The following is a 72,089-nucleotide window of genomic DNA, read 5'->3' as shown; positions in this document are numbered from 1 at the left end:
CACCATTATGCTAATTAATGCAGATGCTAACATGCTAATTGTGTTAGCATGACGTCACAAACCTGAAATTCCTCACATTCCTCACATTCCTCACATTCCTCTCATTCTTGACATTCCACAGGCTAATATGTGTGACGTCACATGTCACTTTCCAGTACCTGACCCCACCACTAGGGGAAATAGTGGCGCTGTTGAGCACATTCCTAACATTCCTCACATTCTCGGCATGTTTGACATTCTTGACATTCCATAATCCATAATTAATAATTTCAGATTGATTATTTCATTACTCAGTCAATTTAATTAAAATCGGTGTTGTCACAGGGCACAGTGCAATACCAAAACCTACCCATAGGGGATAACATGCTAAGCTAATATGCTAATATGCTAATATGCTAATAGCGTTAGCATGATGACACAATGCATAGTGCAATACCAAAACATGGGACCATCAGGGGTCCTTGATAGGGGTTCCAGGGGGTCCACAGTTAAATGATGGAGAGTTGGTAACCAAATGGACCCTTATAGATCTATTTTTTTCATTTGTTTTTCTACAAATGAATTAACACTAATTATATATAATATTCTTTGAACAGCGGCCGTAGCGATGGTAGTTAAAGGTGGAGTCTGACTTAGCCCCCCATGGGGGGCCCAGAACATAGACTCGAGTTCAATGTAACAGAGGGGAGATGCTGTCCTATGGCTCTCGTCACTACCAGTATGACGCATGGTTTTAGAAAAGCAACATACACAGCCAAATTTCACAATTGCATGCTGGGTGATTATTTCCAACCAATGGGATCAAACCGTAGGGGAACAGTGTCATTGGCTTCTCTCACAGTGGCTGTGTTCACACCTATGGTGTTAGAGCTTGTTTTATTGGGGGCCCACAGCTGCAACCACACATAGTGTAGTTTTGTCTTGTTTTACTCCACTACAATTATTTTTAAAACTTAACTTGAAAAGTTACTAGATACTTTGCAAATATAAATGATTACATTATAAAACATATACATTAACCACTATAGCCTTATTTTATATCTAGGCTATTTGAAAAAATAGCCGATCTACAAGCTGTGTGTGTGTGTGTGAGTTGGGACAGGCTGGGCCTGTGACGTGTGAAGTCAGACACCCCCCGGCAGCCCATGGTGTGTGTGTGTGTGTGTGTGTGTGTGTGTGTGTGTGTGTGTGTGTCATAATTAAAGCTAGTTAGAGGGGGGTCTTCCACTACCCCCCTCCCTAATAGAACACAGAGGATGGTGGAAGGGGAGATGGGGGACTATTGGTCATAGTTGGTACTGCACGCATACATACAATAATCTAGCAATCTCTCATTAATAATAAAATATGACTGCACATGTTCTATAAATCCTCATAGTAGTAATGGTAGTTTAAAATACGTATTATATGCCAAACACAGTGTTTTAAGTTGGTCTAAGTATAAAATGTTGCTTTTTTTATTAAACTGGATCAGTAAATAACTCCAACCATGAACCAGCGACATTAGTTTTATTGTGTTAATGTTACTCTTACAGTGTTACTCTTAAAAATCTGTGTAATATTACAGTCTCACATTTTCTTCCTCTAACAAACTCTGGCATCCTTTGAAACCTATGTTATAAGGGTGGTACAGACACATTTTCAAAAATGCTCCGAAAATCAGTAGATCTACAAGCTCTGATGAGACAAGGGTTTTGTAATAAAACTTATGAGAGGGGGATTCCACTACCCCTTCCCTCCTCATAGGATATAGTACATCACACCTATAGTATCCCCCCATTGTTCTTACCCCCTCCATTTTTTTTTCACACCTTTTTGCTAGAAGTTGGCTCTCGGAGGCTACCCACCTGTGTACACATGTCTGTCTGTCTGTCTGTCTGTCTGTCTGTTTGGATCTACTTATCTGTGAAGAGTAGGTGTCATAAAGTCAATGAGGTGTCATAAAGTGTAATTTCATCTCTTGTGCTCTCTCTCTGTCTCTCTGTCTCTCCTTTTCAATGCTAGTACGAGGTTATAGTAGTGTAGCCTTGTCCCCTTCTCAGGGGAGCAGCTTCAAGTGATGTGTATCACAAAGTTTTATTGTGAGTTGGGTTGTCTGAGGTGTGACGTGTGAAGTCAGTTTGGTTTGATGTGTTTTTATCTTGTCATAATTTGGGTCTTATAATATGTCTTGCGTTTTACAGAGCATCCTAGATTGTGTTTTTGAATAGTTTTTTCATTGAGTGTATCGTTACTCCCTGATCATGTGTAGGTATGTATACAAAAGTAGTTAGATAAAGCATGTTACAGTTACAGTAATGTCAGAGTTCAGTAATGTTAGAGTTTTAAAATCATGTAATGTTAGAGTTTTTGTTAGAGTTACAATAATGTCAGAGCTACAGTAATGTCCGAGTTACAGCAATGTTAGAGTTAAAGACATGTAAGAGTTAGAGTAATGTTAGAGTTTTGTTAGAGTTCAGTAATGTCAAAGGTACAGTTATGGCAGACTTACAGAAATGTTAGAGGCACAGTATGTTAGAGTTACAGTATTGCTAGAGTTTTTTGTCAGAGTTCAGTAATGTTAGAGTTACAATATTGGCAGCGCAACGGTAATGTTAGAGTTAAAGTTATGGCAGAGTTACAGTAATGTTAGAGTTAAAGTTATGTTAGAGTCACAATATGTTAGAGTTACAGTATTGTTAGAGTTTTTGTCAGAGTTAAAGTAATGTTAGAGTTTTCATAGAGTTGATGTAACGGCAGAGCTATAGTGATGTTAGAGTTAAAGTTATGACAGAGTTAAAGTTATGTTAGAGGCACAATATGTTAGAGTTACAGTATTGTTAGAGTTTTTGTCAGAGTTCAGTAATGGTACAGTTAAAGTAATGTCAGAGTTACAGTTATGTTAGAGTTAAAGCCATGTAAGAATTAGAGTCAAAGTAATGTTAGAGTTCCAGTAATATTAGAGTTAAAGTTATGTTAGAGTCAAAGTAATGATAGAGTTTTTGTTAGTGTTCAGTAATGGTAGAGTTACAATATTGGCTGAGTTACAGTAATGGCAGAGTTGCAGTATTTGTTAGAGTTACATTTATGGTAGAATAGAAGTTATGCTAGAGGTCAGTAATATTAGAGTTACAATACTGCCTGAGTAACGGTAATGTTAGAGTTAAAGTTATGTTAGAGGCACAGTAATGTTAGAGTTAAAGTTATGTTAGAGTCACAGTATGTTAGAGTTACAGTATTGTTAGAGTTTTTGTCAGAGTTCAGTAACGTAAGAGTTACAATATTGGCTGAGTTGCAGTAATGTTAGAGTTAAAGTTATGTCAGAGTTACAGTAATGTTAGAGTTAAAGTTATGTTAGAGTCACAATATGTTAGAGTTACAGTATTGTTAGAGTTTTTGTCAGAGTTAAAGTAATGTTATAGTTTTCATAGAGTTGATGTAACGGCAGAGCTACAGTGATGTTAGAGTTAAAGTTATGACAGAGTTAAAGTTATGACAGAGTTAAAGTTATGTTAGAGGCACAATATGTTAGAGTTACAGTATTGTTAGAGTTTTTGTCAGAGTTCAGTAATGGTACAGTTAAAGTAATGTCAGAGTTACAGTTATGTTAGAGTTAAAGCCATGTAAGAATTAGAGTCAAAGTAATGTTAGAGTTCCAGTAATATTAGAGTTAAAGTTATGTTAGAGTCAAAGTAATGATAGAGTTTTTGTTAGTGTTCAGTAATGGTAGAGTTACAATATTGGCTGAGTTACAGTAATGGCAGAGTTGCAGTATTTGTTAGAGTTACATTTATGGTAGAATAGAAGTTATGCTAGAGGTCAGTAATGTTAGAGTTACAATACTGCCTGAGTAACGGTAATGTTAGAGTTAAAGTTATGTTAGAGGCACAGTAATGTTAGAGTTAAAGTTATGTTAGAGTCACAGTATGTTAGAGTTACAGTATTGTTAGAGTTTTTGTCAGAGTTCAGTAACGTAAGAGTTACAATATTGGCTGAGTTGCAGTAATGTTAGAGTTAAAGTTATGGCAGAGTTACAGTAATGTTAGAGTTAAAGTTATGTTAGAGTCACAATATGTTAGAGTTACAGTATTGTTAGAGTTTTTGTCAGAGTTAAAGTAATGTTATAGTTTTCATAGAGTTGATGTAACGGCAGAGCTACAGTGATGTTAGAGTTAAAGTTATGACAGAGTTAAAGTTATGACAGAGTTAAAGTTATGACAGAGTTAAAGTTATGTTAGAGGCACAATATGTTAGAGTTACAGTATTGTTAGAGTTTTTGTCAGAGTTCAGTAATGGTACAGTTAAAGTAATGTCAGAGTTACAGTTATGTTAGAGTTAAGGCCATGTAAGAATTAGAGTCAAAGTAATGTTAGAGTTCCAGTAATATTATAGTTAAAGTTATGTTAGAGTCAAAGTAATGATAGAGTTTTTGTTAGTGTTCAGTAATGGTAGAGTTACAATATTGGCTGAGTTACAGTAATGGCAGAGTTGCAGTATTTGTTAGAGTTACATTTATGGTAGAATAGAAGTTATGCTAGAGGTCAGTAATATTAGAGTTACAATACTGCCTGAGTAACGGTAATGTTAGAGTTAAAGTTATGTTAGAGGCACAGTAATGTTAGAGTTAAAGTTATGTTAGAGTCACAGTATGTTAGAGTTACAGTATTGTTAGAGTTTTTGTCAGAGTTCAGTAATGGTACAGTTAAAGTAATGTCAGAGTTACAGTTATGTTAGAGTTAAAGCCATGTAAGAATTAGAGTCAAAGTAATGTTAGAGTTCCAGTAATATTAGAGTTAAAGTTATGTTAGAGTCAAAGTAATGATAGAGTTTTTGTTAGTGTTCAGTAATGGTAGAGTTACAATATTGTCTGAGTTACAGTAATGGCAGAGTTGCAGTATTTGTTAGAGTTACATTTATGGTAGAATAGAAGTTATGCTAGAGGTCAGTAATATTAGAGTTACAATACTGCCTGAGTAACGGTAATGTTAGAGTTAAAGTTATGTTAGAGGCACAGTAATGTTAGAGTTAAAGTTATGTTAGAGTCACAGTATGTTAGAGTTACAGTATTGTTAGAGTTTTTGTCAGAGTTCAGTAATGGTACAGTTAAAGTAATGTCAGAGTTACAGTTATGTTAGAGTTAAAGCCATGTAAGAATTAGAGTCAAAGTAATGTTAGAGTTCCAGTAATATTAGAGTTAAAGTTATGTTAGAGTCAAAGTAATGATAGAGTTTTTGTTAGTGTTCAGTAATGGTAGAGTTACAATATTGGCTGAGTTACAGTAATGGCAGAGTTGCAGTATTTGTTAGAGTTACATTTATGGTAGAATAGAAGTTATGCTAGAGGTCAGTAATATTAGAGTTACAATACTGCCTGAGTAACGGTAATGTTAGAGTTAAAGTTATGTTAGAGGCACAGTAATGTTAGAGTTAAAGTTATGTTAGAGTCACAGTATGTTACAGTACAGTATTGTTAGAGTTTTTGTCAGAGTTCAGTAACGTAAGAGTTACAATATTGGCTGAGTTGCAGTAATGGCAGAGTTACAGTATTTGTTAGAGTTAAAGTTATGGTAGAGTTAAAGTTTTGTTAGAGGCACAGTAATGTTAGAGTTAAAGTTATGTTAGAGTCACAGTATGTTAGAGTTACAGTATTGTTAGAGTTTTTGTCAGAGTTCAGTAATGGTACAGTTAAAGTAATGTTAGAGTTAAAGTTATGGTAGAGTTAAAGTAATGTCAGAGTTAAAGTAATGTTATAGTTTTCTTAGAGTTGATGTAACGGTAGAGTTAAAGTTATGTTAGAGTTAAAATTATGGCCAAGTTATGCTAGATGTCAGTAATGTTAGAGTTAAAGTTATGTTAGAGTCACAGTATGTTAGAGTTACAGTACTGTTAGAGTTTTTGTCAGAGTTCAGTAATGGTACAGTTAAAGTAATGTTAGAGTTAAAGTTATGGTAGAGTTAAAGTCATGTATGAGTTAAAGTCATGTCAGAGCTAAAGTAATGTTATAGTTTTCTTAGAGTTGATGTAACGGTAGAGTTAAAGTTATGTTAGAGTTACAGTAATGTTAGAGTTTTTGTTAGAGTTACAGTAATGTTAGAGTTTGTCAGAGTTCAGTAATGTCAGAGTTACAGTAATGTTAGAGTTTTGTCAGAGTTAAAGTTATGTTAGAGTTAAAATGATGGCCAAGTTACAGTAATGTTAGAGTTAAAGTTATGTTAGACTTTTTGTTAGAGTTCAGTAATGTTAGAGTTGAAGTTATGCTAGAGTCCAAATAATGTCCAAGTTACAGTAATGTCAGAGTTACAGTAATGTCAGAGCTACGATAATGTTAGAGATATGTTAGAGTTCAGTAATGGTAGAGTTACAGTAATGTCAGAGTTAGAGCAATGTTAGAGTTAAAGACATGTAAGAGTTAGTGTAATGTTAGAGTTACAGTAGTGTTAGAGTTACAATATCTGCAGAGTTACAGTAATGCTAGAGTTAAAGTTATGTTAGAGTTACAGTAATGTTAGAGTTTGTCAGAGTTCAGTAATGTCAGAGTTACAGTAATGTTAGAGTTTTGTCAGAGTTAAAGATATGTTAGAGTCACAGTAATACTACCTTTTTTTTTTCTTTTCCCAGAGTGCAGTAATATTAGATTTACAATGTTGGCTGAGTTAGAGTAATGTTAGAGTTTTGTTAGAGTTACAGTAATGTCAGAGTTACAGTAATGTCAGAGTTAAAGTCATGTAATAGTTAGAGTAATGTTAGAGTTCTGTTAGAGTGCAGTATTGTTAGAGTTAAAGTAATTTCCAAGTTATGCTAGATGACAGTAACGTTATAGTTAAAATATCGGCAGAGTTACAGCAATGTCAGAGTTAAAGTTATGTTAGAGTCACAGTAATGTTAGAGTTCCAGTAATATTAGAGTTAAAGTTATGTTAGAGTCAAAGTAATGATAGTTTTGTTAGTGTTCAGTAATGGTAGAGTTACAGTAATGTCAGAGTTACAGTAATGTCAGAGTTAAAGTCATGTAATAGTTAGAGTTAAAGTTATGTTAGAGTCAATGTAATACTTTTTTTTTCTTTCAAAGTGCAGTAATGTTAGAGTTACAATATTGGCTGAGTTAGAGTAATGCTAGAGTTTTGTTAGAGTTACAGTAATGTCAGACTTACAGTAATGTCCGAGTTAGAGTAATGTCCGAGTTAAAGTCATGTAATAGTTAAGAGTAATGTTAGAGTTTTTGTTAGAGTTCAGTAATTTTAGAGTTTAAGTAGTGTTAGAGCTGAAGTAATGTTAGAGTTAAAGTTATGTTAGAGTTAAAATAATGTCCACGTTATGCTAGATGACAGTAATGTCAGAGCTACAGTAATGTCAGAGTTACGATAATGTTAGAGTTAAAGTTATGTTAGAGTCAAAGTAATGGTAGAGTTACAGTAATACTACATTTTTCAGAGTTACAGCAATGTTAGAGTTAAAGACATGTAAGAGTTAGAGTAATGCTAGAGTTACAGTAGTGTTAGAGTCAAAGTAATGCTAGAGTTATAGTTATGTTAGAGTTACAGTAATGTTAGAGTTAAAGTTATGTTAGAGTCGCAGTATGTTAGAGCTACAGTATTGTTAGAGTTTTTGTCAGAGTTCAGTAATGTAAGAGTTACAATATTGGCTGAGTTACAGTAATGGCAGAGTTACAGTATTTTGTTAGAGTTAAAGTTATGGTAGAATTGAAGTTATGCTAGAGGTCAGTAATGTTAGAGTTAGAATATTGGCAGAGTAACGGTAATGTTAGAGTTAAAGTTATGTTAGAGGCACAGTAATGTTAGAGTTAAAGTTATGTTAGAGTCACAGTATGTTAGAGTTACAGTACTGATAGAGTTTTTGTCAGAGTTCAGTATTGTAAGAGTTACAATATCGGCAGAGTTAAAGTGATATTAGAGTTAAAGTTATGACAGAGTTACAGTAATGTTAGAGTTTTTGTCAGAGTTCAGTAATGGTACAGTTAAAGTAATGGCAGTGTTAAAGTCATGTTAGAGTTAAAGTCATGTAAGAATTAGAGTCATGTAAGAGCTAGAGTAATGTTAGAGTTTTTGTTAGAGTTCAGTAATGGTAGAGTTATAGTAATGACAGAGTTACAGTAATGTTAGAGTTTTGTCAGAGTTCAGTAATGTTAGAGTTACAATATTGGCCGAGCTACAGTAATGTTAGAGTTAAAGTTATGTTAGAGTCACAGTAATGTTAGAGTTACACTAATGTTAGAGTTAAACATTAGAGTTAAAGTAATGTTACTTATGTTTCTGTAATACACAGAGAGAAGAAAATATATATTACATGATACTGTGTTTTTTTTTGCTTGCAGTATCATGTAATATATATTTTCTTCTCTCTGTGTATTACAGAAACATAAGTAACATTACTTTGACTCTGACATTACTGTAACTCTGTCATTACTATAACTCTACCATTACTGAACTCTAACAAAAACTCTAACATTACTCTAGCTCTTACATGACTCTAATTCTTACATGACTTTAACTCTAACATGACTTTAACACTGCCATTACTTTAACTGTACCATTACTGAACTCTGACAAAAACTCTAACATTACTGTAACTCTGTCATAACTTTAACTCTAATATCACTTTAACTCTGCCGATATTGTAACTCTTACAATACTGAACTCTGACAAAAACTCTATCAGTACTGTGACTCTAACATAACTTTAACTCTAACATTACTGTGCCTCTAACATAACTTTAACTCTAACATTACCGTTACTCTGCCAATATTCTAACTCTAACATTACTGACCTCTAGCATAACTTCAATTCTACCATAACTTTAACTCTAACAAAATACTGTAACTCTGCCATTACTGTAACTCAGCCAATATTGTAACTCTTACATTACTGAACTCTGACAAAAACTCTAACAATACTGTAGCTCTAACATACTGCGACTCTAACATAACTTTAACTCTAACATTACTGTAACTCTAACATAACTATAACTCTAGCATTACTTTGACTCTAACACTACTGTAACTCTAGCATTACTCTAACTCTTACATGTCTTTAACTCTAACATTGCTGTAACTCTGAAAAATGTAGTATTACTGTAACTCTACCATTACTTTGACTCTAACATAACTTTAACTCTAACATTATCGTAACTCTGACATTACTGTAGCTCTGACATTACTGTCATCTAGCATAACGTGGACATTATTTTAACTCTAACATAACTTTAACTCTAACATTACTTCAGCTCTAACACTACTTAAACTCTAAAATTACTGAACTCTAACAAAAACTCTAACATTACTCTTAACTATTACATGACTTTAACTCGGACATTACTCTAACTCGGACATTACTGTAAGTCTGACATTACTGTAACTCTAACAAAACTCTAGCATTACTCTAACTCAGCCAATATTGTAACTCTAACATTACTGCACTTTGAAAGAAAAAAAAAGTATTACATTGACTCTAACATAACTTTAACTCTAACTATTACATGACTTTAACTCTGACATTACTGTAACTCTGACATTACTGTAACTCTACCATTACTGAACACTAACAAAACTATCATTACTTTGACTCTAACATAACTTTAACTCTAATATTACTGGAACTCTAACATTACTTTGACTCTAACATAACTTTAACTCTGACATTGCTGTAACTCTGCCGATATTTTAACTATAACGTTACTGTCATCTAGCATAACTTGGAAATTACTTTAACTCTAACAATACTGCACTCTAACAGAACTCTAACATTACTCTAACTATTACATGACTTTAACTCTGACATTACTGTAACTCTGACATTACTGTAACTCTAACAAAACTCTAACATTACTCTAACTCAGCCAACATTGTAAATCTAATATTACTGCACTCTGGGAAAAGAAAAAAAAAGGTAGTATTACTGTGACTCTAACATATCTTTAACTCTGACAAAACTCTAACATTACTGTAACTCTGACATTACTGAACTCTGACAAACTCTAACATTACTGTAACTCTAACATAACTTTAACTCTAGCATTACTGTAACTCTGCAGATATTGTAACTCTAACACTACTGTAACTCTAACATTACACTAACTCTTACATGTCTTTAACTCTAACATTGCTCTAACTCTGACATTACTGTAACTCTACCATTACTGAACTCTAACATATCTCTAACATTATCGTAGCTCTGACATTACTGTAACTCTGACATTACTGTAACTTGGACATTATTTGGACTCTAGCATAACTTCAACTCTAACATTACTGAACTCTAACAAAAAGTCTAACATAACTTTAACTCTAACATTACTGTAACTTGGCCATCATTTTAACTCTAACATAACTTTAACTCTGACAAAACTCTAACATTACTGTAACTCTGACATTACTGAACTCTGACAAACTCTAACATTACTGTAACTCTAACAAAAACTCTAACATTACTGTAACTCTAACATAACTTTAACTCTACCGTTACATCAACTCTAAGAAAACTATAACATTACTTTAGCTCTGACATGACTTTAACTCATACATGACTTTAACTCTACCATAACTTTAACTCTAACATTACTTTAACTGTACCATTACTGAACTCTGACAAAAACTCTAACAGTACTGTAACTCTAACATACTGTGACTCTAACATAACTTTAACTCTAACATTACTGACATCTAGCATAACTTGGCCATAATTTTAACTCTAACATAACTTTAACTCTACCGTTACATCAACTCTAAGAAAACTATAACATTACTTTAACTCTGACATTACTTTAACTCTACCATAACTTTAACTCTAACATTACTTTAACTGTACCATTACTGAACTCTGACAAAAACTCTAACAATACTGTAACTCTAACATACTGTGACTCTAACATAACTTTAACTCTAACATTACTGTGCCTCTAACAAAACTTTAACTCTACCATAACTTTAACTCTAACAAATACTGTAACTCTGCCATTACTGCAACTCAGCCAATATTGTAACTCTTACGTTACTGAACTCTGACAAAAACTCTAACAATACTGTACTGTAACATACTGTGACTCTAACATAACTTTAACTCTAACATTACTGTGCCTCTAACATAACTTTAACTCTAACATTACCGTTACTCAGGCAGTATTGTAACTCTAATATTACTGACCTCTAGCATAACTTCTATTCTACCATAAATGTAACTCTAACAAATACTGCAACTCTGCCATTACTGTAACTCAGCCAATATTGTAACTCTACCATTACTGAACACTAACAAAAACTCTATCATTACTTTGACTCTAACATAACTTTAACTCTAATATTACTGGAACTCTAACATTACTTTGACTCTAATTCTTACATGGCTTTAACTCTAACATAACTGTAACTCTGACATTACTTTAACTGTACCATTACTGAACTCTGACAAAAACTCTAACAATACTGTAACTCTAACATACTGTGACTCTAACATAACTTTAACTCTAACATTACTGTGCCTCTAACATAACTTTAACTCTAACATTACCGTTACTCAGGCAGTATTGTAACTCTAATATTACTGACCTCTAGCATAACTTCTATTCTACCATAAATGTAACTCTAACAAATACTGCAACTCTGCCATTACTGTAACTCAGACAATATTGTAACTCTACCATTACTGAACACTAACAAAAACTCTATCATTACTTTGACTCTAACATAACTTTAACTCTAATATTACTGGAACTCTAACATTACTTTGACTCTAATTCTTACATGGCTTTAACTCTAACATAACTGTAACTCTGACATTACTTTAACTGTACCATTACTGAACTCTGACAAAAACTCTAACAATACTGTAACTCTAACATACTGTGACTCTAACATAACTTTAACTCTAACATTACTGTGCCTCTAACATAACTTTAACTCTAACATTACCGTTACTCAGGCAGTATTGTAACTCTAATATTACTGACCTCTAGCATAACTTCTATTCTACCATAAATGTAACTCTAACAAATACTGCAACTCTGCCATTACTGTAACTCAGCCAATATTGTAACTCTACCATTACTGAACACTAACAAAAACTCTATCATTACTTTGACTCTAACATAACTTTAACTATAATATTACTGGAACTCTAACATTACTTTGACTCTAATTCTTACATGGCCTTAACTCTAACATAACTGTAACTCTGACATTACTTTAACTGTACCATTACTGAACTCTGACAAAAACTCTAACAATACTGTAACTCTAACATATTGTGCCTCTAACATAACTTTAACTCTGTCATAACTTTAACTCTGTCATAACTTTAACTCTAACATCACTGTAGCTCTGCCGTTACATCAACTCTATGAAAACTATAACATTACTTTAACTCTGACAAAAACTCTAACAATACTGTAACTCTAACATATTGTGACTCTAACATAACTTTAACTCTAACATTACTGTAACTCTGCCATAACTTTAACTCTAACATTACTGCAACTCAGCCAATATTGTAACTCTTACGTTACTGAACTCTGACAAAAACTCTAACAATACTGTAACTCTAACATACTGTGACTCTAACATAACTTTAACTCTAACATTACTGTGCCTCTAACATAACTTTAACTCTAACATTACCGTTACTCAGGCAGTATTGTAACTCTAACATTACTGACCTCTAGCATAACTTCTATTCTACCATAAATGTAACTCTAACAAATACTGCAACTCTGCCATTACTGTAACTCAGCCAATATTGTAACTCTACCATTACTGAACACTAACAAAAACTCTATCATTACTTTGACTCTAACATAACTTTAACTCTAATATTACTGGAACTCTAACATTACTTTGACTCTAATTCTTACATGGCTTTAACTCTAACATAACTGTAACTCTGACATTACTTTAACTGTACCATTACTGAACTCTGACAAAAACTCTAACAATACTGTAACTCTAACATATTGTGCCTCTAACATAACTTTAACTCTGTCATAACTTTAACTCTGTCATAACTTTAACTCTAACATCACTGTAGCTCTGCCGTTACATCAACTCTATGAAAACTATAACATTACTTTAACTCTGACAAAAACTCTAACAATACTGTAACTCTAACATATTGTGACTCTAACATAACTTTAACTCTAACATTACTGTAACTCTGACATAACTTTAACTCTAACATTACTGCAACTCAGCCAATATTGTAACTCTTACGTTACTGAACTCTGACAAAAACTCTAACAATACTGTAACTCTAACATACTGTGACTCTAACATAACTTTAACTCTAACATTACTGTGCCTCTAACATAACTTTAACTCTAACATTACCGTTACTCAGGCAGTATTGTAACTCTAATATTACTGACCTCTAGCATAACTTCTATTCTACCATAAATGTAACTCTAACAAATACTGCAACTCTGCCATTACTGTAACTCAGCCAATATTGTAACTCTACCATTACTGAACACTAACAAAAACTCTATCATTACTTTGACTCTAACATAACTTTAACTCTAATATTACTGGAACTCTAACATTACTTTGACTCTAATTCTTACATGGCTTTAACTCTAACATAACTGTAACTCTGACATTACTTTAACTGTACCATTACTGAACTCTGACAAAAACTCTAACAATACTGTAACTCTAACATATTGTGCCTCTAACATAACTTTAACTCTGTCATAACTTTAACTCTAACATCACTATAGCTCTGCCGTTACATCAACTCTATGAAAACTCTAACATTACTTTAACTCTGACAAAAACTCTAACAATACTGTAACTCTAACATATTGTGACTCTAACATAACTTTAACTCTAACATTACTGTAACTCTGCCATAACTTTAACTCTAACATTACCGTTGCGCTGCCAATATTGTAACTCTAACATTACTGAACTCTGACAAAAAACTCTAGCAATACTGTAACTCTAACATACTGTGCCTCTAACATTTCTGTAAGTCTGCCATAACTGTACCTTTGACATTACTGAACTCTAACAAAACTCTAACATTACTCTAACTCTTACATGTCTTTAACTCTAACATTGCTGTAACTCGGACATTACTGTAGCTCTGACATTATTGTAACTCTAACAAAAACTCTAACATTACATGATTTTAAAACTCTAACATTACTGAACTCTGACATTACTGTAACTGTAACATGCTTTATCTAACTACTTTTGTATACATACCTACACATGATCAGGGAGTAACGATACACTCAATGAAAAAACTATTCAAAAACACAATCTAGGATGCTCTGTAAAACGCAAGACATATTATAAGACCCAAATTATGACAAGATAAAAACACATCAAACCAAACTGACTTCACACGTCACACCTCAGACAACCCAACTCACAATAAAACTTTGTGATACACATCACTTGAAGCTGCTCCCCTGAGAAGGGGACAAGGCTACACTACTATAACCTCGTACTAGCATTGAAAAGGAGAGACAGAGAGACAGAGAGAGAGCACAAGAGATGAAATTACACTTTATGACACCTCATTGACTTTATGACACCTACTCTTCACAGATAAGTAGATCCAAACAGACAGACAGACAGACAGACAGACAGACATGTGTACACAGGTGGGTAGCCTCCGAGAGCCAACTTCTAGCAAAAAGGTGTGAAAAAAAAAATGGAGGGGGTAAGAACAATGGGGGGATACTATAGGTGTGATGTACTATATCCTATGAGGAGGGAAGGGGTAGTGGAATCCCCCTCTCATAAGTTTTATTACAAAACCCTTGTCTCATCAGAGCTTGTAGATCTACTGATTTTCGGAGCATTTTTGAAAATGTGTCTGTACCACCCTTATAACATAGGTTTCAAAGGATGCCAGAGTTTGTTAGAGGAAGAAAATGTGAGACTGTAATATTACACAGATTTTTAAGAGTAACACTGTAAGAGTAACATTAACACAATAAAACTAATGTCGCTGGTTCATGGTTGGAGTTATTTACTGATCCAGTTTAATAAAAAAAGCAACATTTTATACTTAGACCAACTTAAAACACTGTGTTTGGCATATAATACGTATTTTAAACTACCATTACTACTATGAGGATTTATAGAACATGTGCAGTCATATTTTATTATTAATGAGAGATTGCTAGATTATTGTATGTATGCGTGCAGTACCAACTATGACCAATAGTCCCCCATCTCCCCTTCCACCATCCTCTGTGTTCTATTAGGGAGGGGGGTAGTGGAAGACCCCCCTCTAACTAGCTTTAATTATGACACACACACACACACACACACACACACACACACACACACACACACCATGGGCTGCCGGGGGGTGTCTGACTTCACACGTCACAGGCCCAGCCTGTCCCAACTCACACACACACACACAGCTTGTAGATCGGCTATTTTTTCAAATAGCCTAGATATAAAATAAGGCTATAGTGGTTAATGTATATGTTTTATAATGTAATCATTTATATTTGCAAAGTATCTAGTAACTTTTCAAGTTAAGTTTTAAAAATAATTGTAGTGGAGTAAAACAAGACAAAACTACACTATGTGTGGTTGCAGCTGTGGGCCCCCAATAAAACAAGCTCTAACACCATAGGTGTGAACACAGCCACTGTGAGAGAAGCCAATGACACTGTTCCCCTACGGTTTGATCCCATTGGTTGGAAATAATCACCCAGCATGCAATTGTGAAATTTGGCTGTGTATGTTGCTTTTCTAAAACCATGCGTCATACTGGTAGTGACGAGAGCCATAGGACAGCATCTCCCCTCTGTTACATTGAACTCGAGTCTATGTTCTGGGCCCCCCATGGGGGGCTAAGTCAGACTCCACCTTTAACTACCATCGCTACGGCCGCTGTTCAAAGAATATTATATATAATTAGTGTTAATTCATTTGTAGAAAAACAAATGAAAAAAATAGATCTATAAGGGTCCATTTGGTTACCAACTCTCCATCATTTAACTGTGGACCCCCTGGAACCCCTATCAAGGACCCCTGATGGTCCCATGTTTTGGTATTGCACTATGCATTGTGTCATCATGCTAACGCTATTAGCATATTAGCATATTAGCATATTAGCTTAGCATGTTATCCCCTATGGGTAGGTTTTGGTATTGCACTGTGCCCTGTGACAACACCGATTTTAATTAAATTGACTGAGTAATGAAATAATCAATCTGAAATTATTAATTATGGATTATGGAATGTCAAGAATGTCAAACATGCCGAGAATGTGAGGAATGTTAGGAATGTGCTCAACAGCGCCACTATTTCCCCTAGTGGTGGGGTCAGGTACTGGAAAGTGACATGTGACGTCACACATATTAGCCTGTGGAATGTCAAGAATGAGAGGAATGTGAGGAATGTGAGGAATTTCAGGTTTGTGACGTCATGCTAACACAATTAGCATGTTAGCATCTGCATTAATTAGCATAATGGTGCATGTTAGCATTAGCATTAGCATTAGCATGTTAGCTTAGCAACAAAGGTGCCTCTATATACTACTTATAATTATCCAATCGGCATAAAAGTCGTCATGAAATGGAGCATGGGTGTTAATCTGGCCCTGATTAACAACATCCATTTGGTCACATTTTTACTCTCTGGGTATACAGACCTGTAAGGGTCCATTTGGTTTGCACCAGCCGGAGTACTGCCTGAGCAGGGGATTTGCATTAGTGTACAGAATAATTGGCCCACTTGGTCTACAATGTTAGGCAAGAAGCAACGATCTCCGCCTACGGTATGTAGGCTACTTACATTACAAAGGATTGTCAATGACCGTAGTCTGCTACGCATAGCTGTGGATTTGAGAGGGGGTACTATTGTGCTATGGAAACAGGAGATATTTTGGGCGCTGGGCCGTGTGAGGCTGTGCGAGGCCATGCGGTGCGGTGCTGGAATGCTATATGGGAACTCAGTAATAGGTGACAGGGAGGCACCTTAGGAAGCACCATAGATGACAGGGAAGCACCATAGGAAGCACCATAGATGACAAAAACACACCCTACAAAACACATACAGGGTGGCATCATAGATGATATAGGGAAGCTGCAGCACCATAGATGACGGGGAAGCACCGTAGTCCCAGTTCAGGACACTTTGAAGGCCGCATTTCATCATCCTCAGAGTCATCATAACCTTTGGTTCAAACTCGGAGTACAGTTGAGGGGCAGGCCCTCATGTTAGCCAAGATACAGAACATAATAATCAACAGGAATATACATTTATATACATCAATATTAAATATATGAACGAGAAGACAGAGAATACCCTGTCCTCAAAGATATTGAAATATTCAAAGAACTATATTGACCCAAGGAAGGCAGTGGTCTGATTTTCAAGGACTTCTGGAGCTCATTCCAAGCAGATGGAGCACTAACAGACAATTTGAAGGCCGATTGCATCACAGCCGTGGACCACGGCCTAACCCCCTGATGGATTAAGGCGGTAATTTGTATTCCATATCAAGATAACCTTGGTGGATAAATTGCGACTATGGCTGGCTGTATACAGTACTATGACTATGCTCCGGCCTTTGTGTCTTTCGTAGGTTGCGGTCTACATAGCCTACGTAGTCTGCAGCCTTTGAAGTGAACATATATACTTTGTTGTATGACTAATAGTGAAAATGGCAGATCTACAAACTCGCAACATTGTGAGCTTATGGATCTGCTATTTTCATGATTCTTAAAAAAAATTAGATTCATGAATTTTTTTACAAAACTTACCCAAAATGGGTATGCCAGAGTTAAAGGGATATTTCACTTTCAAATATGTGAAATATATGAAAATGAAAAAATAAAATAAAATGGAAAAAGTAAAAACAAAACAAAAAACACGGCCCCCTCTTGTATTAGAAGGACAATATCAGTCACCAGAACCAAGGACGTGTGTTTTCAATTAATCTAACGTGGTTCAAATTGAGTTTGAATGGGTTTGTATAGGAAGATATTCATTTCTGATTAAATGAATATCAAATAGGCCTATCTAACTACTGAATCGATCAACTAAAAAACTGTCTGGGGTGCTCACAAAAGCCAGAATAGATAGTTAAAATTACCCCATACATGTTTGAAAGTGAAATATCCCTTTAATGTGGTTAATATCCTGAACCTTATTTCTGAGGGTTCATACTCAATCCTGAGTTCATCAGATACAGCAAAAAAAAGTGAAACTATTCAACATTCAGTCACGTGCATGCATGTGCATGTGTGTGTGTGTGTGTGTGTGTGTGTGTGTGTGTGTGTGTGTGTGTGTTGTGTGTGTGTGCGTCTGCGTGCATGCCCCTGCGTGCATGCCTAAATGAGTGCGTGTGTGTGCCTGCATGCGTGCGTACTTGCTTGCTTGTACATGCATCTGGGAATGCCAAACTGCCAACCACAAGGCCTGGCTTTTTCCACTCTCTCAGTGTTTTGGGCGGGAAGCAGGGGAGGGGGGAGGGGGGAGGGGGACAAAGAGCCTGTCGTATCGGATGCAGAAAAAGTTCCTTTCACCTCTTTCAGCTTTCGTAGCTCGTGATGAGTTCTTTTTTTTCGCTCGTGGCGTACATGCCATATGGCCCCTTTCCAGACCTGCCATGAAGGAATTTCACCACTTTCTGATACAGACCAGAGATTATGCACAGTAAAAAGTCCTCCGTGTCCATTTATCCATTTTGTAAGTTAACCCACCGAAGATTTTAACGTGTACTGTGTAACTGGCTTTGAGATTGGCTGTGTTTACACAGTAATTATTATTATAGCTCAGCTGAAGACGAAACTTGGCTATTGGTGGTTCGGTCCGTAGAGGATAGGCGAGCATACCGCAAAGCGAAAAATAGCCAACATATCAAGATCACGTATCGGCTATTTTCGGGCACGCGACACCGCCATACAACGAACGAAGCAGTAATGAGACTTTAATGAGTCACTTCGTTGCAGTCCCACGCTGGCTGGTCCACAGGAAAGGGTGGAGAGCAAAAGAGCAAGGAATGCATGAGAACTTTAATAATTGTCCTGTCCTGTTACAACTGGCATACTTTAATATCAGGCATGTCCATCAAAGAGTGTTCTTTTTTTTAAACATGCCATGACAATGGTCCTCTTTGTAGAATGGGCCATTTATGGTTCATTTGTCTTTTAGTGGGGCTTAGGCCTCACATCGCCGCAGCACTGATATGTAAGGAATAACTTCATAATGATAACCTCTTTTATTATCTTGTTATCTTAGCTTACAATCTCACAAACGCGTTGCGAGATTGTAGATCTGATATTTTCACTATTTGAAAAAAATATATAAAGGTTGAAAATGTTGACGTATACTGTAATGAACTTGCCCAAAATAGGGGTGCCAGGGTAGAAGGGGTTAATGAATGCGTGGTTGCAGACAAGACAACACGTGTCTATAGCGTGTGTCACATGTGGATGGACGGGCATAGATTGAGATGCAATCAGCGCCAATCTAAAATCAGATTATCTACAAAAATCAATTCAGAGTTGCAGAACATAATTATGCATAAAAGAACTAGCCTGGCTCCAGACCATAGACCCCGCCCACTCTCTGAGTGGACTGCCTCTCTTGCTTCATGCTTCGGTCTGATAAGCAGCTGGCAGGCTATAAAAGAACTGCATTTGAGGTTAAATGTGAATGCATTCTAGGGGGGGGGGGGGGGGACCATCCCCGTGGACCCCAAATGACGCCTCTGAACACACATGATGGCCATTTTCGGATTTCCCTCACAGTAGCAGCTAGAAAAAGGTTACTGTATGCACTTTCTGTACCAAGCTGTTGGCATCCACTGACCCTTCTTTCGCTGCAACAATGACATTTGTGCCGTGCTCTAGCATAAAACACTAGATCAGGGCTTCCCAAACTATGACACTATCTGTTAAGACTACTGTGGGGTGTAGTCTTGACCTCCTTGGTGTTAGAGTTAAGCCAACGTGTTGTGAGCTTGTAGATTTGCTATTTTCACTATTTATTTATTATGTATTCAGTATTTATTATTTATTATTATTTAGATTTAATTTATTTTAAAATGTATGATTTTTTTGTTGTACAAACGTACGAAGCGACCCATATGGGTCCCAATCCATTGTCTGGGAAACTGCACTTGAGGCTTCTCCTCTCCAACAGCCTGCATCATTTTGTTCTTCATATATGTCCCCTGGTACACTGATGAACTGCACCTCCGAAAATCAAAAGGTCAACAGTTACAAAGGCTTGCCAAGAAAACCGGTCTCACCATCCACAATAACATCCTGCAGCTCTACAAAGAAACCCTCAACTCCACCTGCTTTTCCTACTTTTCAGGGATCATCCATTGTGGCAGTGCATGGCAACTCCAAAGTTCTCTTCTCCGCCATCAATGAACTCCTCAAACCCATAGACCCCCCCCCACTCCCTACACACTCCTTCTCCTCATTCCTCGATATTACCCCACCTAACCCTAACCATCTGACCTCTCCTCTGTTGTTGCTGGTAAGTCTGGCAAGCCTCCTATCTCTGTGCACAGACGAGAGAAAGCGGTTTGCGGCTTCTGATTGGTCTGGGAGGGGGCCAGCGTTATCAGTGTAAAACTCGAGTCACTTCCTGACTTGCCTACGTAATTGAAATATGAGTCAAATAGGATCCTGGCCAGACTGAGTAGGGAAGTGAGAAAAAGACGAACGTAGCAAATCAGTCTGGATCCCAGGATAGCGATGCGCTGTCAGGCTACTTTATAGCCCAGACCGCTAGGCCAGAGATCCGGGCCCTCTTTTAGCTATTTCAATCTGCTTTCTTCTCCAAACACAGTACAGAGACTGCCCTCATCAAAGTTACATAATGACCTCCTGCTCTCCTGCGGGACCGGCTCACTCAACATCCTCATCCTCCTCGACCTCAGTGCTGCGTTCGACACCATCAACCACTCCATCTCCTCTCACGCCTCAAATCCACCCTCGGATCTCTCTGGCACTGCCCTCTCCTGGTTCACATCCTACCTTTCCGATGGACATAAATTCATTTCCATAAACAACTGCAAATCAATCATAACTTCACCCATCGTCTCCCCCAGGGCTCGGTGCTTGGCCCTCTCCGGATTATCCTCTACATTCTCACCCTCGGACAGATCCTTTGCCGTCCCGGCCTCCATTTTCACTGCTACACTGATGACACACAGCTCTACCTCCCTTCCAAAACCATTACTGCTACCACCCACTCCACCCTCACCACCTGCCTGACTGACATTAAAACATGGATGCAAACAAACTTCCTGAAACTCAACTGAAATAAATCGGAAGTCCTCATTATTGCTCCACCCGCTCCACTCATAACTTCTCCCTGAACATTGATGGTTCCATTGTCAGCCACTCCACCCTAGTCCGCACCCATTGGTGTCATGCTGGATCCCACCCTCTCCTTCCAGTCCCAGGTCAACCAGATCACCAAAAAAGCCTTTTTCCACCTCCACAACATTGACCGCATCCGTCCCACACTACCCCAAACTGCTGCAGAGACACTCATGCCTTCATCACAGCCAGACTTGACTACTGCAATAGCCTCCTATACGGTGCCACCTCCAAAGTTCTCAATACTCCAATATAGAAATACTCTGTTACAAGTAAAAGTCCGGAATTCAAAATGTACTTTAGTAAAAGCACAAAAGTATCGGCATCAAAATGTACTTAAAGTACCAACAGTAAAAGTACTCATTATGCAGAATGTCCCATTTCAAGTTTTCAAATGTATAAAAATCTTTTGAAAATAGTAGATCTACAAGATCTACAAGCTCACAATGCGTCGCATTGCGACGCTTTGTGAGCTTGTAGATCGGCTGTTTTCAAATGGCCGAAATGTGTATAGGGCTGAAGTGGTTAATGTATGTTTTATAATAATCATAATAATGATAATAAAAATCTACAAAGTAACTAGTAACTAAAGTTTTCAAATAATTTTTGTGGAGTAAAAGTACAATATTTGGATCCGAGATGTAGTGGAGTAGAAGTAAAAGTAATTATTTCTCATTTCCAGCCCCCTCCCTTTGGAACTCGCTCCCACCTCACATCAAAGCCGCCCCCACCCTTGCCCTGTTCAAAGCCTCCCTCAAAACCAACCGTTTCAGACTTGCTTTCCCCGCCTAATTCAAATCCCCCTGTCTGCCTTTTAATTTCAATGTTTTTTTCTTTGCTTAGTTTTTAGCCTTCAACTAGCTATTCTTTTATTTGTTTTGTTGTAAAGCGACTTTGAGTACCAAGAAAAGCACTATATAAATTGGATATATAATTATCGTATTAGCTCCATAGTCCTTTTTCACAGCAGTCATTTTGAGGGTAAACAGGTGTTACCGGCACTGTTCCATTCAGAGTGGGTGCTGCTGCTATTGTGCATGTTCGCTCACTGGAAAGGCTCTGATACAGTGACACTAAGGAGCACAACCTTAATAATAAGTATCATTAATACCTGTAACACCATATCCTACTATTTAAGGATAGGATAATCCTTGCGGTCTTGTTTCCAATGAGAACCTGTGAGCAATTAGGGGTTAAGAGTCTTGCTCAGGGACACATTTCATTTCATTGACACTTATGCTGACCTGGCCTGGAATCAAACCTGGGGCAACCAGGGCCTCTGGCTCCCTAGGCGGGCTCACTAACCACTTAGCTATCGCCCCATTTCATGTCGAAATGGCTGGCATTGAAATCGGCATAAAGTTGGCCTCTGCATTCCTGCAAGGGGAATGTTGAGATCCTCCAGTCTGATCAGAATAAAGAGTGGATAACCAAAGACCTGTAATTCAGGGGATATTTGCAAACCAAGAAAATGTTTCATTGATTTGGGGAGTTTTATCTTAGCCTGGTAAAACCCCCCTCCCTCCGGAAATCTCATTTCCATTTCAAATGCAAATGAGATATCAGGAGGGAGGGGGGTTTACCAGGCTAGTTTTATCTAGCCAGGTAGTTCCGATAATGACAGACAACTGCTCCTGGTGATATCAGTGGTGCAATACAGACTCATTTAAAATATATTTTGATTTCCTTGCACCCAAACTGTGTGATAGACTTGAGAGTTTGCGTGCGTGTGTCCAATGAGTCTCCACCCACAGCAGGCTTATTGATCGAGAGCTAATAAACTGAGTGAAGAATTGGCTTCCTCACTCCCTTTTTATGCCAATGTCCATGATCTATGCTTTAGTCATATATCCCTAGTATTGTGTCAATATCCACCCAGTCTTGCTTTTCTTCTGTATTAAGCTTTGTTGATTTTTTTGGGAGAACAATTACAGGGATATTTCACTTTAAAAACATGTTTGGGCTCATTTTTGGGCGGTGTAGCCGCCCCTATAAGTGGGGTTGGGACACCTCATTAGTACACCCTTCGCTGTACTTTGATTGGCTCATAATTAGTACACCCCTAGCATTAGTACACCCATAGCTGTACTGTGATTGGCTGACTCTATTGGCTGACTCTATTCAGCACTGTGATTGGCTAGCGAGACACATGATGAAATTAATGACCTATAAATAGGACTATGCACTTAAAAAAAACATTTAAACAAAAAAGTGTGCTTCCATCACTGTGATGACCACTGTGATGACCACACCGCCCACTTCACACTGGGTGTGATTTTTTAGGTCTACTTAGGCTTTTGTGAGCACCCCAGACAGTTTGTTGCTTAATTCAATATTTAGATATTTGATATAGATTTTATCAGACACGCCCCCTTCCTATACAAACCCTGTTACTTCAAACTTCATTTTAACCACGATAGATTCATCGAAAACCCCGATCCTTGCTTGGTTCTGGTGACTGATATTGGTATTCTAATACGTGAGGGGGCCATGCTTTTTCAATTACTGTTTTCATATTTTTTTTCATAATTTTGGGGGGAAATGTAAAATATTATGTAAAAGAAAAACATTTCATAAAATAAATGAAAAAAGTAAAAACACAGCCCCCTCATGTATTAGAAGGACAACATCAGTCGGGTGATGGTTAAAATGGAGTATCAAGTTACAATGGGTTTGTATAGGAAGGGGGCGTGTCTGTTAAAATGAATAGCAAATGTGAGCGGGTACAGTGCTTTAGGCAGCAAGGGGGCATTTTTTATTTTTCATTTTATTACAGATTGTTGAAGTACAGAATATAAGCTTTCATATGATGTATCATTCATTGAAATTGGAACACATTTGAAGAAGATGTGATCATTTGAATCTTGTCATCTTTAATAGTCTAAACTGAGATAATCCCTTGTAAAGAATTTCCACTTTCTAGCACCTCTCAGCTCCAGGTAATGGGCGTGAACAATGGGTAATTTATTCAACCTAGCCACTCCTCTAACCACTCCCCCATTTTCGGATTTTTACTGTGGAAAGCAACTAAGTACATTTACTCAAGTACTGTACTTAAGTAAAAAAAATTAGGTATTTTATACATAGGCTATTTGAAAATAGCCGCTCTACAAGCTCACAATGCGCATTGCAACGTGTTGTGAGCTTGTAGATCAGCTATTTTCAAACATTTGAGTACTTTTACTTTAGGTACTTTAAGTATATTTTGATGTTTTGTACTTTTACTTTGCTTGAACGTAACATTTTGAGCACAGGCCTTTTACTTTCTATATTGTGGTGTTGCTACCACCAAGTGCTTCTTCCACCACTAAATTTGACCCACTGGTAGTCGACTATAGTCGAGGTTTACCTACTAATGATAAAGACACGCACAAGCTAGGTCCATTAACTCCAACCTGGTGTTTGCACTCTCCATTTACAACCCGTACATCTACAGAAACGTTCAGATTTCAAATATAAAGTCCTTACCTCATGACAACGGATGTTACCATTCACTTCGGGTGGGTCTAAGTACCCGTATCTTCCATATTGTTCAATAAAAAGCATTTTAATCCGATCGGCGGCCATTTTCTCATAGAGTTATAACGTATCAGGAGTGCAATACCCCCCCCAACCGATACGGCCGCGTAGTTGAAAAAAAAAACGGAGATGGCCATCAATCGGATCAAAATGCTTTTTATTTAACAATACGGAAGATACGGGTACTTATGAGGGCCCGTACATAATTATAACACCCGTGGTCATGAGATAAGAACTTTATATTTGAAATCTGAACGTTTATGTAGATGTACGAGTTGTAAATGGAGAAATGCAAACACCACCAGGTGTACGTTCTGCCATGACGCCTGGCGACGAGCTAACAATGCTAAAGCTCCTAGCCTCGTTACTCCACTGTTGTTTTGGCCACATCTTCAGTGAAATACTTCCATACGAACGTCGAGCGGCCTGTTGTTTAGCTGGGGCTGACCTCACCTAGCTGCTGTGTTCGCTACAATCTTATATTGTTTATACAACTAGATTCTGTCCCGAAAAAGACTAACGCAATACTGGCCGCTTCCTAGCCCCTGGTCCAGAGCGTTAGTGAGATTATTTTTATTTACTCCACTGCGCCCTCTACAGATCTGGACAATTTGAACTTACCATTAACCAAATCTGTAGAGGGCACTGTGGAGTAAATAAAAATAATTTCCGTCTTGCGGACATTTTCTGCCCAAAAAGTGTATTTTACAGAGTAGCTGGGGTGCTGAGAGGCTTCCCACCTCCGACAATAGACTTTCAACAACACAAAACAGCCTTTGTTTCAGTGAGTAGCGAAATGGTTTTGTTTATTTTCACTACTCTTGAGTCTTCCAGGGCGTTAGAGGGAAATCACTAACGCTCTGGACCAGGGTCCACCGTGGTGAAGTTAGTTTCAGCCTCAGGTTGAATATTCACCCAGTGGATATTACTCCAGTAAAGTAAAATACCTCAAAATTGTACTTAAGTACAGTACTTGAGTAAATGTACTTAGTAACTTTACACCACCACAGAGAGGAGCGAAACTGATGGGCGGGGATTAGGCCTAGCTATGACCAATCGAAACCTCTCGGGTTAGCAACTCTCTACCAAACTCTCCGCCCACAGGACTCACAAACAGGCACATAGACTAGCAGAATAGGAGCCTACTTTACTATACAAATTTAACCATTTAATGACGTTAAAACGGATATCTGTTGGGATTGAAAGCTTGCTCGACATTCGAACTGTGTTAATATGGAAAAAAACGAAAATCAGCCAAAAAAAAAAAAAAGTTATTTTGCTTAGTTTCTACCGTTTCTCATCTCGCGAGTTGATGCCCGAAACACCAGGCCTGCTCACAAATATCTAAATACTGAATCAAGCAACTTAAAAACCGGGGTGCCTGAGTAGACGTTAAAATGACCCCAAACATGTTTGAAAGTGAAATATCCCTTTAACAGCAAAAACAGCATAAATCTTTAATGCACCAACCAGCTATAATTGTCTCCGCCAGGCCCAATGTCTGCATGTTCTGAACCCTGCCCGTCCGTCCGTGTGTCTGTGTGTCCGTCTGTCTGTGAGCAGCTAATCTCCGGCACTGTTGGCCCGGTCGCTGCGAAACTGTGCACACACACTCCCTGGATGCCAAAGCTGAACCTCTGTCTCCATTGGCCTGTTATAGCGCCACCAGGAGGCCGATTTTTGCAAAACAAATGTTTTGCTATTACTCCTACAGATTTTGTCCAAACATCACACAAATCGGCACACAGTATCTCTATAGTCATGTGATCAACACGGATCTGTCCGATTTTTCATATTCCATCCTGATTGGCTAAGATTGGCTTCCAAAGTTTGCAGGTTTGGTTCGTTTTGAACAAATGCCTCAAATCATGAACACAGCGTGCGATTTCTGTGAAATCTTGCACGCACACACTAGGCCGAGGAAGAAATGCCACCCTTTTCACATTGTCCTGTTATAGCGCCACCAGGAGGACGATTTTTCTGAATAAAATTTCGGTACACATTATCCCTATAGTCAAGTGATCTGTCCAATTTTTCATATTCCATCCTGATTGGCAAATTCCGAACATTGCTGGCCCACAATAACCTACCTGACCTGGTGGAGACCTGTGCTCCGAGGAGCACTTTAGTTTACTCTCCATTAAAGTAATACTATGTAACGTTTTCAACAAAACTAAAGTTAAATTGTAAATCTTTTGTGAGTGGCAAAAGTTTCACAACACCCACTCCATGAATTTCACCCCCGGAAGCCTTTTATTTATATATTTTCTATTGAACGTGGACGGGGGGGACTTTCCCGGGAAAATGACGTTCCTGGCCAACGTCATGACGTCGTGGCCGACGTCGGCCAGGAACTACCGCAACGGTTTCCTGTTTGGCCAGGAACTACAGCGCTAATAACAAAAAGGAACCTCACGCTGATTTTAAGAGAATGTAGGATTGGAAGATCGAAAAAGAACAGAAAAAGAAAGCACAGCTCATGGTAACTAATGCTCCACTGGCTAAGAGAAACGATCCGTAGATAGTATAAAACAATTAAAAGATCGCTTTTTGAAACGCTTCTGGCTTCCGGTGAAAACGAATGGAATTCTGGGTAATCGAGGACTACGGAAATTGTATGCAGTGACGGTAGTGACCAGCAGAGGTTGCTAAAAATCTTTATTTGTGATTCTGCATTGTACAACTTTAACGATTGGCCAAAAATGTAACAATGATCTTCTATTGAGTCTCTTTGGAATTAGAAAGTTTTGGTCCAATTGTATTGACCCCTTGATAAAAAAAAAATGTAATGTTTGTGCAAGCTCTAAACATTGCAGTTACAGTTATTTACCTCTTCCTGTACAGTTATTTACCTCTTCCTGTACAGGAAGTTACGTCTTCCTGTAACTGTGAGACTGTAAAACCTTTCCGTGATGCAAAAGCTGGTCTTTGCAACAGCACTATAAGAACACTGTACATGCTGCTACCCAGACTCATGACAGCACATTATGCACAAACCGGCTGCATATGATGTAGAGATGTACCGACAGTGGTGGAAAAAGTATTAACATTTTTACTTAAAGTATCAATACTGAAATACTACTTATGGAAAAATCTTTTAATTAATCAGGTATAAAAAAAAACACAACACAACAAACAGCAGCAGATAGTGGATGACATCTCATTTATCTTTTGACGGTGTGGCTCTGCAGGAGGCTATAGCTGTCTGTAAGAGGGTCTGTCTGTCAGTCTGTCTGTGTGTCCGGAGCTAATCTCACAAACCGCTGGATCAATCAGCGCTGAATGTCTCGAGCACACTGACAGTAGGCCGCAGAAGTACTTCCACTATGCTCCAATCGAGCCGATCACATGGTGTGAGTTTGTTTGTTTGATCTACTATTTTTGGAACAGTTTGCCTACGATGACCTGCCCAAAATAGGGATGCCAGTTTGAAAGTGGTTGAATCCGAGTCACATAATAAAACAAAGAATCACATCTCAAGAAAACATGTGGCGCTGCAGTGGAGAGACTGGAGAAAGGTGCACTTCTTTATTATGATTTCCTCCTGTGCCCTCCAGACAGGCTGAGTCCGTCACTGGCAGGAGGAGAAATACAGGAGAGGAGGAGAAGGGAGGGATGGAGGGAGGTCCGAGTTACATGAGATGGGGGGAGGAGTGCTGATGGAAGAGAGGAGACATGCTCGCATGCAATCACAGCGATGCCAACACACACACACACACACACACACACACACACACACACACACACACACACACACACACACACACACACACACACACACACACACACACACACACACACACACACACACACACAGTAAGTGGGGCGTAGTCTGGTTTCCCCTCAGATTCAGAGGAAAAACAACGTAGAGCTACAACACATAGATACCCACTTTTCAGATATATATATTTGATGAACTACAACTCCCAATATGATGCTAGCCACATCCTATTCCTTGCATTCGATAATAGGAAACTCTTTATTTCTCACCTCCTACTAGGAAAGTTGAGTTTAATTAATGACTACAACGTCAACAGGCGTCTGATGCCTGTTGACGTGAGGTGATGCGAGGTGACAGGAAACAGGAAAACTTCAGTAAAATGATTGTCTAGTGTCAAGAGAGTTCTCTTTGTCCTCCTAATTAAAAATAAACACATGTGCACACAGCCACGCACGCACGCACGCACGCACGCACCCAGGCACCCACGCATGCACGCACAGACACATAGACACAGACACACACACGCTAAATAGCACTAAAATTGGTTCTTTGGCATGCAATCATATAAAAAAACACCTTTGGTTCTATACAGGTAAGGGCCATTATTCAGGATGCTGTATGGTGCTATAGAATCATTACAGGTGCCTAAATTGAGCCAAATAACCAGGAGAGAATCTCTAATGACGACCATGCAGACTAACCTTGGTCATTTTGTTCTCATGTTTTTGTTACTTATAGGCTTGTTTTGCCACAGGCTGTGAAGCAGCCAAAGGCTGATAAATAGACGGGAAGGAAAAGTGACGTTTGCACGACCGTCTGATTGACAGCACGCAACCTCGTCTGCTGGAAACCTCGTCGGCTGGAACACGGCTGCAGCCAACAGAAATGGATAGGTCACCAGGTTCGGCGCAACACTCGGGTGCCTTTCATAAGTACATTTCTCTAAAAAAGCTCCGGTCGGATCAAGAACCTGACACACGCTCAAACAGGCCGTTCAGAGTATTTCTAGGGAAAATCACTTCATAGTCATTGGAGGAAGAGTCTCTCGAAGAGTTCGTTCAGCCTTCTTTCCTCTTCCTCAGCTGTACAATGGGGTCATGTAAACACTACTCCAGCCTCAGAGCACTCCATGGAGGAACACTACACAACGGATATTTATTATGTTGGACTGAAGTGGGGTCCAAGGACTCTCAGGGTTCCTTAAGTGGGTTCCAAATGGACTGGTGAATTACAGGTCTGTAACTCTGAGACTGTACAAATGGAACCAAATGGACCCTTACAGGTCTGTAACCTGAGAGTGTAAAAATGTAACCAAAATGGACCTTTACAGGTCTGTAACTCCATGAGAGCGTACAAATTGAACCAAAATGGACCCTTACAGGTCTGTAACTACATGAGAGTGTACAAATTGAACCAAAATGGACCCTTACAGGTCTGTAACTACATGAGAGTGTACAAATTGAACCAAAATGGACCCTTACAGGTCTGTAACTCCACGAAAGTGTACAAATTGAACGAAAATGGACGCTTACAGGTCTGTAACTCCACGAGAGTGTACAAATTGAACCAAAATGGACCCATACAGGTATGTAACTACACGAGAGTGTACACATTAAACCAAATGGGCCCTTATCTGTAACTCCATGAGAGTGTACTACTAATTGAACCAAAATGGACCCTTACAGCCAGTAACTCCATGAGTGTACAAATTGAACCAAAATGGCCCCTTCCAGGTATGTAACTCCATGAGAGTGTACAATTTGAACCAAATGGACCCTTACAGGTATGTAACTCCATGAGAGTGAACAAATTGAACCAAAATAACAAAATGGACCCTTACATGTCTGTAACTCCACGAGAGTGCACAAATTGAACCAAAATGGACCCTTACAGGTCTGTAAGTCCATGAGAGTGTACACATTGAACCAAAATGGACCCTTACAGGTCTGTAACTCTCAGAGTTATGGGCGGTCCTTGAAATTAAAAGGTGTGCAAACCACTGCTCTAAGGAGCCATCAACAGGTTCTTTGTAGGACATTGGTGCACCTCAACCATCCCACAGAACTGCGGAGTTGTGTGTGCATAATAAGAAAGTAATCAGAAAACATATAAAGCCTTCATCGCGTAACGTTCAAATGGTCTTGAATGTGAGGAACAGGGAGCAGCCATTCTATCTGCTTCAGTTCTAGATTCCAGACCCTCCTTGTCGCCCCTCAATAGATTTGGTCCATATGCCCTATATCCCCTCCCCCTCTCTCTCTCTCTCTCTCTCTCTCTCTCTCTCTCTCTCTCTCTCTCTCTCTCTCTCTCTCTCTCTCTCTCTCTCTCTCTCTCTCTCTCTCTCTCTCTGTCTCTCTCTCTCTCTTTCGCTCTATGTCTCTAACACACACACACACACACACACACACACACACACACACACACACACACACACACACACACACACACACACACACACACACACACACACACACACACACAGACCAAGCCACACCTTAACGTATGCAGTAGTGGGGCATCCATCATCCATCTGAGTCACCTTACTTGAACTGCTCGGACTGGAATGCAAAGCGCTCCACAGCCGCCAGAAACACATCTATTTGATTAAAGATCTTATATTGTTGTTGCTGCTGCTGGGACCACAATTCAAGATGGGGAAAATAAACGGCTGCCTCAAATGCCTTTTTATCTTCTTCAACGTGTTGTTTCTGGTGAGTATAGAAATTGTTTATTATCATTATTTTATCATTATTGTTAATACAATGCAGTTATCAGCCCTACAGTATAGTGCATGTTGAAAAAAATGATATAATTATGTTAAATAGAAAATTGCGTAACTTGTTTATTTGATTCTTGTTAGTTAATTAGATCTTTATAAAATGGTCATATTCTGAAAAGTCCTACTAACCTTTTTAGTTAACTTAACTTCAAACGTGTAAAAAGAATGTACCTGCACAATAAAATCCTCAGTGTTCATTTGTCCATTTTGTAAGTCTGAGAGGGTACAGACGAGTTAAATGACCACTGAGGATTTTAGAGTGTGGTTTTGGGTTTCAGTGTGCGTGAGTACAAACCAGCTTGTTGACATACTAAAACTTTGGTTCTCAAAGTGGGGTCGGGGACCCCAGGGGTCCTTGGGGAGGTTCCAGGCGGTCCCCAGCAAAATATATATTTGCATCGCAATTATTTTTAGTCACTTTATCCCTATTTTATACGTTGGCTGTTCAAAAATAACAGATCTACAAGCTCGCACGTGCCGAGCTTGTAGATCTGCAGCGTGGCACGAATCGCTGCGAGCTTGTAGATCTGCAATTTTTTTTGTCTTATGGGGTCCCTGGCACAAAACATTTTCAGATAGGGGGTCCGTGGGCCAAATTCATATCAATTTGGGGGTCCTTAACATGAAAAAGTTTGAGAACCTATTAAAATGTACTCTGAGACTGAACTGAGATCCTTGGCTTTTCAAGGTCAGTTATTTCATTGGTTCTCAAAGTGGGGTCCGTGGACCCCCAGGGCTCCTTGAGGGGGTCCCCAGTGAAATTGGTTAATATAGCATCAAGATCAGTTTAACCACTTTAGCCGTATAAACATTGACTATTTGAAAATAAGCTCACAAAGCGAGCATTAGTGAGCTTATAGATCTGCTATTTTCAAAACATGTGGAATATTTTTTGAAACATTTTAAAAAGACAAATCTTGTATGGGGGTCCCTGGCACAAAATATTTTCAGATGGTCATTGGCCAAATACATATTAATTCGGGGGTCCTTGACATGGAAAAAGTTTGAGAACCGCTGGTTTTAATTAAAGGAATCAATCATGATTAAATCCATTTCAAAGTCTAAAAACAACAATCTATAGATGTGGATGGGGCATTTAAAGTTTATTTTATATTTTGATGAGAAAAGAGATAATAAACAAAACATTTTGGGGGTTGTTATCGGGGAACAACTTGGACAGCAGAAACAAGAGACGGCAAACCCATAAATCTTTACATCTTCAGTTTTTTTTTAACCACCTTAAAGGTCACATTCCCGCCAACATACCAACCACTGCCTGAGGGCAGAGATAATAGGGTCTGGTGTGTGCGTGAGTGCGTGTGCGTGAGTGCGTGCGTGTGTGTGCGTGCGTTCGTGCGTGCATGCGTGGGGGGTTGCGTGCATGTGTGAGTGTATATGTCTTCCTTATTCCTTTATGCATGTGTGTCTGCATAATATGAATAAACATGTTATGTAGGAATAACATGTTATTGAGGAATACCTGGAAATGACAGAGTGATTTTGAGTAATTATTTGGCGATGGTAATCTTCTCGATGGTAAAAACAAACATAATCGACCTCATTATAAAGTCGAAAATAAGCATGTTCGTGTTATAACCACCAGCGTCCCTATTCTGGAGGCGAACTTTCAGCGAAAATTGCAGATCTACAGTACAAGCCCACATCGCATCACAATGAGCTTGAAGATCTGAAGATGTTTTGTGTATAGTGGGGGGAAAAGGAGGGAGGCCCCATGTGCAGACCCCTGGGGTACTCCGGTCAATGAAGCATAGCTAGGGTGTAAATCGATGATTGTCATTGTTGTGTCCGGGGATCAAAGCAGGGGTCCAAATGGACCCTTACGGGTCTGTAACTGTGAGAGTGTACAAATGGAACCAAATGGACCCCATGTGGTGGAAAAGGTACTGACATGTTTTACTTAAAGGGGAATTTTGGACTAAGGTTATTTTACCTTTTCTATGACGTTATGATTTCTTAGGATGAATGGTACAGTAGAAAAATTTCATAACTCCATCCCGGGTCCACCACAGCTTAAAACGCTAGATCATGTATTTTAATAGCTTTTTTAAAGTTTTTTTTTTTTTTTTTTTTTTTTGATATCTGACGTTCATAGTGACAGAACACTGTAAAAAAAAAAAAAAAAAAACAGAAGTCTCGATAGACGAGATCTACAAGCTCACAACGCGTCACGATGTGACGCGTTGTGAGCTTCTAGATCTGCTATTTTCAAATAGCCTGTGTATAAAATAGGCTAACGTGTTTAATGTATGTTTTATAATATAATAATTTATATCTGCAAAGTAACTAGTAACTAAAGTTTTCAAATATTTGTAGTGGAATTAAAAGTACAATATTTGCCTCTTAGATATAGTGGAGTAGAAGTAAAAGTATTGAAAATGGGAAATACTCTAGTAAAGTAAAAAATCCTCAAAAGTGTACTTAAGTACAGTACTTGAGTAAATGTACTTAGTTACTTTACACCACTGATGGACCCGTAAGGGTCCATCAGTGGTTCCATTTGTACGCTCTCACAGGTAAATAAACACAGAGGATTTTACAGTGTAGATTGTAGTTCCAGAAAAAGAAAAAGAACATGAAAAAGGTTAGAATCGGTGGTTGAAATGGTTATTGTTTTGAGAAAGAAGCTGACCATCCCAAAAAGTTTCAGCATCAAAGTCTTCTACCTCTACCACACTGTAAACAAAAACATACCAGCTCATTGTTTACTCTTTTACGGCCGGTCAAACAGCGACACCCACTGCTTGCTTCATGAACTGCCGGTGGCAGCAAACAATGCCAGTGGAAAAACTCATCATCTTACCATTAAGGCAAGCAAGTCAAGGCAGGGCAAGTTTATTAGAATAAGTGCGTTTCAACAACGAGGCGTTTCAAAGTGCTTTTCACAGAACATTAAAGGAGACTGGTCCTCACTAATGTTATACAATAGCCTGCACTATGCAGAAGAACAGGGGTATTACTGCTATACCCCTGATGGCCCCAGGACTCCGAAGCCTGGCTTCACTGCTTCCTGTGATCCAATGCCCTTCAGGTCTACCACCACTTTGTGTCAAAAGAGAGCATTGTGCTCAAATTGCTTTCTGAAATGCCCTTCCAATTTGCAAAAGCTGCCACTGGGTGTTTGCAGCAAAATACAACGCAGCTTTATTCATGTATTTGTTTATTTGAAGTGAGTGATTTTGAAACAATTCTGCGTTTGTTTTTGTTTGTTTTGTTTTTTTTCCGGTATCATAAGACACCAGAAAATAGTGTCTCTCCAAGAGATATACAGCTCAAATCCAACTGTTTGTGAGCTGTTAGATGAGCCATCTTTGCCACAATGCTTGTCCCTTTTTTGGCCAAACGCGTTGTGAGCTTGTAGATCGTCTCGTTTCTCTATTAAATAGGGCTTAAAGGGATAGTTCACCCCAAAATGTCATTTTTTTCTATCGATTAGTCACCCCATGGAGACTTGAATTCATGGATATTATTTTTAGTTTTTGTTGCATTCCTAAGCTAATAATTTGATGACCGGCATCGGTTCTGGTAGGAGACACAAAGAGCCTCCTTTGTATCTCCTATCGGAACCGCTGCCTACCCGTCCGCTGGTCATCAAATTATTGGCTTAAGAATGTGACAAAAACAAAAAAAATATCCATGAATTCAAGTCTCCATGGGTGTCTAAATCGATTTCTTGGGTGAACTATCCCTTTAAGTAACATAATTCTGAATGTATTTGTATAAGTTTAGGTTCCCGGGAAGACACCAAATGTATCTTTTGGGTCTCGAGCTAAAAAAAAAAGTTTTTAAACAAGCTTAGTGCTTTTATGAGTTATCCGGTTTAGTAGACCTTGTATTGTGAATTGTACTTCCATGTACATTTTCTCTTGTCTTACTAAATAAAGTTAATCAATCAATGGTAAGCCCTGGTCTGACTGTGATAACCATCAGACATAGGCCTACTGTAGGTGCCCGTGCAACGCCACACCTGACGTCATGTCATGAGGGTGGTCACCGAGAAGCCAAGTTCTCTCGACATCAAAACCAAAGGCCCGAAGAGCCGAATTCTTTTGTGTCACCTAATTCTCTGAAAAGCCAAGTCTTTTGCACACCTACAAAGGCCACAGGTGTGTAGGACAAGACCAAACGAAGGCCTAACGTAATGAAAGGAAAAAGAACTCCCGCCCACTGTCGTCAAATGCAAGAAAAAATATGTAATGGGAATATAACAACTTTTCAGTCTATTAGTCCATCATCAGGTCATCTTAAAGAACCTAATTCTCAAATTTGAAACTTGACATTTGTCTGTCATGCTGTTGCAACCAGCTGCAGTTTTAATAGCTTTCATTTTGTTAAATAATTGCTCCTCCTTTCTATCCTCCTGGTTTATCTGACAGTAAAGCAATGCTTCTCATACTTCTTGTCATGCAGAGGACCCCCAAATTAAAACGTATTTGGCCGCAGACCCCCATCTGCCAAGGGAGCCCCGTACAAGATTTGCGTTGATAAACTGTTTCGAAAACGTTCAAAAATCTTTAAATTTTTTTCAAGATTATTTTGTAGATTGTCTATTTGATGATAGCCGATCTACAAAAGAGTCTTGAAAAACAATTGCATACATCGGGTTTTTTCAAATATGTATATAGGTTTAAAGTGGCTAAACCTTTTTTTAAACATTTTAATGGGGACACTCTGGGACCTTTTCTAGGAACCCTGGGGGTTCCCGGACCTCACTTTGAGTACCGCTGGTCTAAAGGTGTGTGTGTGTGTGTGTGTGTGTGTGTGTGTGTGTGTGTGTGTGTGTGTGTGTGTGTGTGTGTGTGTGTGTGTGTGTGTGTGCACGTGCGTGTGTGTGTGTGCACGTGCGTGCGGTGATGATGATGTAATCCGACTCTTGCTTTCTGATTGGATAGCTCATTGGAATCCTGATCGTCGTGGCCGCTGTGAAGGTCCAGGCGTTTGCTGATGTGGTAAGGTCCCGCCCACTTCAGACCACGCCCACTACACACACCACTCACTATGATGAACACGCATCACACCACTGGTGGAAAAAGCACTCGAGTAAAAGTATCAGCATAAAGATACACTTAAAGTACCACATTAAAGTGCAAAAGTTTTTCAAAGGTTTTCAAACTTTTTCGTAGATGGGCTATTTTATCTAAATCTACACAGTAACTTGTAACTTAAGTTTTCAAATACTTGTAGTACATCTCAGGCAAATATTGTACTTTTACTCCACTACAATTATTTGAAAACTTGAGTTACTAGTTACTTTGTAGATTTTGATTATTACAAAACATACAGTAACCACTTCAGCCCTATACATTTCGGCCATTTGAAAATAGCCGATCTACAAGCTCTCAAAACGTTGCGATGCGACGCATTGAGAGCTTGCAGATCGGCCATTTTCAAATGATTAGTATAGATTTGAAAACTTTAAATGGGACATTTTGCATAATGAGCACTTTTACTTTTGGTACTTCAAGTACATTTTGATGCTAATACTTTTATACTCTTTACTCTTTACTCTCTACACTTACGTGTGTGTGTGTGTGTGTGTGTGTGTGTGTGTGTGTGTGTGTGTGTGTGTGTGTGTGTGTGTGTGTGTGTGTGTGTGTGGGGGTGTGTGTGTGTGTGTGTGTGTGTGTGTTGTGTGTGTGTGTGTGTGTGTGTGTGTGTGTGTGTGTGTGTGTGTGTGTGTGTGTGTGTGTGTGTGTGTGTGTGTGTGTGTGTGTGTGTGTGTGTGTCGTGTGTGTGTGTGTGTGTGTGTGTGTGTGTGTGCGCGCAGCTGGCTCTTATAGGCCTTCCCTCCGGATGGACGGCCTGGTTGTGGGTGTTTGCCATCGGAATGCTTCTCGTCTCCGTGTTTGGAATCGTCGCTGGATGTCTAGAGAGAGAGATAGTCCTTAAAGTGGTGAGTATAAAAGAAACCCAGTGGTTCTCACACGTTTTTCAAATTCAAGGACCCCCCCCCCCAAATTAACATGTATCTGGCCTGCGGACCCCCCCATCTGAAAACATTTAGTGGCCAAGGGCCCCCCCATACAAGATAAGCGTTATTGAAATGTTTAAAAAATAGGCCCACCCCCATGGGCCCACCCATCCGACCGTGTTACACTTTTTAGATTTTCAAGTGGGGGCCCTGATCCAGAAAAGGTCAAGAACCCACTGTTTTAACGCATTCAATCCGGAGAAGCATCTGTGTCCTTTCAGTTAATACAGTGTCGCAATCATTTTAACCACTTTGACCATATGTTATCAAGCTTTGGCCATTCAAAAATAGCAGATATACAAGCTCATAGTGCGTCACTTCGTGCCGTGCTATGAGCTTGTAGATCTGCTATTTTTGAAAAATCTTGAAAATTCAAAAAGGTTTGAGAACCACTAATATATAGCAACATACGTTTTTCAGAATGGGACTCCAGTCTTAACCCGTTAAAACCAAGAACGCATCCGTGTCAGTTTAGATTTTTACGTTGGCAAAAAATAGCAGATATACAAGCTCGCAACGCTTGTACATCTGCTATTTCTTTTTACATTTTTGAAATGTCTTTGTGTCTACAGTTTGCAGGCATCATGGTACTTGGTATCTTAATCATGCTGATCATTGGAATCATCATCGCTGCCAAACGAAACCAGGTCATTTATCTGTCTGTCTGTCTGTCTGTCTGTCTGTCTGTCTGTCTGTCTGTCTGTCTGTCTGTCTGTCTGTCTGTCTGGCTGGCTGGCTGGCTGGCTGGCTGGCTGGCTGTCTGGCTTTCAAACATTGTGAAAATAGCAAATCTACAAGCTCATAACATGTCACGAGTCGTTGTGAGCTTGTAGTGCTGCGATCCTCCAAATTTGTGAAAATTTGTGAAAGCATTAGGCGTATGCATGAAATAGTGCCAAATAGTAAAAGTAAGGATAGTTTCTCTACATGATTTTATTTAATTTCATAAACACACTGTTAGTTATGGCTTTGTGTAAAGCCTTCTTTTAATTTTTTTTTTCAGTTGACTAGAATGTTTTTCCAATTCCAAAAAAGCTAACAATTATTTTGTTAGCTTTTTTTTTTTTACTATAATAACCCTGGTTATAAATCCCTCTGCTCTCTTTCCATGTGTCTGTCTGTCTGTCTGTCTGTCTGTCTGTCTGTCTGTCTGTCTGTCTGTCTGTCTGTCTGTCTGTCTGTCTGTCTGTCTGTCTGTCTGTCTGTCTGTCTGTCTGTCTGTCTGTCTGTCTGTCTGTCTGTCTGTCTGTCTGTCTCTCTCACTGTCTGTCTCTCTAACCGTCTGTCTCTCTCTCTTGGTTGACAGATGAAGAGTTACTTCGACGGTTACGCTCCGGACCAGAGCGCTGACTACATGTCGGACGAGGCCTTCAAGAATAATGTCATAAAATGGCAGACAGACGTAAGTGTAAATGACTCACAAATACTTAAATGAATTATCTCACGTTGAACCAGCGCACATTCCAATTTAGCTCTTTACAATTTAACCACTTGAACTACGGCATCCGTATTCCTGGGGTGGAACATTCGCAGAAAATAGACGATCTACAAGCTCTTCGACCTTGCAGATCGGCTATTCTCGGTGAAGAGGTTTATAATAGAAGGATAAAAGAGCAGATCAAGATTCATTGATATTCATTAAAGTGTATCTATGTCATCACGCAGCACGTTTTCCTTCAGAGGAAGTCATTAAAGAGGTGGTGCCATGGTTTTGCTCTTTTTCTGTTTTTCATGTGTCTATGAGGTTGATAGAACTTCATTAAGCCCCCTGGTGGTGTTTTTATGGTGTTTTATGTCTTCTCTGACTATTTTGAGTTTCTACCTGGAGGCTGAAACCTTGAGGGTCAAACGTGCCAATAGAAAAAAAGCGCTTTAGTGACATAGTAAAAACATACCCTCCCCCTCATTATCATAACACAACAGGTGTGGGCATGAGGAGGAGGAGGGGACTAGGGCTGGTGGGTGGTGCTAAGGTGGTGGAGGAGGTGCTAAGGTGAGAACCAGGTATACTTAAAGGAGAGATCCGCCCATTTTAAGGGTTATCTTTGATGTGTCGCTAATCACTCACCATCATTGAAAGGGACGTTGAGTTATTTCAGAGAGTCCCGTGTCCTGCAGTCTGTCGACCCCCTCCGTTGGCATAATGGGAGCCAGTGTAAGAGTGAAAATCGTCTATTATAACCGATGCAAAGTTAGTATTTTCTCTACTACTGCTCATTGTGGAGTCTCATGATACTCAAACGTGCACTGAATGTCGCGAACGAGCTATCGTTCATGCAGAACGAGATGATGCTGGTTGCTTACTTCTTCCACAGACGCCAGGTTCTGTGGAAGAAGTAAGCAACCAGCGTCGTCTAGTTCTGCACAAACGATAACTCGTGCGCGACTTTCAGTGCATGTGTGAGTGATTAGCGACACATCAAAGATAACACTTAAAATGTCCGGATCTCTCCTTTAATGAACTGGAGGCGTGTCCACATAAAAACATAATTTTAACAACTTCTGTACACTTTTTTGAAAAAAATCTTCCTCCTAGTATAACCATAATACCTGATGATTATGTTTTAGGACTGAAATCACAGCACCCCGTCTTTAAGATTTTTTTTCAAATCGATTGTTAGGTATGCCCAAATGATGAACACGGATATTCTCTAGTGAATTGTGAAAAACATATTTTTCATTTCACTAGACCTTTAAGTCTGTTTGTCTGTCTATCTGTAGCAGGGGAACTGCTGTGGAGCCAGCAGCTATAAGGACTGGAAACTGGAATTCCCACAATCCTGTGGCTGTACCGGCAGCAGTGAGTGTATCGACAAACCAGAGGTAGGTTGATTACATACGCTAACCGTTACCAGTGGTGTAAAGTAACTAAGTACATGTACTCAAGTACTGTACTTACTGTAAGTACAATTTTGAGGTGTTTTTTACTTTACTGGAGTATTTCCAATTTTCAGTACTTTACTTCTACTCCACTACATCTCAGAGGAAAATGTTGTACTTTTACTCCACTACAATTATTTGAAAACTTTGGTGACTAGTTACTTTGTATTGGATTATTATTACAAAACATACATTAATCACTTCAGCCCTATATACATTTCGGACGGTACAAAAAGTACCGTCCAATTAGAGTCGGAGGTGGGGGTGGGGATTCCTTGTGATTGGTTTAGGGAAATTCTAAACCAATTAAAATTATTTAGGGAAATTCTAATCCCCTCCCCCTTGTAATCACCTACGAGCCAATGTCAGACTGAAGCCCCACGCAGCTTCAGTCTGATAATCAGGCTAAACCAGTGGTGTAAAGTAACTAATTAAAATGTACTCAAGTGCTGTACTTAAAGGGATATTTCACTTTCAAAATAAATTTGGGTCATTTTATCGTCTACTCAGGCTTTTGGGAGCATTTGAGATAGCATTTGAGATATTTGATATTCATTTAGATATTTGATATTCATTTTTATCAGACACCCCCCCTCCAATACAAACCTATTGTAACTTCAAACTCCATTTTAACCATGTTAGATTAATCGGAAACACCCGTTCTTCGTTCTGGTGACTGATATTGTCCTTGTAATACGTGAGGGGAGTGTTTTTTTAATAATTGTTTTCATATATTTTGTATACATTTTTGGGAAAATGAAAAAAAAATAAAGAGATAAAAAATCGAAATAAAATAAATGAAAATAGTAAAAAAAGAAAAAACACAGGCCCCCTCATGTATTACTAGGGCAGGATGATTTACGTTGCCCTGGTGAGTTCACCCTCCTACTTTTTATTTTATTTTGTATTACATATTTATATATATATATTTGCTTTCTTTCAGGGCGCCACAGGTCCTTCAAAAATCTACCCAAAGGTAAACCTATCCATCCATCCATCCATCCATCCATCCATCCATCCATCCATCCATCCATCCACCATCCATTCATTCATCTATTTATCTTATCTATCTATCCGTTCATCCATCCAATGATTCCCAAACTGTGTGCTGGGGACCACTGGTGGACCATGAGGGTATTATAAGTGGGCCCCCTAGTCATTGACAAATCACAAAGGTTTTAATGATAAAATAACATTATTATAAAATATATCAAAATGTCATTGTATTTTTTCTTTAAAACCTTGAAAAATAAGTTGTCATTGTGATACCGATAAATAAGAACTTAACCCATTAAGACCGGGGTCTGTGTCATTTAAAGATTTCTTTGGCTATTCAAAAACAGCTCATCTATGAGCTTGTAGATCTGCTATTTTTAAAAAATCTTGAAAATGTGTGTAAATCTTTGATTATATATATTTATAAAGCGAGCATTTGTAACTAAAATCTTTGCTTCTGGGGGTTCCCGGGACAAAATATTTTACAAATGTTATATATACTAGACCATACCCGGTGAAGTGCGCAGGCAAAAGTAGTTGCAAACGTGGGGTTATTGCACGTCCTACATACATACATATATACATATATATATATACATATATATATACATATATACATATACATACATACATACATACATACATACATACATACATACATACATACATACATACATACATACATACATACATACATACATACATACATAGCCTACATAGCCTACATACATACATATACACACACACACACACACACACACACACACACACACACACACACATATATATATATATATATATATATATATATATATATATATATATATATATATATATATATATATATATATATATATATATATTCTGTCATTCATTGTACTTATATTATAATGAATTGATTACTACAGCAAAAATAATTATACAACACTGTTATTACAACTTGTACAACTATTATACTTAACAACAACAATATAATTATGTGCATGCAGATATGCACTTAAAGGGTGCACATTCAACAGTGGAGAATGCATGGGCGTCCTTAAATAAACGCTCTCCACCATTCGTTGCGATCCGGGGCGACCGTGTTTAGGGGCGAGACAATTAGGCACAGATTGCTCACCCCAGACCGTTCGGTGCGAGCCGGGGCGACCGTGTTTAGGGGCGAGATTGTGAAACGGCCGCATCGTTAGCTTGTACAGATTTTCGGAGACTCGACATGGTGCAATGGCTAGATGAGATTAACTTTTGTGTCTCTGGTGGAGAGATTTACTTAAACGCGACGTGCTACCACCTTTGCACCAAAGGATTGCAGTGCATTTCATGCACACACACTCTCTCTCTCACACACACACACACACACACACACACACACACACACACACACACACACACAGCTCTCTCTCTCTCCCTGTCTCCCTCCCCCTCTCTTTCTCTCTCTCTCTCTCCCCCTCCCTCCCCCCCCTCTCTCCCCTCTCTCTCCCCCCCTCTCTCCCCTCTCTCTCCCCTCTCTCTCTCTCCAGCCAGCATAAGCATGGCGAGATTGTCTGATTGAGACTGTCTTTGACAAAAAAACAGCTGAGATTGTAACTTGGGCGAAGCATGTTCAACACACACACGTGCGCGACCCGTTGCGAGCGCTCACACACACACACACACACACACACACACACACACACACACACACACACACACACACACACACACACACACAGGCGGTACATCCCGGCCAGAGCTGTCCCCCATCGCGAACACACATACGCGGCCGTCGCGCGAACACAAATAATGTACATTTTGACACGTGCCTCCCGAACGTGCATGCACACGTGCGAGCATGGCAATATTCTTTGACATAAAAATGCGAATAAACAGCTGAGATTTAGTGATATCGAAAAACGGGCTTCGCAGTCCGACACGCATCGTAATGGTGAATGGCTGTGCGCAATTTGAGATCAATAGCTCCAGGCACTGAGGAGAACCGGGCAGGAAAATGTTTGGGCTTCAGAGGTTTGGCTTCACAGGTTTGGGCTTCAGAGGTTTGGCTTCACAGGTTTGGTCTCAGAGGTTACTAGAATTATAGGAGGATATATATATATATATATATATATATATATATATATATATATATATATATATATATATTATATTTAAAAAAAATGGAAGATCAAAAAAATATTATTGTGAAAGTCTTTGCAAATCTTTGAATATATATATTTGCAAAAAAATTCAAGATTTTTATTTTTTTAATAGCCAAAGAAATCTAAAAATGACACAGATGCGTTCCCGGTCTATCATTAAAATGATCATGCTCTGAAAATGCCGCGTAACGCTTTTGAGATTTCCAAGTGGGCCCTTATGATCCAGAAAAGGTTGGGAACCACTGGTTTAAGTGGTTTAGTGGTTAACCGTGTGTAGTGGTAGAAAGTAACTAAGTACATGTACTGAAGTACAGGACGTTGAGGTACTGCGCTTTTGATTTACTTGAGTATTTCCATTTTTCAATACCATATACAGTACTTCTACTCTGAATGAATGTTTATTTCGAACATTAAACAAAAGAACACTCAATAATGCACAATAATAATTCACAATAATAATAATAATTATAATTATAATAATGATAATAATGATATGGGTAATAATAATAATAATAATAATAATAATAATAATAATAATAATAATAATAATAATGGTAATTGTTCGAAAAGGAGTAGGAATTAAGCATAATTTCAAAATGAACTTAAAGGGATAGTTCACCCCCAAAATGACTGTTTTAGTTGCCCCATGGAGACTTGAATTCATGGATTTTTTTTATTTTTTTGTCGCATTCCTAAGCCAATAATTTGATGACCGTCAGTGGTTACGGTAGGAGACACAAAGAGTCTCCTTTTTTGTCTCCGTCCTACCGGAACCGCTGCCTACCGGTCCGCCGGTCATCAAATTATTGGCTTAGGAATGCGACAAAAAAAAAAATTCCATGAATTCAAGTCTCCATGGGGTGACTAATCGATAGGAAAAAAAAGTCGTTTTGGGGTGAACTATTCCTTTAAATCAGGTCTCAATCAAAGATTCTATTAAAAAACTAAACTTAACAGTAATGAACCATACTGTACCATATTACTCTAAGTAACACATCTGAGTACATCTTCCACCACTGACTGTGTGTTTCTCTCTAGGGGTGCGGTCCCAAGGCCTGGGAACTCTTTGACTGGCTCTTTAAAATCCCCATGGGTGTGTTCTTCACCCTGGCTTCCACGGCGGTAAGACTCGTTGTCCTCTTCATCTCTGTTACCGCTATCACAGTGGTGGAAAGTAACTAAGTAAATTCACTTAAGTACTGTCCTTAAGTACAGTTTTTTGGTATATGTACTTTACTTGAGTATTTCCAATTTCCAATACTTTTACTTCTACTCCACTAGATCTCGGATCCAAATATTGTACTTTTACTCCACTACAATTATTTGAAAACTGTAGTTACTAGTTACTTTGTAGATTGTAATTATTATTAGAAAACATAAATTAACCACTTCAGCCGTATATACTGTATATCGTTCGGCCATTTGAAAATAGCAGATCTACAAGCTCACAATGCGTCGCGATGCGACGCATTGTGAGCTTGTAGATCTGCTATTTTCAAAAGAGTTTTATACATTTGAAAACTTGAAATGGGACATTCTGCACAATGGTTACTTTTGGTACATTTTGAATTCCAGACTTTTACTTGTAACAGAGTATTTCTATATTGCAGTATTGATACTTTTACTTCAGTAAAACTTTTTTCACCACTGCGTTATCATTAGCCTTGATGTTACATTAATACTTATTAGCGTTACGGTGAACGTGGGTCTGTGTTTTTTCCTTTTTCCTCCAGCTCCTTGGCCTCCTCGTCTCTCTCCTCATGCTCCGAATGGTCCGGCGCCACGACAGCGCAACCGGGGGACAGAACATCGCCATGAAGGGCTCTGGGTACTGAGGACCCCCAACCTGAACCCCCCCCCTAGCCCCCACCCCCACCCTCACCAGAAGACCCCCCTGGCCCCTAGCCCCTAAACCCCCAACAGGCCATCTATGTACCACTCTGGGGGGTTGGGTTGTGTTTGCGTTCGTGTTTTTTTTGTACTGGAACAAAATAACACAACCACTTGATGCAAACACTACTTTCATTTCAACAACAGCTGTGAAATATAGTAACCTATCAAACTCTGTCGCTTTAGGATCACTGCTCTAGAGCAGGGCTGTTGAAACCGGAGGCCTTGTGTGACACGTCCGGCCCGCGAAGGGCGACAATGACCATTTAAATTGGACTATTCTTGAGCGCCGCAGTGGCATGCAGAGATGGATGGCTCAGAACTGGCTTCATGATCCGAGCACTTGGTGGATATAACCGGGGTGCAATTTGTAAATAAAGTAGGGATGCCGCAACAAACGCCCCCTAATCTAGAGACAGAATTTGATAGGTTACCAATTTTGGATAAATGCAGGGTATGTTCATATGCACTCCAATATTCTGGTCGAAGGCAGTCATCCAATGACAGCAATTCTTATCTTGTCACAATCTAAATCTGAACTGGACTTGGAATCAAGCAAGTCTGTAAGGACTTGTACACAGACGAACAGACACATAACTTGAACAGACATTAACTCAAAGTTAAAACATGACTATGTAAACAGACAAATTACATTCGGAAAGAAACAAACAATGAATGAATGACTTAAGATACAATCTGTACCTGTCTCTGTCAAAACCTGGCGAGCCTGCACACGCACAAAAGAAATTGTGTCAGTGTAAATGTATCAGAAAAAGGTTGATTCTGGGATAATGCTGCACTCGTACTGGCCAAAATATAAATATATTTTAAATATGTATAATACTGTATCATTGACACAGATTTTTTCTCCATTTAGCAATTTCTCAGCGACATGAATCTTAACTCTTCAATATGGATGGTCTGTGTATAATCCTTGTCTTAATTTCTCTACAAATGCATCCACATCAAACCATATTAACTGAGAAACGTCAACAGACAGAGTATTGTGTGCATGTAAGTGACACCCTGTTCAACACGATCACTTCCCAGTAACAGCTTGATTTAAACGTCATCGTACCACTTGCCGCCCGCTCGCCGAAAATAGTCGATCGGTACAAGTATAGATCGGCTATTTTCTGCATAGCAGCTCATTCTGTTGCTGTGGAAGATTCACTGCCAAACCCTTAACCTCTATAAGCTCAGATACCTACCCTAAAACCCTACTGACAACCCAGTTACTGCATGGGGGGAGGGGTGTTTTAAAATACTCCCCAAAAAAAGCATTTAATGCTACTACAGTAAAGTAACAACAAGTATACATTACTGTATCTATACTAACTGTCTATCTATACCAGTGGTTCTCAAAGTGGGGTCCAGGGACCATCAGGGGCCCTCAGATGGACCCACAGGGCTGTAACTCTGAGAGAACCACTGATCTATCCAATATATTTCAGATGTGCCTTTTTTCCGTTTTGTTCTGCTGTACAGTGAAAAATTATGCAGTTAACGTGTAGGACCACTGGTCCAAAAGCAAGCTTTTTATCGACTAAAAGATGGAGAGACAGGTAGAGAGAGAGAGAAAGGAGGGCATTTAACAGAGGATTGTAATACGTTTTTCTGACCTGAACATTCATGAAATCTTTTTTTTATACAACTTTATCATGGTGTCTTTTTCTGCTTTGCTAGATGGTAGCGCATACTGTATGAAGGGTTCTAAAAGACTATACTATCGTTAGGCAAACTTCGCTTCGTCATATCCAAATTATAGAGGGGCGAAACGTATCTATATCCACCTTATCAACTTGTGATATCGATCATTTGTATGAACAGGGCCTCACGTTTTCAATTGGCGAGTATTTCATTTGGGGGGAAAGCGAGTCTGAGATGGACGAGTGAGAAAGAGAATAAAAGGGCGTGGCGGATTTATACGTAGATTAGCGCTGGTGGCGTTGCACACCAAAAAAAAAATGCAGAAAATAGCCTACTAAGTATATATCAAGCCAAGAGAGAGAGAGAGAAGAACCAACATGGCTGACATTGTGCATGTGTTTTTTTTTTGCTGTTGATGATTTTTGACACGTAAAATTTGTGTTTGTAAGCACTCGTGTACTGAAAGTTATTTTTGTATTTTGTTTGCAAATAGATGTTTCTGTTCATTGCTAGCAAACTGAGCATATGCATGGAAAAACTGAATTCATTTTGGAGGTTATTGTTTTATACCAGGACCCCTAGTATTGCTGGTTTTATATCCTACCACAGCCCCTTGCACTGCTGGTTTTCTGTCCTATACAGTACCAGAACGACTATAGTACCGCTGGATTTGTAACCTATACCAGAACCATTAGTACGGCTCATTTTGTATCCTGCCACGTACAATTTGCTTTCTATACTGGTTCTGCTTCCTATTCTAGCCAGAACCACTAGTGCTGCTGGTTTTATGTCCTACCAGGACCCTGTTGACGAGCAGTAGGCCTACTAGAGCTCCTGGTATGAACACAAAGAAAGATGTAAAAGTTGTGTTTTATGTTTATCATGTTTCTACCGATCTCCGTGTGTATTTTCATGTTGAAGTTACAGTGAAGTGCCTGCAATGTTTAATAAACGACTATATAAACGACAAGATGTCCTCTCTGTCATTTGGTGTACTGGGAAATTGTGTGTGTGTGTGTGTGTGTGTGCGCGTGTGTGCGTGTGTGCGTGTGTGTGTGCGCGTGTGTGTGTGTGTGCGTGTGTGCGTGTGTGTGTGCGTGCGCGTCTCTCCACTCCAGAGATTACAAGTCTATTCCTAAATCTATTAACAACAGCTGGGAATCCTGCTATTCTGTATCTGTGTGTGTGTGTGTGTAAAGGGGATTTAAGAGTGAGACTTCTCTGCTGTTTCATTATGATTAGACAGTGCTGAGTGATGAAACGCGCGCGCGTGTCTGTGTGTGTGTGTGTGTGTCCGTGCGCATGCACGCGAACTTGCACACGTAACACAAAAGATGCTTTATTCAATTACTCTGATGGTTAAAACCTTTTCAGGCCGGGATACCAATTGTATCCAGTCAGGAGAGAGAACCCATTTATTTTAAATCCTGAAAATGTATTTTTCTGTTTATTAAAGAGCTGGAGAGACCAAAAAAAGAAAGCCCCTGCTATTGAACAAACACTCTATAGCAGTGATCGCTATCAGAATTAGAACACACATTTTAACTAAAGGAATTTAAATAACTGGTACAATTTACAACTAAAGGTGGTGGAACACCATATTTGGGGAAATCTATGATGTCATTCATCTATGCCTATCTATGATGTATGACTCCGTATTTGGACCACCAGTTAAATAGCTTCTAGAATAGAAAGCAAGCAGTAATCTCATTTAGAACACTCAAATTAAAAGAGTCTGTAATTGTCTCCGCCGGAGGCGGAGAGTATGTTTTCGCTTCGTCCCGCTGTGTGTCCCCCTCCCCCCTAGCCAAGCTAACATTGGTCAAACTTCACGTGACACGTGACAATATGTTGTCACCAATGCTTTTGATTGGCAAGCGAGACGCATGACGAAATAAAATCCTATAAATAGGTGTGTCACTTCAAAAAGCCATTTATGTTTTTGAAGTGAGGTAAGACAGGATCAATGTCTTGATTGGAACAGTACCTTCCAGTACAAATCACCCGTCCGTGCGTGTGTGTGTCCCTCTGAGAACACCTAACATTGGTCAAGCAAAGGCGCAGAAGGCCAAAGCTAAGAAAGCATACTCATCTACAACAGTAACACAGAAGAGGACTATAGAGTTGAATTGTACCCACAACAAGGCCGAAGTCTTAATACTGTAACAATTGGCCACCTTGATCAAATACATTATGTAGCACTAGAGAAAACTGACATAGATCAAACACACCAATCAACTGCTGAAACTGTTCAAGACAATGAAGATGAAGAAGACAGACAAGCATTTGAACAAACCAGTCAATTACGAGGACTCCCATATGACACATTGCTTCAAGAAGAACATTCTTTAGATGCAGACACTACATATTCAGTCGCCCCTGCAGAACACCAAAAACCACGCGCATTCTACCAAGACGACCCGTTCTACCAAGACGACCCGTGCTATTAAAATAGCACGGGTCTGCTGGCGGAGACTTGTGCTCCGAGGAGCACATTTTCTAGTTGTTCTCTACTATTGTTTCAGAGGGATTAATGCTGTCTTAATTAAGCCAATCCCATGGGTTGGATGGATGAGGCAGGAAGGAGTAGAGGAGCGGAGAGGCCAGTGGTGGAAAGTAACTAAGTACATTTACTCAAGTACTGTACATAAGTGCAATTTTACTTTACTGGAGTATTTCCAATTTTCAATACTTTTACTTCTGCTCCACTACATCTCAAAGACAAATGTTATACTTTTACTCCACTACAATTATTTGAAAACTTTAGTTACTATTTACTTTGTAGATTTAGATTATTATTACAACACATACAGTACAGTAACCACTGCAGCCCTATATATATATTTCAGCCATTTGAAAATAGAAGATCTACAAGCTCACAATGCGTCACTATGCGACGCATTAGCGCATAATGAGTACTTTTACTTTTGGTACTTTAAGTGCATTTTGATGCCAATACTTTTGTACTTTTACTCAAGCACATTTTGAATTCCGGACTTTTACTTGAAACAGATTATTTCTATATTGCAGTATTGATACTTTCACTGAAGTAAAACATTTGAGTACCTTTTTCCACCACTGGGAGAGGGTACTGTCAGGATCTGTCTCTCACGAGTCAAACCCACATTCCTTTCTGGTTCACCTCACCTCCCCTCAGATACTCTATCCTGTGTTGATAGTGATCACCTGTGTCCTGTTAGCACCTGTCTGTGTGTATGAAAGCCCTGCTGTTCTCTGTCAGCCTGCTGCCAGGTTGTCTGTTTATGTAGCCTAGTTAGTTATGTCAGCCTGTTGATGTTCTGGGACATTTCCTATAGACCAGTGGTTCTCAAAACATTTTCACGCTGAGGACCCCCAACGTAATGTGTGTAGTGTATTTGACCGCCATCATCAAGAGTTTGTGCCAAGGACCCAGTGGTGTAAAGTAACTAAGTACATTTACTCATACTGTACTTAAGTAAAATGTTGTGGTATTTTTTACTTTACTGGAGTATTTCCAATTTTCAGTAATTTTACTTCTACTCCACTACATCTCAGAGGCAAATATTATATTTTTACTCAACTACAATTATTTGAAAACTAAATGTTTTGATTATTATTACAAAACATACACTAACCACTTCAACCCTACATTTCAGTCACTTGAAAATAGTCGATCTACAAGCTCACAGTGGACGCACTGTGAGCTTGTATATCTGTCAAATTGAAAACTTGTGAAATGGGACATTCTGCATAATGAGGACTTTCTACTTTTGGTACATTTTGATACCAATACTTTTGTACTTTTACTCAGGTACATTTTGAATTCTGGACTTTTACTTGTAACAGAGTATTTCTCCATTGCAGTATTAATACTTCAAAAAATATGAATACTTTTTCCACCACTGCAAGGACCCCATACGAGAAGATTAGATTTTCAGTTATTCCACAATTTTCAAAACTTAAAAAATTTTCTTTGAAATTATCTATATCTTATAATTATCTTTCTAAGCTATTCAAAAATTGCCGATCCACAAGTTCACAACGCACGGTGCGACGCGTTGCGAACCTGTAGATTGGCAATTTTTGAATAGCTTAGATCATAGATTTTGATGCTATAGAGTACCGAAGTCTGACGTACTACCTACCTGGGTCACTTTTTTTTTTACCCATTCTGAATTCCCATAGAAGTGTTTAATATCGCGTAAAATAAGAACTGTGTTCCAAAAATAAACAAATGATCCTGGCGCTTTTACTCTTATGGATATGAAGCATCAACTGACGGTGAGAAAACGCTGATGTTACTTCCGCCGAATTTTCGCCAGAAACAGACTGTATCAAATATGAGTGACTGACTATCATAAACGATACAGAGCCTCCTCCCTGACAATATCGCAGAGACAGTTTGTTTATTTTTGGACCACAATTCTTATATGAGACGATTCTAAGACGACCCAATGTTATTCTCCATAGAGAAATTACTTCCGCGACCCAGGGGATGACGAGTGACGTCAGGATAGTCAGGACCTATTAACAAATTTAGGGGACCCCCTGGAACCCCGTCAAGGACCCCTGTCCTTGGTGAGATGTACAGTGAGGGGTGGAGGGGTTGTTCTTTTCATTGCCTAGGTGAAATCTTCCATGGGGTTGGGTTGGGAGGGCTGTGCATGCATGTCTGATTTGTTTCATTTCCTAGGTGAGATTGTCAACAATAGAGAGGGGCATGCTTGTTATTCGTTTCATTTCCTAGCCTATTGGCGAGATCTTCAAGAGTCTGTGCGTGCGTGCGTGTGTGTGTGTGTGTGTGTGTGTGCGCGTGTGTGCGTGCGTGCTTGTGCAGTGGCGTAAAGTAACTTAGTACATTTACTCAAGTACTGTACTTAAGTACAATTCTACTTCTTAAGTACATTTTGATACCAATACGGTGTGTGTGTGTGTGTGCGTGCGTGCGTGCGTGCATGCGTTATTCTTATTCATCTAGATTCTAGATTCTAGGTTGTTCAACCACATGGAGCCCTTAGTTAGGGAAGGTTTGCCAAATTTGTGATGAATCTGGAAAATAAACCCTTACCAATAGCTTTCTTCACAAAATGTGTTCATAAAGGTGCTTACTAACACCTCTCCATTAGTTCCAACCCAACTCCTCCAGGAAACTTTGTGGGAGGCAATCAAAGTTGGGCTGCCCAGGGGGCCTGGGAGAAAAACTAGAAGAACACAAATTGGCCAATATGGGATGTGTCATTCAGTAGTAAACCAGTCATTTACCGTAGATATATTCATCATATTCTCACACACACACACACACACACACACACACACACACACACACACACACACACACACACACACACACACACACACACACACACACACACACTCTCACTCTCTCTCTCTGAGAGTTTTCGCAACTCTCTGATTTCCCCTCTACAGTATCTGCTGCTTTATCCACAAGTTTCCTATAGGGCGTTGTGGGCATCACGTCCTGTCGACTTGATCAGGTATCAGGTATCAAATCGACAGGAAGTGATGCCCACAACGCCCTAGGAAACTTGTGGATAATATAGAGTACCATATAGAGTCTATAAACGATTGCATACTCTTATTATAATACCAACTAGTAATAACTAAAAGCTTTAAAGGATATCAATTGCCATCAATGTCTGCTTGCGAAGCAAAACTTAGTGTGCCATTTCCCAGTTAACAGAAACTGGGCCAATACACCACAACAACATACTCTCTCTCTCTCTCTCTCTCTCTCTCTCTCTCTCTTTCGCAACTCTGTGATTTACCCGCTCTACAGTACCTGCTACTTTATATGGTACTGAGCTAAAGTGTAGCTGTAGCCTACTGTTCACACACACACACACACACACACACACACACACACACACACACACACACACACACACACACACACACACACACACACACACGTGAGTATACACAGGCATTGCCGGTCCTGGTCTCACAGACAAACTGTCCTGACTTCACTCATCATTATACAACCAGGTTGGTTTCATAGTTCATGTTTTTAATTCAGTTGTTGCGTTAACTAAGTTTGGTGTCTTAATTAATTTACTCATTGTTTAGTTCTACCAAATTATCTTCTTTTTTCCAGCTTGACTTGTCTGTTACTGGAATCCTTTTAATGGCATTGTCTGTTTAATCATTTCTAACAAGTCAACAATAGTCATTTATCATTTAATGCTAAATAAATTAATGTCATGTACACTGTTCAGCCTTGTATTAATAGCATCTTTTATTTTGACTTTATTAAGGAATTATATTTGTGACAATGGACAAGCCCTACAGCACTCTGAAATCAGCCCTCATTCTGTTCTGTCTGCTACTAGGAGTAAGTAACATTACTATTATTATTGTTACTATTATTATTATTAGTAGTAGTAGTAGTATACACTGTAAAATCCTGAGGTTAATTGTGTACAAAAGTAACCAAATGGACCCATAAGGATTTGTTTTGTATTATGTACAGTATATGAGTGTAGTGTGTTTAATTGTATGCATAATGTAATATTTCAAATATTGTCATGGTTGTAGGCTGCTGGCTGTGCGTTGCTGGTACTTGGACTGCTGGCTAACAACTTCCTCAACTCTCATAATGTAAGTGTCTGTCTGTCTGTCTGTCTGTCTGTCTGTCTGTCTGTCTGTCTGTCTGTCTGTCTGTCTGTCTGTCTGTCTGTCTGTCTGTCTGTCTGTCTGTCTGTCTGTCTGTCTGTCTGTCTGTCTGTCTGTCTGTCTGTCTGTCTGTCTGTCTGTCTGTCTGCCGGCCAGTCTGTCGGTCCGTCTGTCCATCTATCTATCTATCTATCTATCTATCTATCTATCTATCTATCTATCTATCTATCTATCTATCTATCTATCTATCTATCTATCTATCTATCTATATATATGTCTTTTAGCAGTAGTACTTATTAATAGTAGAATTGAAACAATTGTTCAAATCCATTTATTTTCAGCAGCTCCAGGCATTTCTAGCCACCATTTCCTGTGTGTGTGTGTGTGTGTGTGTGTGTGTGTGTGTGTGTGTGTGTGTGTGTGTGTGTGTGTGTGTGTGTGTGTGTGTGTGTGTGTTTAAGGTTACATAATAGCTACAGAATGCTGTATTCCGGTAAGGGGTCTGTTTACATTCCAGTTGGGCTGAGATCCAGAAATCGTTTATACAGCTTCAGAAAGCTCTCACGCGCTCGTAGGCACGCACACGCACACACACACACACGCACGCACACGCACACGCACACGCACACGCACACGCACACGCACACGCACACGCACACGCACACGCACACACACACACAGCAGTACCAAAGACAGCATCAACTTTGTGTTGTGTCGTGTTGTTTTGTTCTCTCAAATAGAATTATGTTGTCACAATAATTTTTTATAGATCAAGGAAAATAAAATAATGCTGGACAGATGTTTCAGGGCTACCTTTTTACTCTGCATTACAAGGGCAACTTAACTCTTATTGCAACCAGTGTTCATTTAACTCTTGGGAGTGTACGAATCGACAATACACGGTCCGCTCTTTTTTCACCTCTACACCAAATATCTTCGCCGAAAATAGTCGATCTACAAGCTCACAATGCGTCGTAACACACTTGTAGATCAACTATTTTTTGGCAAATGTTCTCCCCAGAATAGGAATAGGACTAGGTTTCTTAACCACTTTAACCCTGCTATCTCTGACAGGGTTGGGGTATGGACGTGCAGTGTGTGTGTGTGTGTGTGTGTGTGTGTGTGTGTGTGTGTGTGTGTGTGTGTGTGTGTGTGTGTGTGTGTGTGTGTGTGTGTGTGTGTGTGTGTGTGCGTGTGTGCGTGTGCGTGTGCATGCGTGCGTTTGCTAGTGGTGGAAAAAGTACTAAAAAATGTTCTCAAGTACTAAGTAGGCATCAAAGTATACAATACTGCAATGTAGAAATACTCTGTTACAAGTAAAAGTCCGGAATTCAAAATGTACAAAAGTATTGGTATCAAAATGTACTTAAAGTACCAAAAGTAGATAGTACTCATTATGCAGGATGTCCCATTTCACAAGTTTTCAAATGTATAAAATGAAAATTGGAAATACTCCAGTAAAGTACAAATACCTCAAAATTGTACTTAAGTACAGTACTTAAGTAAATGTACTTAGATACTTTCCACCACTAACGTGTGCACAGAGCAATCATGAATGCTGATGAGCGATAAAGTACCTCAATATGATTTATAATATGGAAGTAGCGTAGCTGTAGCACATCAGCTGTGCCAACACTTTTGTGTCACACTGAATAGATACTATTGTGGCACCATCCATCAAGTCAGCTAATAAAAAATACCGTTAGAATACCAACTTCCCTTTCGTTTGTGTTCTAATCTTTGTTCTGCTCTGGTGGCAGAACTGATCAAATGGAAGTTGAGTTACTGTTTCACAGACCAAGTAGATATATAGATGCCAATGCCAACTATTTGAACTGACAAAGGTCTTTCCTGTTTGACTTGGCTTATACCTGTCGTTGCAGTTAGACAGCTGAATTCACGATCAAGGTTTTCTTTATTGTTACATCTTGTATATGGGTGCGTGAGAGTCAAATTAATTTGTAATGGTTCAATGTAGGAGCAATAACAGGTTAATGTTTCTGCCGTTTGTTTAGTTATTCCCTTGTTTGATCGTTAAGACATGCAGAGCAAGCGAGAACTTGAATGAAGCTTTAAAGTTAGTTGAATAAGATAGTTCAGTCAGTCAGTCAGTCAGTCAGTCAGCCAGCCAGCCAGCCAGCCAGCCATTCATTAATTAATTAATTCGTTCATGAATCAAGAACCACACCTTTGAGAAAGGTTAAGGATGTTTATTGAATGAATAAGAATGGACGAGGGAAAGGGGCGTATAGGTTCCCGGGAGGAGTTGCTGACACAGGAGTCTTTGGCGAGGAGGCCATTCGCATCGTCGGCACGTGGGCGTGATCATAACCCCCGAAAAGATAACATTAGAGCAACTACTAGACTAGGGGATTATGTTACAAAATCCCATGGTGTCAACATTTTGGGGCTACTTTGCAACAAGTAGGCGTCCTGCCAGAAGACCCCCCCCAAAATGCCAATTAACTGGCATAGAACTGGGGATGAGACTAAGAATATTTCAGGTGGCAATACAGACCAAGCGTAGAGGGTGAGGTCTAGGCTGATTCTGCAGGGGCAGGAGCCAATCAACTGGTGGGGGTGGAGCAGGCTGCCTGCTGCCCTCAGAAGGCATTCAAATGACTATAAGTCACATCTGCGTCTCTCAGGGCAGCTATTGTGGTATCGCAGCCGTATGACCAGTGGTGGAAAAAGTACTCAAATGTTTTACTAATAAGTCAAAGTATCAATACTGCAATGCAGAAGTACTCTGTTACAAGTAAAAGTCCGGAATTCTAAATTTACTTGAGTAAAAGTACAAAAGTATTGGTATCAAAATGTACTTAAAGTACTAAAAGTACTAAAAAAGTACTAAAACGTTTGAAAATAGCCGATCTACAAGCTCACAACGCGTTGCGACGCGTTGTGAGCTTGTAGATCTGCTATTTTCCAATAGCCTAGGTATAAAATAGGGCTAAAGTGGCTAATGTACGTTTTATAGAAGTAGAAGTAAAAGTATAGACGATTGGTAATACTCCGATTGGTAATACTCAAGTAAAAGTACCTCAAAATTGTACTTAAGTACAGTACTTGAGTAAACATACTTAGGTACTTTACACCACTGCTGCCGTGTGGTATGCTAGAATTGAGGGGAGTGGAGCAGGCACACCCTGCTGTCTACGACCCCTGGGTGAAGTAGACCCCAAATGAAGGATATCATCCTTCATTCTGGGTATGTGGGGAATGGTAAGTGATGCACAATGAGAAGGGATGTGGGAATGGATGAAGGGGTGAGGGGATGTTATAAGAGGGGGGACAGGAAAAGAACAGAGGGGGGAGACGTGGCGGTCCATCATTAGTTGTGTGACGGTTGACAGGACGTGCACAAAGCATTTCACCTTTTTGTTCTATACAGTGAAACATTATGAATGATGATATTTCTCTTCATGATTAGGTGCAGTCTGTGTCGGTAGGCCTGGTGTGGCTCTACATCCTGTCAGGAAGCTGTATCCTTCTGTCCTGTTTGGGAGTGGTTGGAGCCTACAGGGAGAACAAGCTCATTCTACGCCTGGTACAATATTACATAACACTGTGTGTGTGTGTGTGTGTGTGTGTGTGTGTGTGTGTGTGTGTGTGTGTGTGTGTGTGTGTGTGTGTGTGTGCGTGTGTGTGTGTGTGTGTGTGTGTGTGTGTGTGTGTGTGTGTGTGTGTGTGTGTGTGTGTGAACACACACACGTGTGCGTGTGCGTGTGCGTGCGTGCGTGCGTGAACTTGTGATGACTATACTTAGGGCCAACTGACCCCACAAGTATAGTAGAATTTGAGAAATAAACGTTGTGAGGAGATTTTCCTGGTACTCACAATATAAATGGTTGTTTTATAGTTAAAAAAAGATTTGTAGACTTTGTAGACACAAGTACAGTAATACGTGTATGTGTGCGTGAGTCTGCGTGCTTGCGGGTGTGCGTGTGTGCGTGCGTGTGTGCGTGCGCGTGTCTCCATTGTTGTTATAAACCAGACAATTAAGCCAAGCATAACAGGAAACCGTTCCTTTGTTTATGTAACTTGCAGTTCCTTGGAGTAATGGCGGGAGGAGGATTCAGTTTGTTTATCTCTGGGATGCGCGGGATAACCGCCAGCTCACAGGTACTACATTTATCAGGGCTTCCCAAACTCTTTAGCCCAACACCAAAAGATAGGCTACATTTGGTGTCTCCCAGGGGACCCAAAGTTGCAAAAATGTATTATGAATGAATTACTTAAGCTCTATTTCAAATTTTGTGGAAAATAGCCGATCTACAAGCTTACAACATGTCGCATCGCAACAGAGCTTATAGATTTGCTATTTTCACTAACATTTGTTAAAGAAATATTACATACAAATATTTTTTTAACATTTATGAAATTGTTTTTCCTTTGTTTTTGGAAAAAAAAACACAAAAAATATCAGATCGATTAAGGAACATGGAAGATTATTGTTCATGTATCAAACTACTTAAACAATAACTGTCCCAAATCCAAGATCACATATTCACAAATTGTATGACTCAAATGAAATGTTGATGCAGCAAATCCACTATTATTCATTAATGGGTTAATTATTCAAAGCACAATAATCTTTTTCCAATTAGCATTTTGAGCTGGAAAAGTATTAACGATACCTTCAATTTCCAAGTTGATCTAATATTATCAAAGATGGTGGATATATTTTGGAACCTATTGATTCAAGTCAAGTCTCATAGACTCCCGTTCATTCTGGTCTGTTTCATGCTCTTGATTACCATCTGCTGGTAAAATAGCAGATCTCAACGTGGCACATTTGTCCATAGGATACAGGTCCAGTGGGAACTTAAACATTTATTCAAGTACTGTACTTAAGTACAATTTTGAGGAACTTTTATGTTGCTGGAGTATTTCCAAATTTCAGTATTTTTACTTCTACTCCACTACATCTCAGAGGCAAATATATTGTACTTTTACACCACTACAATTATTTGAAAACTTTAGTTACTAATTATTTTTAGATTTTGATTATTATTACAAAACATACATTAACCACTTCAGCCCTATATATATAATTCGGCCATTTGAAAATAGCTGATCTACAAGCTCACAATGCGTCACGACTCAACGCATTGTGAGCTTGTAGATCTGCTTTTGATTTTCAAAATATTTTTTCAAAACATTTTGGACTTGTGAAATGGGACATTCTGCACAATGAGTACTTTTACTTTTGGTACTTTTGTACATTTTGAATTCTGGACTTTTACTTGTAACAGAGTATTTCTGCATTCCAGTATTATAGTATACTTTTACTTAGGTAAACATTTTTAGTACTTTTTCCACCACTGAGCATTTGTCCATAGGATACAGGTCCAGTGGGAACCTAAACATGGTGGGCAGCACAATGTTAAATTAGCATTTTTTCCAAAATGTAAAAAAACTAGAAATAAAGATGAACATGCACGGTACATCACTATCAGACTTAAACCTACCCTGGCTTAAACTTTGACTGTCTATCCACGGATTTTATAACGATCTGTAGGAATCAAATGCCATTAGATTATTATCTTATCATCTTATCATCTTATTATCCCCCTTTATAAAAAATAAATGTAAATATAACGTAAAATATAAATCAATAAATATAAAAATACTGGTGCCCAGAGAGGTGCCCACTGTTCCAGTTACACTTTCTGTAATTATGTCTTTGCTTTGTCTAAAACTATTTTTTGTTTTTGTCTTTTCTGTTCAGTATGTTCTTTCATATTTTTTGTTGTCTTATTTTCTTTTACTTTTATCAACATTATTTTTTTTGTTTTTCTTTTTTTATATTAATACATTCAAATTGTATATAATGTAAACGGTGAGGTTTTCTTCGCCCCCCTAGGGTTTCTTACCTCACCGGCACAACAACTGTCATCTTTCCCATGGAAATAACTAGTATATTATGCATATGTATATACAGTATATCTGTTGTGCAAATCAAATCAAATCAAATAAATCAAATTTCCTGTCCACAGATAAAGGAACAGCTGAGAGGAAGTTCTCTGGCAGATGTGGCCAGAGCCACCATGGCAGATGAACAGCTGAGGACAAATCTGAAGCTCGTTGAGGCAAAGGTGCCACCTGACACACGCACACACGCGCGCACGCACACACACACACACACACACACACACACACACACACACACACACACACACACACACACACACACACACACACACACACACACACACACACACACACACACAAATAATTTTCAATAATAACGGGTGCAATTTTCCAAAAATGTGACGTCACGTCCCTTTCGTGTTTCAATGTTAATGCGGATAACGATTTACAACCTTGTCCTGTAGTTTGGCTGCTGTGGTCTGACTGGTCCCAGTGACTGGGAGACAGGTGGAAGACATGTGTCAGACAGCTGTCTGTGTCCCAGTGAAGAGCAGCAGGACACACTGCACTGCACCAACACCACCTACAAGACCTACTCACATGGGGTAAATACACAGTAAAATAGTAAATACCCCAAATACCTGGCATAACACTTGAACAGTATACTATGTTGGTTCCATTGATCCAAGCCGGAACACAGTAGATTGATTGATTGATCATTAAAATAAACATGCTCTGAAAATGCACACGGTGAGTGCTAACGGGCGAGGTACTGTAGGGAGTGAGTTTTTTGACCGAGGGAGAAAGTCAGAAGTCTTTCTACAGCTTGGGAGCCAGGAAAGTGAAGAGTATCATGCCTGGAACTTTGGCTAGAGTATAGGGAACAACATGCGTACATTCAGACAGTAGACTATACATTATTAGACATCCATTCAAAATAAAATATTTGGCCTTGTTGTTGAGGAGTGTGTTGTTGTTTTGATGTCTTGTGTTTGCAGTTCTACGGCAGAGAGGAAGCTCACACAGTCAGCGTCTATAAACAGGTAACGTCACGCACGCATGCATGCACGCACGCACGCATGCACGCACGCACGCACGCACGCACGCACGCACGCACGCATGCACGCACCCACGCACGCACGCAGGCACGCACACTAATATTGAAGTAAACATTAATTAAAGTTTACTTTGTGTGTGTGTGTGTGTGTGTGTGTGTGTGTGTGTGTGTGTGTGTGTGTGTGTGTGTGTGTGTGTGTGTGTGTGTGTGTGTGTGTGTGTGTGTGTGTGCGTGCGTGCGTGCGTGCGTGCGTGCGTGCGTGCGTGCGTGCGTGCGTGCGTGCGTGCGTGCGTGCGTGCGTGCGTGCGTGCGTGCGTGCGTGCGTGCGTGCGTGCGTGCGTGCGTGCGTGCGTGCGTGCGTGCGTGCGTGCGTGCGTGCGTGCGTGCGTGCGTGCGTGCGTGCGTGCGTGCGTGCGTGCGTGTGTGTGTGTAGCCTTGTGGTCCAGTACTACTCGACTTTGTGGATCAGAGCATCAAAGTCATCTTAGGAATCACCTTTGGATCTGCCATCACTGCGGTAACTATACCTTTTATCTATCTATCTATCTATCTATCTATCTATCTATCTATCTATCTATCTATCTATCTATCTATCTATCTATCTATCTATCTATCTATCTATCTATCTATCTATCTATCTAGTAAAGTATTAAATATATATTTTTTAAATCAATATTGTATCATGTTAAGCCATGTAATAAGCAGGATGAGGACATGACTATCTCACTGTACACAATCCCTTGTGTGTGTGTGTGTGTGTGTGTGTGTGTGTGTGTGTGTGTGTGTGTGTGTGTGTGTGTGTGTGTGTGTGTGTGTGTGTGTGTGTGTGTGTGTGTGTGTGTGTGTGTGTGTGTGTGTGTGTGTGTGTGTGTGTGTGTGTGTGTTACAGATTGTGGGTGTCATGCTGTCCATGTCTCTCATCTACAGCATGGGGGCGCCACAGCAGCACAGTGGATCAAACTCTAACATACCGTTCCATAGATTCGGATGATTCGGAGACAGACAGGCAGGCAGGCAGGCAGGCAGGCAGGCAGGCAGGCAGGCAGGCAGGCAGGCAGACAGACAGACAGACAGACAGACAGACAGACAGACAGACAGACAGACAGACAGACAGACAGACAGACAGACAGACAGACAGACAGACAGACAGACAGACAGACAGACAGACAGACAGACAGACAGACAGACAGTCTTTTTGTGTTCATGTTTGACAAAAACAATTCAAGGTAGGTTTGGACAAGCATATCAGTGACAGTGGTGCGAAGTAAATTAAGTATATATTGAACGTAAACAGTGCTTGAGTGAATATTATTCACTCAAGCACTGTTTACGTTCAATATTGAGGTACTACTACTTTACTTGAGTAAAGAGATCTACAAGCTCACAATGTTTGAGCTTGTGCGTTTATGAGCTTTTAGACACATTTTTAAAACTTTTGAAAAAAAAACTGGGACATTCTACATAATGAGAACCTTACTTTTGTACTTTTACTCAACTAACATTTTAAATACAAGACTTTCACTTTTTGTCTCCATCAGGCCGAAAGGCATGTTTTGCACCCTGTCCTTCTGTCTGTGGACAGCTAATATCCGGCACGGTTGGCTTGATGGCAGCAGCGAAACTGTGCACACACACTCCCCTGGATGCCAGAGAAGAACCTCTGCCCCACATTTTTCACATGTCCCTGTTATAGCGCCACGAGGCAGATTTTTGCACAAAAAAAAATTGACAGTACTGCTACAGATTTTGTCCAAACATCACACAAATTGGTACACAGTATCTCTATTGTCATTAAACGAAACAGGTCTTTCAGATTTTCAGCCTCATAGTGGCGCTATAACAGGACGATTCGTGTTTTTACCTATAACTGCACGATCTGTGTAAAACTTTGTGCACTCCGTTGAGGCCAAGGAAAAATCTTTGCACACACGTTCACACTTCATAGAGGAAAACATGCCACCCTTTTAATATTGCCCTATTACAGCGCCACAGGAGGAACATTTTTGAATTTTTTTTTTTTATATTACTCCTACAAAATGTTTCCAAACATTACGCAAATCGCTACACATTATCTCCATAGTGTGGAGTGATCAAGACAACCGATTTTTCATATTCCATCCTGATTGGCGAATTCCGAACATTGCTGGCCCACAATAACCTACCTGACCTGGCGGAGACCTGTGCTCCGAGGAGCAATTATTCTAGTTTACCCTATTTTATACTTTGGCTATTTGAAAATGTTTATTTTTTTAATAGTTTGAACACTTTTGCCCATACCCGGGACACCAGGTTGAAAGTTATTACATTTCCTAATATTTACGTAAGGTATTAGATTAGAATTACAGGAGGGGCGAATTATGCACATCTCTTGGTTTCCCTTGTTATGATGATGATGATGATGATGATGATGATGATGATGATGATGATGATGATGATGATGATGATGATGACGATGATGACGATGATGACGACAATGATGATTGTTGTTGTTTTTATGTTGTGTACTTACACTGTGTGTTTAATTTAAATGCTTTTTTTTGCTATGCTATGCTTTTTTAATGAATAAAATGTGTTTTTCCAATCTGTATGGTAGAGTATGTTTTTGATTTTTTCAACAATATATTTATAGATTATTTTCTTTTTCCAAACAACATTACATTTACAGAAAACAATTACAATTACGTTAAACATTACAAGACAATCACACCATTAAATGCGACAGATTTTTTTTTTATATAATTATTGTATAAAACGACCCCACACCTCCTGAAACTTAAAATATACGTATTTGTTTCCAGAGGTAGACATAAAGACAATTCCTTGAACCACTGTGCATTGCTTGGTTTGTCTCCCTGCTTTTCTATTGAGACATGTAGATCGTGTCTCATGTCTCACTTTCCTGTTCTACCCCGGATTTGCGGATCTGCGGAAGTGCTGATTTTTTATTTATTTTTTACCATTGAGCTAATAGATCATGCCTGCTTGCTCAGGGGATAAATTGAATCTTGACCATCAGGTCAAAATTCATGTCAGATCCTGTGTCTAGGTGAGACATGAGACACGATCTACATGTCTCAATAGAAAAGCAGGGAGACAAAATGCAACCACCCCAATTGTATAAGTTATATTGTATTAACATACTCTACCAAGTAATAGTATTAACCTGGAAGAGGCCGGACAAACCAAGCATTGCACAGTGGTTCAAGGAATTGTCTTTATGTCTACCTCTGGAAAAAAATATGTATATTCTTAAAGATACATTGTGGTTTGAGTGTGTGAATGTGAGCAAGCCATCTGGCAAGAGAAGTATGAACAATAATAATGGCAATAATAATGGTTTTGTATCGTTTCATAAACTTTCATTAAGCTACTTACTGTGTGTGTGTGTGTGTGTGTGTGTGTGTGTGTGTGTGTGTGTGTGTGTGTGTGTGTGTGTGTGTGTGTGTGTGTGTGTGTGTGTGTGTGTGTGTGTGTGTGTGTGTGTGTGTGTGTGTGTATGTATGTGTGTGTGTGTGTGTGTGTGTGTGTGTGTGTGTGTGTGTGTGTGTGTGTGTGTGTGTGTGTGTGTGTGTGTGTGTGTGTGTGTGTGTGTGTGTGTGTGTGTGGGGGGGGGGGTTAGGGATTAAACGATTAATCAAATAATGAATTAATCAAATTACATCATGGTTTTCAAATAATCAATCTACAATGATGTATGATTCTATCTATCTATCTATCTATCTATCTATCTATCTATCTATCTATCTATCTATCTATCTATCTATCTATCTATCTATCTATCTATCTATCTATCTATCTAATCTAATCTAATCTAATCTAATCTAATCTAATCTATCGGGGGAAGCAGCAGCATTCTGTATCGTGTGTGTAATGTTAACTACATACCACTAGATGTCGACAAAGTCCATCATGTGACTCTGTCCCCAACTGCTGCTCCTGATGAATGACGCAGTTCATGTAGTTCCTCACCGCTTCATTCAAACACGGAACTGTTGCGTCGGCGACATGAGAGAACATTCTAACCTCCTACAACAACAAGCTCCATGAACTACTTATTACACTGGTGAACATTACAGTGTAAGTACATATTGTACATGTTAATAATGCTTTATGGACCAAGAGCTTCCGTCTTTCATTACTGCATGCGTGCTTCCTTTGACTGAGGTTCATATTTATGAATGGGTACAACGTCCTGAAACATCACTGTCATATCATGACAGTCATGGATGAACTTCAACCTGGTGTTTGCTCTTTCTCCATTTACGGCCCGTACATCTACATAAAAGTTCAGATTTCAAATATAAAGACTTACCCCATGGCCATGGATGTTACAATTATGTACGTTTGTTCAAAAGTACCCGTAACTTTCGTATTGTTCAATAAAAAGCATTTTAATTCAATCGGTGGCCATTTTCTTCGAATTTTCTCCATGCGCTTTCAACTATGTGACCCTATCGGTTTGGGAGGTGTATTGCATAGTGATAACTATGAGAAAATAACCACTGATCGGATTAAAAAATTAAAAAAAAAATTATTGAACAATACTGAAGATACGGGTACTTCTGAGGGGCCGTACATAATTTTAACATCCGTGGCCACGGGGTAAGCTCTTTATATTTGAAATATGAATGTAGATGTACGGGACGTAAATGGAGAAAGTGCAAACACTAGGTTGAAGCTCATCCATGACTGTCATGTTTCAGGACTGTCTTTTTAAGTGCTTTGACTGAGGTTCATATTTATGAATACAACGTGAATAAAGTTTATTATTATTATTATTATTATTATTATTATTATTATTATTATTATTATTATTATTATGTTAAGGCTTTTACTCCTTATTTTAGTGAGAGACTGTTTGCCTGTATAGAACTATGTATCTCTCCCAAAGAATTATAGTCAAATCAAATGTGTTTGCAACAGGTTTCTCCTACAGTGAAACAGTGACATCAACCTCACCAGTGGCGTTAAGTAACTGAGTACATGTACTGAAGTACTGTACTTAAAGGGGAAATCCACCCATTTTCAATATTTAACTATGTCATTAATATAGCATAAAGGAGTTGTGTGGAAATAAGAAAAAATTAAAAAAAAAAATAACATTGCAAAAAAATTTAACATTGCAAAAAAATTAACATTGCAAATTACACCATGATGAGTCATCACAGTGTAATTTGCAATGTTAATTTTTTTGCAATGTTAAATTTTTTTGCAATGTTAATTGTTTTTTTAATTTTTTCTTATTTCCACACAACTCCTTTATGCTATATTAATGACATAGTTAAATATTGAAAATGGGTGGATTTCCCCTTTAAGTAACATTTTTAGGTAGTTTTACTTTACTTTTACTTCTACTCAAAATTGTACTTTTTACTCCACTACAATTATTTGAAAACTTTAGTTACTGTTGTTACTTTGAAGATTTTGAATATTATTACAAAACATACATGAACCACTTCAACCCTATATATTTGGCTATTTTCAAAATATGTTTTATAACTTGTGAAATGGGAAATTCTGCAAAATGAGTACACGTTTTGAATACCAAACTTTTATTTGTAACACAGTATTTCTACATTGTGGTATTGGTACTTAAGTACAAAATGTGAGTGCTTCTTCCACCACTGCTCACAGCCACACACCATGTGAGGCCAGTGCGGTGCACTCTTAAATCCTGTGTCCGTTTAACAACTAAACCAGTGGTTCTCAAACTTTTAAATTTCAAGGGCCCCCATGGACAATAACAATAACTTAGTTCTCAACAAAATCCTCTGTAGGACAGACAACACTGTCTGTCCTGACAACACTGTCTGACAACACTGTCCTACAGAGAGACTGTCTGTCCCACTGAGACACTGTCTGTCCCACAGAGACACTGTCTGTCCTACTGAGACAAACAACTTTTCAACAAAGTATTATTCAAATTACTGATATGAAATAAATGGCCAGTTTGTGATACATGATGTGCGCACATCTCCCTTTCCCTGGAGCCAAAAATGTTCCCTTTCAAAATATATATATTCTAAGATTTGCACACATTTTCAAGATTTTTCAAAAGGATTGCAGATCTACAAGCTCATTGCGCGAAACTTGGTGACGCACTATGAGCTCGTAGATCTGCTGTTTTTGAATAGCCAAAGAAATCTAAAATGACAGAGATGCGTTCCCCGATTTAATGGGTTAACAAACCCGGCGTAGATCCGAGAGGGATCGAAACGTTGTTACATTTGAATAAAATACGTGGGCGCTCTCTGGTGGTGCAGGAGTAAACTACCTGTCTACCACCACCGCGGAATCTAGGGGTTCCACTTCCAATGCACCGCAGTGCGTCCGGTTTTCCGATGCGTCTATACGAACACAATTGACTCGTGTTGTGTTGGAGGGAGAGAAGCCAGGTGGGGGGGGTGTGATCTTTCTCGCTGCATGTATTCCTAAGGCTGGGGCAGCACCTGTCAGTGGGGAATGTTGAACGGGAAGAGTATGAAGGAGGTGCTAGTATTCCTATGGGCCGGGGCAGCACCTGTCAGTGGGGAATGTTGAACGGGTGGAGTAGGAAGGAGTGCTATATCCTCCCAGTGGTAGGCCTGTCACAATTGTTACATAATCGTCTACTCTAATCGCAATTATTTGAGATAATCGCAATTATTTTGCATAATCGTCATAATTGTGGAAACAATTTATAAGTATAAAATTATTAAATGTGTCAGTAATTTCTTATTTAAGTTATTTGTCATATCTGCCCTGTGCAATTTGTGATTATGAAGCAAAAAAAAAAAAAAAAAAGAAATCAAAATTGTATTATGTTCAATGCCAAAAAAACACAATTAAATCGTTAATCGCAATTATTTGTGTGACAATGAATCATCGTCAACTTAAATGTTGTAATCTTGACAGCCCTACCCAGTGGGGACTCCTCAGCTGGCTGGTGAGCCTGTATTGGGTGCCATAGCAGTGGGAGGAATTAATTGGCAAAAATGACTAAATAGGGAGGTAAAGTAAGTAAATTAATAAATATATAAATAAATACAATGTGTACGCAGTACTCAGCAAGAGTACTTTGTCTATCATGACCTGTCATGACCTTTGAATGTTACAACACGATAGTCTATCGTCATTGTAATAGTTATTGTATCTCTAATGCAGACATCATAGGTCATAGGGTTTCTATACGCGTTTCTATTCTCTGTTTGTGTGTGTTTGCTTTTCAGATGCAGAAGATAGTCAGACAGAGAGAGAGAGAGCCCACATACAACTTCCTGCGTGCAACAGGAAGCGACATTCAGGTTAATGGAAATGCCGCAGCATCTCCTTCCCTGGTATGTAAATTGTGTGTGTGTGTGTGTGTGTGTGTGTGTGTGTGTGTGTGTGTGTGTGTGTGTGTGTGTGTGTGTGTGTGTGTGTGTGTGTGTGTGTGTGTGTGTGTGTGTGTGTGTGTGTGTGTGTGTGTGTGTGTGTGTGTGTGTGTGTGTGTGTGTGTGTGGGTAAATGAGTCATAGTTTCAGTTGTCACTTGTCAGCAGTCAACAGTCAGCATATCCATAAGGTGCAACACACACTGCATTCAATGTATATGTCTGTCTGTCTGTCTGTCTGTCTGTCTGTCTGTCTGTCCAGTGGTTCTTAAACCTTTTTTTTTGGTCCCCCCTTTACCCTACAACATTTTTAAACAGCAAGAGAAAACGATAGCAAGCATATGATGCTATGAATGAATAAGCAACCCTTTGAAGAATAATACATGATATTACAAATATGAAATGGAGTGAAAGAGTTGCAATCAGTGCCTCCTGAGCAGATTTAATTTAAACGTTGGTCATAACATGTCAGTCCAGTTTAGTGCTAGTCAAGTTTTTGATTTGATTTGGTTTAACACTTTACAGCAAGGGTCTTCCACAGGGGGTCCCAGGACCTAGGGGGCCCCAGTTACTACACGGGGGCCGGCAAATCTTTGTGTGATAGGATTTTTATTTTTTTACATTAACCATTTGAACCATAGCAGAATAGGGGTCTATTCTGAGGAGCACTTTAGCCGAAAATAGCAGATCCACAAGCTCACAACGCCTTGCGCTGCCAAGGCGTTGTGAGCTTGTAGATTGGCTATTTTTGGCAAAAAGGTTTGGTGTAGAGGGGTGAAAGAGCAGACTAAGTACAGAGTGAATGGTCAAGTTTACTAAAGTGGTTAACTGTCTGAAAATATCCTGAATCCTAATCCTGAACCGATTGTATGACAAAGGTCGCAATCGTTCAGCAATAGTGTTTGTTCATGAGCTGGCCCAGCCGGCTCCATCCACAGCGATGTATTTCATTGAACTTCCGGTGCGAGCCTTGCCACCCATGAGTGTCATGGCACATCCCCGGCGTCCAGCATAAGGTTCCTTGATCCTGGACTGATAAAGGAGTTCCCATGTGGTATGAGGTTAACCAATCGCTGATCACTATCTGGTAGGACTGAAAGAACCATACCACACACTCCCATAACCGTTGGCATCATCTCTATCTATATTATATCTGTTCACTGTCTTCGCTATCTTCTCTCAGTGGTTAGATAGACATCTTTGTGTGTGTGTGTGTGTGTGTGTGTGTGTGTGTGTGTGTGTGTGTGTGTGTGTGTGTGTGTGTGTGTGTGTGTGTGTGTGTGTGTGTGTGTGTCCACATGTAAAGTAGCTTGAGAAATAAACATTGCCAGTGACAACTTTGGTCCTCGCAAGTTTTTGGGTGGAAAATAATATAGGTTTACAATTGAGAAAATATTTACTTTGGTGTTTTATCCCCGTTAGTGGAGCGGGGACACATACTGTCTTGCACACACCATATACTATGTCACCAGAACAGACGCACGCACACACACGCACACACACACACACACACACACACACACACACACACACACACACACACACACACACACACACACACACACACACACACACACAGGGTGACCACAAGCGAGAACAGAGATGGAAATAAAGAGACAGAAGGCCACAGATGAGAGAGATTTTCCATTAGAGACATATTTGACATTATTTAACCTTTTGGGCTACATTGGTATTGGCAATTATGTAACCGATGTTTCCCGAAATTTAATGACTTTAAACCTGGTGTGCTTATTTAAAAAAAAATGCCAATCTACAAGCTCACAGCGTGTCACAATTTGACATAATTATTGTGAGTGACATTTTTTTATTTTCTATTTTTGGAAAACTTGAATCAAATCCATGTTTTTAAGATGAATTAGAATTGATTAAGCACTTTTTTGACAAAATATCTATCTAAACATCGATGTTCAGTGGGTCGGACTGTTAAAATTTACGTCAAAGCGTAAAAAATGTTGCATGAATGGTTGCAGACGTGTCATAAAATGTTGCATACTCTGACCGGTTGGGAAGATGAAGTATGCTCCGGTCGTTACCACACAAGATTACGTTTTCATTTTGTGGCGACGCTGTCTGAAAGTCGCAGCTCAAAACTCTGAATGTTGAGACACGTACTGTAACACGATGTGTGACCTTTATTGAACAAACACTAAAAGGATTACTATCAGAATATACCTTTAACATCTTTGTTTTAACCAAAGAAAATCACTTACAGAACCTTTATGTAATTAGATAAGTTCTTTCCAGAGATGTTGGTGTGTGGTGGTGTGGTGTAAAGTAACTAAGTACATTTACTCAAGTACTGTACTTAAGTAAATCGGTATTTTTTACTTTACTGGAGTATTTCCAGTTTTCAGTACTTTTACTTCTACTCCATTACATCTCAGAGGCAAATATTGTACTTTTACTTCACTGCAATTATTTGAAAACTTTAGTAACTAGTTACGAAACATTTCTGACATTTCTATATATATTATCCATAATCCATCTCCACACACAGGACAGGACATGGCCTGCTGCTTACTGGTTCTGCGGGTTTTATATTCCAGCTGGCCCACTGAACCCTTGAAAAGAGAAGACCACGCGTTGTGTCAAAAGGAAAGGTAAGACGCATTGCTTTCATTAAAGTTCTAAACAGTACAGTAGATGCTACCATTGCTGGCTTAGACGTGCAGGGGTGCCAACTTTCAAACTTTGTTTGGAGTTCTGGGGCCGTCAGAAGACACTTTCTTGAGTGCCTTTTTAGTGTGGTTGCCCGAATGGGCAACCAGACTATTGTTTTACAGAAACTTTATTCTTTCTTTATTTATTTATAGATAAACAATATTTCTAACCGTATCACAGCCCACAGTTTATTTTTCCCAATTTAGTGTCATATGTCAAAATGACCGGCTTCACCGGGAATCGTGTGCTTGTATTTTGCTAGGAGATTGGTTGCATAGTTTTATTGATATTGATTTATTAGTGCATTAAATTTCCCCATCCACTTTAATGAAAAAGTGAAAAAACTCAAATTCAAGTATTTTTTTCTCTGAAACTGTAAGAGCTAGAGTTACCAGATTTGGTGGGGAGGTTCATGATTTAGTCCGAAATTATTTAAAAAACACATTACACCAGTCGGCCTCATGGTGGCGCTATAACAGCCCACTTTACGTTTTTGGCCTATAACTTTTGAACCGTAGGTCCTAGAATAAAAATCATTTTCCCCCTAGATTCCTTGGGTCATGACGCAACTCCCCATATAGGCCACGCCCATTTGCGTCAGGATAGATTTTCCGCCATTTTGAATTTTCTTCAAAACACACTTTTAGCTCCTCCTCCCACATATTTGCTCCAAATTTCACAAAAATCAGTACACATAATCTCTGGACCCATGCGATAATCTGGAGTGAAACAGAATTTTGATAGTTCTTGCCGTTCGTCCGTAAATGGCTTCCAAAATTAGAGGGAGGGGCCCGTTTTACAAAAAAGCCCACAAATCACGAACAAAACGTCCAGTCAATCCCAAATTTAAATCACATGGCGAGGGTGGTTTACTCAACAAATCTCCAAAAGCATTTCCACTTTGATCCATAGGGGGCACCACAAATGCTCAAAATGTAACCTTTTGATGCAAAAACCATATGTTGATGTTTCTAGATAAACTGTATTTCGGGCTGCTACTTCTCCCACAGTTTTTTTTGCCCAATTTTGTGCCATATGTCAAAATGACCGGCTTCACCCGGAATCGTGCGCTTGTACTTTGCTAAGAGATTGGTTACATAGTTTAATTGATATTGATTTATTAGTGCATTAAATTTTCCCATCCACTTTAATGGGAAAATGAAAAAATGCCCATTCAAGTATTTTTTTCTCAGAAACTGTAAGGGCTAGAGTTACAAGACTTGCAGGGGAGGTTCATGATTTAGTGCGAAATTATTAAACAAAATTATACACCAGTCGGCCTCATGGTGGCGCTATAACAGCTCCCTTCACGTTTTGGCCTATAACTCTTGAACCGTAGGTCGTAAAATAAAAAAATATTTTCCCCTGGATTCCTTGGGTCATGACGCATCTCCCCATATAGGCCACGCCCATTAGCGTCAGGATAGATTTTCCGCCATTTTGCATTTTCTTCAAAACAAACTTTTTGCTCTTCTTCCTTCAAATTTTGTCCAAATCTCACACAAATCGGTACACGTGATCTATGGACCCATGCGATAAATATATCCAAACGGCATTTTGATAGTCATTACCGTCCGTAATTGACCGGGAATCGTGCGCTTGTATTTTGCTAAGAGATTGGTTAAATAGTTTAATTTATATTGATTT

The 72,089-nt window shown here is 39.1% G+C and overlaps 2 protein-coding genes across 2 annotated transcripts; both read left to right on the top strand.

The window, feature by feature from the left end:
• The first annotated feature begins 30,985 nt into the window (after positions 1 to 30,985).
• On the top strand, positions 30,986 to 46,025 carry LOC308079376 (tetraspanin-8-like). Its single transcript, XM_080420837.1, has 9 exons — positions 30,986 to 31,252; positions 36,231 to 36,287; positions 37,106 to 37,231; positions 37,882 to 37,956; positions 38,616 to 38,711; positions 40,031 to 40,132; positions 41,133 to 41,165; positions 44,359 to 44,442; positions 45,054 to 46,025. Exons 1-9 carry the CDS (start codon positions 31,193 to 31,195, stop codon positions 45,153 to 45,155), a joined length of 735 nt encoding a protein of 244 aa, XP_080276963.1. The 5' UTR covers positions 30,986 to 31,192; the 3' UTR covers positions 45,156 to 46,025.
• Positions 46,026 to 52,670: 6,645 nt separating this feature from the next.
• Positions 52,671 to 61,673, top strand: tspan9b (tetraspanin 9b). The gene is made up of 10 exons (XM_080421359.1): positions 52,671 to 52,848; positions 53,118 to 53,194; positions 53,398 to 53,460; positions 56,909 to 57,025; positions 57,526 to 57,600; positions 59,478 to 59,576; positions 59,817 to 59,957; positions 60,351 to 60,395; positions 60,843 to 60,926; positions 61,299 to 61,673. The coding sequence occupies exons 2-10, from the start codon at positions 53,135 to 53,137 to the stop codon at positions 61,398 to 61,400; spliced, it is 786 nt and encodes a 261-aa protein (XP_080277485.1). The 5' UTR covers positions 52,671 to 52,848; positions 53,118 to 53,134; the 3' UTR covers positions 61,401 to 61,673.
• The last annotated feature ends 10,416 nt before the right edge of the window (positions 61,674 to 72,089 follow it).

The sequence above is a fragment of the Gymnoscopelus braueri genome (assembly GCF_963280865.1).
Source record: "Gymnoscopelus braueri genome assembly, chromosome: 23".
NCBI classification, from domain to species: domain Eukaryota; kingdom Metazoa; phylum Chordata; class Actinopteri; order Myctophiformes; family Myctophidae; genus Gymnoscopelus; species Gymnoscopelus braueri.
Note: the sequence above shows the minus strand (reverse complement) of the source record. Positions and strands in the feature narration are given on the sequence as shown.

Coding starts and splice junctions, on each gene's coding strand:
- LOC308079376 (XM_080420837.1), top strand. CDS start 31,193: ATGGGGAAAATAAACGGCTGCCTCAAATGCCTTTTTATCTTCTTCAAC. Junction 36,288..37,105: donor TCCAGGCGTTTGCTGATGTG/GTAAGGTCCCGC, acceptor GTGTGCGCGCAG/CTGGCTCTTATAGGCCTTCC. Junction 41,166..44,358: donor CTTCAAAAATCTACCCAAAG/GTAAACCTATCC, acceptor GTTTCTCTCTAG/GGGTGCGGTCCCAAGGCCTG.
- tspan9b (XM_080421359.1), top strand. CDS start 53,135: ATGGACAAGCCCTACAGCACTCTGAAATCAGCCCTCATTCTGTTCTGT. Junction 53,195..53,397: donor TGTTCTGTCTGCTACTAGGA/GTAAGTAACATT, acceptor TCATGGTTGTAG/GCTGCTGGCTGTGCGTTGCT. Junction 59,958..60,350: donor ACAAGACCTACTCACATGGG/GTAAATACACAG, acceptor TTGTGTTTGCAG/TTCTACGGCAGAGAGGAAGC.